Raw genomic sequence first — 69,737 nt, forward strand, 5'->3', positions numbered from 1 at the left:
TCTCGTTCTCGTTCATTGTCACGGTCCCCTCGCCATTATCCTGGTTCTAGGTCTCGATATCGCTCTAGGTAAGCTTCCATGGTTACAAATTTGCCATCATATTGTCCTAATCTACATCTGAAACAGGTTGATAGATGTGCTTTTTAACTTTGGTAGGTCATACTCTCCTGCCCCGAGACGGCGGGACTACTCCGCTTCCCCTGATAGAAGGCATGCAGGCCATCCAGGATCTCCTAGAGGTCCTCCACCAGAGCGAGATGGTGACCACAGCCGCAGGTCGTATTCTCCAGCTTATGGCCATGGCGATGGTCTTAATGAAAATGGCAATGGGTTTGGCGAGTAAGTGGAGATATCTCTTCTCTACTGTTGTCATCCATGTATTTAGGTCATTCCATGCCCTTGTAGTGGGCTGTCATGCAGAAGTGATTGAGCACAGGCATTGAAAAGCATGGGTTTTATGATGCTTTCATAACAGAAAATTCCTAATTATTTATGAGAATCACAATGCCAGGCTGGTAATAATAGGAATGCTGTTCATGGTTTTAGACCCTGTTATAAAACCGAGCAGTTAATATGCCATCTTTCAGTTCAAAGTTAATTTAGTAGGGGATGAATGCACTCTGAAATTTGTTTATGCTTATCAGTTGACTCAATTTTCTTAAGAGGCATGTGCATTTAAGCTATACTTGAAAACATGTTGATTGTAGGAAATCGGCATATGATTTTGAGGAAGCACGAGCTTGGAGGCCATCACCTGGTAGAGCATCAAGGTCACCTTCTGGATCAAGATCTAGGTCGGCTGACTTGTCACCAAGGCATACTAGATAAGGCAAATAAAGTAGAATCTAATCTATGGTCATGAGTCTGATGTGTGCCAGGATTAACATGGTTTTCAGCATGCATCAGCAGATGGTAGTAGGCCTATGTTGCCTCTAGTGGATGAATTGGAATATCTATTTTTTTTTTCAAAACCGATGTAAACTTATGTTTTGATTTAATCGTTTATGCACTTCAACTGGCTTGATGCAACGCAGCTTTCCAGATTTTATCTCCATATGATCTTGATATTTCAATGCATCCAGTTGTGCCGGACGTGCTGAGTGTGTTATTATGGGTCATGCTTCCCTTTGGTCTGAAATTCCTCTATTTTTCTGTTGATTTGGCCAGACATACGATACCTCCTTTAAAATTATCATAAATAGAACTCCAGCTCATTGATCTCTCTCAACTCCTTAACCCTGAAACTTGGTTAATCCAAGCAAATTTGCAACGATTGCCTCTCTCCCTCTCCTTTTTCCTTGACCTGCCATCTAAAACAATTTTGCAAATATCTTCTTTCTGATAAAAAAGTTATACTGAATTGAATATTAATTAAAATTTATAAAAATAAAAAATAAAAAAGTGCGCGTGTGCATATGTGTGTGTATAAAGAAACACAGTAACACGACACAGAGACACAAGTAGAAACCAGGTATTGGACTGTCGCAACCCATTAATTTGTTCATTAATACCTGAGACCCAAGCCATCTAGGCCATTCTGTACTTAATGACAACCAGTTTAAGGAATCGGTTGATAATACAAGCGATCTCAAATCAATTCTTAGGCAGCAGGTGAATCAACTGCTCAAAAATGAAAAGAGATCTTAAAAGCAATTTCATCCTTCTCAATAACAGCGTTTTAGAATTCAAGAAGTTAGAATTTCAAAAGAAGAGGAGTTAAAAAAAAGATAGTAATGAGTTGGGAATTTTTTTTATTGTTGGATCATTTTAAATGAAGTGTCACGAATCCAGTCGAGAACTTCAGAAAAAATGGAGGAATTTTAAACTAGAGGGCTTCTTGCAACTCAGGAGTGTTCCTTTTTGCTCTCTTTTTCTCCATCACGCTGGTCGTGTTGTGAAAAATTATACTGACAATACTATGGTAAAAATATTTTTTTATTTTAAATTAATATTTTTTTAATTTTTTTATATCATTTTAATGCGCTGATATCAAAAATAATTTTTTAAAAATAAAAAAAATTATTTTAATGCATTTTCGAGTAAAAAATATTTTAAAAAACAATCGCAACTACACTCCCAAACGTATTCTAATAGATTGCTTTCCATAGCTGCTCTAAATTAAGAAACTCATGGGCCTGTATTGCCAGAACCAGAGGGAGTAAAGAATGTTTGTTCTAATCTTGAGAGGTGTAGATCAACTTATCATATCATAACTTTGTTTCTTAAGGGTTATCGGTTTGAGTCCTATAAATTTTAAGGTCACTAGAGATTTACATATTCGTTAACTTCAGGATTCGTGAGATTAGTAGAAGTACGCATAAACTGACCTAAACACTCGTAGTAATAATAATAATATAAAAAAGAGCGTTTGTTTAAAGCTTTTTAAAAATTCTGTCAAGTTGCACCCTATAAAATGCTACTGAATTAAAAACCTCTAGGTAGGTATAAGCCATCGACCATAAGATTCGTGATTATCAAGAAGTCAAACGGCGTCACTTTTGAAGGCACATAATTCATGAACAAGTAAAATTCATAAAAAACGCGGCAGCAGCCACTGATGATGTATCATCAAGAACTTGGCCTTGAAATACTTGGAATTAGGTTAAGAAAATCTAGGCCTGTAGACAAGTTCTAAGGCAGGCAGGAAACTAGTTTAATGGCCAGAAAAGTCGATGCTTTCTCATGCCATGAAGGCAGCCGCCGTCGTGAAGAACACTTCTTCATTAACCGTCATTTTCCTTTTTTATTGCTTTGTCTTTTCCCCCTTAATTATGAGTTCTCTTTAACTCATACATTATTTTGTTAGACGATTCTCTTATACGTATACGTCGTTGAATCACTGTATATCAAACTGATTTATGGTACGAACCGATTCGAATTGATACCTACAAGCTAGAGACCCACTAGAGAAAACAAAATACTTTATTTTAAAAAAAGATTTATCTATTCAAATCGAGAGCAACTTCAAATCCCATATCGGTTGCCAATAATCTCATTGTAACAAAAAAATATATTGTTATCCATAAGAAATGATTAATTAATGGTGCGAGGAATATCCGTGTTTCACAAATAAGTCATAATTTTATGAATATAATATTTTAGTCTTGATACTCTCGGATCAGTTTATATCTAAATCTAATTAATTAATTGTAAGACTTCATGATGACCATTAATTAATTGTGTGTATTTGTTATAAAAAAAACAACAAACTTAAAGCTATTGATTACAAACTTAAAAAAATAAAGGACATCGGCCACTTGATATAGTTTAGTTTAAACCCTAATTGCCCATGTGATTAAGAATGGAACGGGGAACAAAACAACAACTATCTTGCTTTCGTACATTTGACCGAAGACAGCCAACATGATCTGGTCAATCTTGATTAATACAGCCCGTCGTCGTTGTATCGACTATATGTATATATGTCCATGCATGATGGACTCTTTCGATATAAACCACGCTTGAACATACAAGTATTGCAGAAGACACTGAGATAATTGTCTTATAGAATCGTCGAGTCAGAGAGAAATAAATTCGAGATGGCCGTTGGAATATTGGAAGTGAAGCTGGTGAAGGCAAAAGGCCTTGGAAACCCTGATTTCTTTGGTTTATCATGTTACTGCTCCAGCTCTTTGAGTATGTATCTTCTTTGTTTTTTCCAAATTCATCTTGAGTTGATCAGTTGTTCCTAATATCTTTGATTTATCGTGTTCTTGCACTTCTACGAGTGTGTATTTAGTCCTCCAAATTCATCTGGAGTAGTTTCTGATTTCAATTCGTCCATCGATCGTGATGTTTTCTTGATTTTTTTTCTAGCAAGAAAACTCTTTCTTCTATTTTTCATAATTACATTTCTATGCCATTAATTTGTATATCTACTTTCAACAAATCCACTTCAAATCAATTTAGATATTTTTGAGATTTTATTAAGTGTATTTAGTAATATAATGTATAATGTTTTTTAAAAGTGTTTTTTAATTAAAAAAATATTATACTTTAAAATTATTTTTTATTTTTAATATTAGCATATCAAAACTATAAAAAAATATATAAAAGAATTAATATACCAATTCTTTTAACATGACTTGGAAAAGAAAAGCATTGAGTTTTTTTCCTTGAACACTGAATATTCATTAAAAATGAATTGCAAAAAGTTTTTTTTTCCCGGTTACGAATGTGAGCTCCGAAGATTTTAATTTTGATCATACGATGGCAGCTAACATGGACCCGTATGTTCTGGTAAAATACAAAAGCCAAGAGCGCAAGAGCAAAGTAGCAAGAGGTTAGTTCTTTACTTACTCAAACAGATGTGTATTTTAATATATCTTAGTTCCACGAAAAAATCATATTGAAAAAAAAAAACCCAAATCTTATCTTATTATATGCTATCTTCTGTTGATGGCACTAGCCTCTAAGCATTATCAACCCCTTTGACAGATAAACTTTGAGAACAATTAATTAGGCTCAAACAAATTAATTAAGGATTATTTTCTTGATTTGACCCATTTCAAATCACGAAAGTTCCTTGTGCTAGATGGTGACCAACCAGTGTAGAAATTTCCCCAGCAACTTGCGTCAATAAGGTCTTATTTTGACAGTCAAATTTGTAGCCGTCTCCTAAAGGAATGCGCAATTCTTCAATGATCATTTGGATTACAGAAGAATCTCCATTATTGCCAACAGGTAGTAAAGAATAATTGCACTTAAAATGTCGTTATTGGCAAGGATGTAAGCAATGTTAATGAAATAACAATTCAAAACTCATGTTGCCAATAATTTGGTTAACGTAAACTTTGGTTTGTATTGACAGCAAATATTACAGACATTAATTTATAGATTAAAATTAACATTGCAAGTGAGAAGGCAATATTGCAATGTCAATTATACTATATAATATTCTTTACCTGTTAGCATGCAATTTCTAAATTCCATGATTGATCCAGATTTATTTTAGTGATTGTTCAACTGAGAAGCCCCTGGTAAAGACAGATTGTAACTGTACAAGGCATGCACAGCTGTTTTACAGACGAAGTGCTTTCTTTAAGTGACTTCGTATCAACTGGTGCAGGTCAAGGTGGGCGTCCAGTGTGGAATGAGACTCTCACATTCAAGGTAGAGTATCCAGGGCAAGGTGGCAACTATAAGCTCATTCTTAAAATCATGGACAAGGACACCTTCTCTGCTGATGATTCTGTCGGCGACGCCACGTAAGACCCTGTTATATATGTGTGTGTGGCGAATGTATATTAATTTTATAGATTAGAATTTCCAATTTCAGTATTTTTTTATATTTCCATATGCTATATATAAAGATAGTTAGTGTGGAGCGATGCATTTTGGGTTGATTGCAAATAGCAAGCATAGCTTTAACAGAGAACATGGAGGAAAATATAGTTGAACAAGCATAGCCCACAAGCAAAATAAATCCAATAACAGCATCTGTTCTGAATGAATCTTGTTAGATTTACTTCAATCCTTTTCTTTTATGCAGGATTTACGTTAAAGATTTGTTGGCATTAGGAGTGGAGAAAGGAACTGCTGAACTACAAACTCAGAAGTATAGAGTGGTTAATGCTGACAAATCTTATCGTGGAGAGATTCAAGTTGGCGTCACTTTTACCCTCAAGGTAATCCATACGTTTGATGATTAGATGATCGATGCATGATGGGTTTACATATATTATTAAAATCAATTGGACAGTACTAAAACTTGAATAAAAAAATAATAATAATGCACCTTGTTTTGTTGGATTCTCTGCAGGCAGAAGAGGAAGATGCTGGAGAAGATTATGGTGGATGGAAGCAAAGCTCTGTTTAGTTCGATTTTATTGCCGCTTTGTTCATAAATGAATCCCCATGCTTTGCAACACTACTTTGTGATTTGTAAATTTTTTATTTGTTAATTATCTCAGATTGGACAAGATTATTTTTTCCTTGTAAGTGTTATCATTGCACATGTACTTTTATCAACACGGAAATTTTTTTCAAAAAAGTCTTTTATAGTGCTAGTAATTTTATAGTGCCAGGCAAATAATTAGTAATATAAATAAATTATAAATGAGGATATTTTTATAATTTTTGGTGTGTTATAGATTTATTCTCTTTTTTATTTTTGTTTTTCTTTTAAAAAAATTAAGATACATAAAACAACTAATAATATACCATTACTTATTCTTTGAGCTTGATATAGCATAAATAATTTCGTTGTTTTAGAAGATGGATGAGGGAAATTGACAAAAATACATGTTTGTAACCATCTTTCCTACAATAATAGAAGGCAATTAAGACCTTTGGAGAGTAAGTCAGAATTTTAAAAATTTAAAAGCTATTTTTTTAAAGAAATTTTTTGAGAAAAAGGAAATTAGATGTTATTATATATCCTATCACTTAGATTCTGTTTGTTATTGTAATAATGGTTGTTTTTTAAAATATTTTTTATTTTTTAAAAATTTATTTTTAACATAAAAACCATCTAAAAACATTTTAAAAAATATATAATTTAAAGCAAAGAAAAAATATATTTTTAAAATGTAAAAATAAATGGATGTTGGTGTTGTGAATGTTGTGTGGCGTGGCAGAAAAAGAAAAGGAAAATCCATGTAAAAGTAAAACATTAAAATTGCAATACATGGCCTCATGCCATCTCAGCTACGTGCTACACGCATGTAATACATGCTATACATACACATTTCAGGCAGGGCAGGGCAGGGCCAGGCCAGGACATTGTCTTATTTTGTGTTCTTCACTTCATCACTTGGGATTTTGGATGTTTGAAGACACAACGTGGCAGCCCATCAACTCACATGTAAGAAAAGAAACTAACTATATATTCCTACGAGCAAGTCACCATGATCTATCTGCAGGCTTTCTCGCTTTTGCAGTGGTGGGGTTCAGGTTCTTACCATGATTTTCCTTGTTGGAATCCAATATTCGTTGCCTCCAAGCTGTGATATTGAAGGTGATGGTTACTATAATTAGAGAGAGGAGGGAAAGACCTGAGATCGTGTCCTCTTAATCTGTACTTGGCCAACTTCCTGAGGTTTGTCAAATAACGAGCACTTTTAAGTTTTAGACGGGTCAATATAAAAAGAATTAACAAAACAACTAAAAATTATTGATGAATAACTTTGTGTTATAATTCAAGTGGTAAGTGTGCAGGTAGGTGTGATGGGTTGGATTTCTGCAAGCAGCAATATTTTCTTTAAATAGACAAACTGCCGGAGCTTGTGAGCCTCCCTTGTAGGCACGCACATGAGATTTGTTGTAACAGCTCATTCGAGTAATTTTATTGGTTTTTTTTGTGGGGTTTTTATTTAATTTTATTTTTTTATTATTGAGATGATGATAAATTTATTTTTGTATATTTTATTATATAATAAAAAAATTAATTTGATATATTAAAGTCAATAATCCGAGTTACGGGTTTGACATGTTTATCAGAGTTAACCTAACATGATTTTTTTTTTACTTGAATTTGACCAGTCAATAAAATGACATCGAAATAATTTTTACACGATTTAATTTAAAATTTAAATTAAATAAATAATCACATCAAGATTTTTTAAGCTTAAATTGTTATATCAAATTTGATGACAATATCTAAAAGTTTTCCATGTTCTAAATATAATTTTTTTATATATATATATATATATATATTTTCCAACCGGAAACAATAGTAGCACAATAAATAAAGTAGTGATTGCTAATCGCTAAAATGACTTGATACCTTTTGTTCTATGTATAAAAAAAAGAAAGTAAAGCATTAATTTCTATTACATCGTTTAGTTACAGAAAATTAAAATACATTTGATCTAAGTTATTAAAACCTTGGAAGAAAAAAAAAACCATACAGAAACATAACATTACATTTGGAAACTTGAATCATGTATCTATTTCTCTAATTATATAGAGGATTCCCAATTATTCTTTTCGATCTCAAGCTGAGCTACTTGCTAGTAATTTAATTTATGAAACAACTTTGTATCATGAACGAGTGAATTCATCCCATCAAATTCTAGTGACCAAATAAAAAAAGTCATCTAATACGCGCTATTATTAATGATGCAACGACGAAAATGAAAATAAAAATGGCAGCAGCCATTAATGACGCGTTGACGTGAAAAACTTTCAAAACGAAGTATAGGCTCGTATCAAGCAACTTCCAAAAGGCGCTTCCAGGAACAGTCAGCCTCTCCCACACCTTTCAAGGCAGCCCTCCCGAAGAACCTTCGTAGAAGTTAGAACATCCCTTTTTTTTCCTTCGTTTTTTCGAGGGAGGGTGGTTTTTATATGGAAGTCAAAGGAAACATACTGTCAAATTTAGAAAGCATGCAGCCATGGCAGAATCGGACGGCGCCATCCAATTTCCTGCGGATTGCTGCCAGGGAACATCGGTGTTCATAACTGGTTTTAATTGGTATAACCATTCAAAAGAATCATAGAAATCGTTGCAGAAATTTGTAAGAGGTACTACGGAGAATATATTTTTTAAAAATAAAAAATGCCCATATTAAATGCAAACCTGCTTTGATAGTTAGTTAATTAATGAAGCCATTATTAGATCCACGTCCTTCGATATAAATCAGATAAAAACAGTTTAATATAAATGAGCAACTAGATCTATGAATTGGACTGGTGGCCCATGAAAAACTAGAAGAGAAAGAAAGAAAGGATTATCTTCTAACCACGTAGGAACATTATTTAATAGGTTATTCATCATTTTAGCTCCGGTTACCGCCACGGAACCCCGCCACCCGCCACTTGACATAAGTCTTTTTGTATTTTGTAGCTTTCAATAATCGTTCATCTGAGTCTGGTGATAAGGGGTGTTTGTTACTCCAATTAAAAGATAATTTTTAAAAATATATTTAACTTGAAAAAATATTAAATTAATATTTTTTAATAGTTTTGATATATTAATATAAAAAAATTTAAAAAATTATTTTCATGTTTTTTTATTTTTGAAAAGAATTATTTTTAAATAAAAAATACCTTTAAAAACATGTAAAAATAGAAGCTAAAAAAAACTAAATTACAGTTAACATAGAAGAATATCTTTTTTCAAATAAAAAACAAAAACTAGCTCTGATCATCATTTGGAAAAGAAAAGAAAAGGAACAATGAAATGATTTGACCGAAGACAGGCAAGGATTTGACCGAAGACAGGCAATGGTTGGTCATTCTTGAATCTTCACAGTCCGTCATTGTATCATCAAGTGCTATATATTTGTCCATGATGGACTCTTTTTCGATAAATACCAGGCTTAAACCAAGTCATCGCCAAAGACCTTTGAATCGGAATCATATAGAGTTATCCTAGCTCGAAGCCTGAGAGAGAAACAAAGAGATGGCTAGTGGGATATTGGAAGTGCTGCTGGTGAATGCAAAAGGCCTTGGAGATACTGATTTCATAGGTACAACTCCATGTTTTTGTGTTTCTTTGTATATTTGTTTCTTTTATTTAGAGTTCCAAGTTATGTCAAATATCATGTTTTCTTTTCTTTTCTGTGTTTTTGATCCTGTCATCATCCCTTTCTTGGTACTTGCTGTTCTGGTTACCGAAATGCGTGTCGTGATATTTGGCTCCATCTGGTTTTTTTTCGTTCATCATCCTATTTTCTTGGGGTTTTTTTTCTTTTCCTTTTTTGGCTAGAAATCTCATTTCTTTCATCGAATTGCCATTTTATTGTCTAGTTTCAACTCCAATTCAGATAAAGGTGGTTTTGTGATTTTATTAAATGGGCTGCAACGGGGAAGAGCAGACCATAGTAGTGAAATGATGAACAATTGCCATTCACAACCGTATATCATGAACAATTAAACATATATTAGTGAAATAATGTGATAATAGCCATCGCATGTCTTTGGTAGACTTGTGTAGGGACATAGATACAATCCAGTTACAGGGGGGGAGGATCAACGCCCACTCTGTAATCTGACCATTAAACACACATGCTTATGCCAAAGGCAGAGACCTGTGCAGGGATGAATCCTCTCATTGGAAAATGAAATACATTGACAACTAAAGTCTTTCCTTTTTTAAAGTTCTGAATGCTTGTGAACTGAAGATTCTAATTTCTGTATATTTGATATGATGGCAGGTGATATGGATCCATATGTTATCGTGCAATACAAAAGCCAAGAGCGCAAGAGCAGCGTAGCTAGAGGTAATTGGTGCTTTGCTTACGCAAACTGATATTTAATAATTATCTTACTCTATTATATATATGTGTGTGTGTGTGTGCACCTATCAGATTCAAAAGTCAAAACAACCAATAATCCTTCCTTGGACCAATTCCAAATCACAAAACTTAGTTGGTCACTGATCAATGCCGGCATTGTCCCAATAAGTTATGTCAACAGGGAGTTTTTTAAGCCAATCAATATCTGTAGCCTAAAGGGATATGCAGTTCTTTATTACCTTTAAAAGTATATAACAGAAGAAAAATGCTACATAATCACAGCAACTAGTACATGAATGAATCCTTGTATTGATTAGTAAAAGTAAATGATTCATGATCAATTTGGTAAAGGGAGGTCAATTATTCATGATTCAGTTGGCAAGAAATGAAAACAAGCCAAAGAATAGAGAATGTCTGGAGAAATCAAGGTCTAGAATTAACCATTCTTCTTGCAATAAGGGTGTGTGTTTCAACATTGCTTGCATTGCATTATATGCAATTATTATATTCGAACAGCAACAATGCCTGCATTTTTAGCATTGCAAGCAAAGGCGATGCAATGTTAATTTTACCATAATTTTCACTCATTCATGTGCAATCATATTCTAAGTTCACCTGTACTAATTTCAATGATTGCTTAACGGAAAAGCAATTAAGAATCTTAAACAATCATACAGATAGAAAGAAGTAAGCCTAGAATTTAATTGTATATCGTATGCACCATATTTACAACCGGATTTTTGTTTAAATTAACTTTTGCATTGTGAACATATCAATGGTCCAGGTCAAGGTGGTCATCCAGTTTGGAATGAGAGGCTCACATTCAAGGTAGAGTATCCAGGACAAGCTGGCGAATATAAGCTCAGTCTTAAAATCATGGACAAAGACACCTTCTCTGCCGACGACTTCATTGGTGAAGCCACGTAAGACATATTAGTAATTAGAATTAGCTTACCGATTACAGTTCTGAGTTTCAATAATCTCCCCCCACATATAAAGCTAATTACTGAGGCAATACATTTCGGGTCGTTTTATGCGCTTGATCTACCGTTAGAAATCATGCATATAAAGCTTGCTTTGAACAAAAAGGAGGAAGATGTCATAAGAGCCAGGTCGTAAATTCGTTTGCCAGAGAAAATGCCTCAAACCATGACAATACTGACAAATGAAAAGCTTCAGGGTTGCTTCTTAAGTATTATTATGCAATTTATGCTGTAGGGGCAGACTTTTGATTGATGTACCGGGGATGAGAAAGTGTCTACAAGAAAAATGAATTAATAGAAGAATCCGAACAGAGTTACTATTTTTATTCACAGATAAATCCAGTAATATTGATAAATGAATCGTTGTATGTTAGGCATATTGTTATGTTTATTTCTCCATTTTTTGTTCATGTAGGATCTATGTGAAGGATTTGTTGACATCAGGAGTGGAAAATGGATCTGCTGAGCTACATCCCTGCAAGTATAGAGTGGTTAGTGCTACGCAATCATATATTGGAGAGATTCAAGTCGGTGTCACTTTTACCCTCAAGGTATATATATATATATATATATTTTTTTTTTATTCCTGCATAAGTGCATGGTGTTTTCTTTTTCTTGGTTTCTCACTTCTCTTAATTAGCAGGAGACTGAAACGTTTTTGTCTCATCGAGTGCTAGCATCAATGTTTCTAAGCCCGTTTCCACCTTGACTAACGAATTTTCTAGAATTCTATAGTGGTTTATGGTAGCTAACAGATGATGATGCCCCATAAAATAATTCATAAAAAGGAAAAAATGATACTACTTTAGATCTTATAAGCACCATAAAAGTTTAGCTAGCCCAAGCGATGCATGAAGCAACAATCAATGAGCATTGTTGACTATAAGTCTAGACAAAATCAAATCAAATCAGTGTTAGAAATTGAATAACGGAAGTACATGCAATGTTGACTGCCATTGTTTATCTTGGTTGATTAATACTGTGGTTGTTTGTTGGATTCTGTAGGAGGAAAAGGATTATGACGGGGAAGAGTACGGCGGATGGAACCAAAGCAGTTTTTAGGTCTCGTGCTAATCTGTTTGAGATAAACTTCCTAAGCTAGCACTAGCTTCTGTGGTTTGTAATTTTTTTGGAAGCCTTTGCAACCCTAAACCGGGAACTCAGTAATCTTGTTCCTCGTATGCTGCACATGAGAGTCTCTCCAGCTCAAGGCTGCATGGCATTGTAGTGTTTGTTTGGAAGTTTCCCATTTTTCTCTTTTCTTTGTAAGATTTTTGTCGTTGTTGATATGTTCTGCTACATGAATTTGTATGGAATCGCTTATTTTATTTTACTGTATTTATTTATTTTGGTTATAAAAGAGAAGCTTTAACAAGAGACTTATCAGAAGAAGAGAACACGAGGTGTTAATTGAACTGCAAATTTATTGGCATGGAATCTCATATTTAATTATATGCTCATACATAAAAAATAAAAAAAAATTGTATTTGAGATATTTTATATTTGATATGATATCAACAAATTAAAATCGTAAAAAAATACTAAAAAATTATTAAATTTGATATTTTTTAAGTGAAATATAATTTTGAAATAAATCTACAAACAAAAGTTATTATACTCTTGAACACTCGCTAGGGAAACTTTAGATTCTTCTTATGAATTGTTGATTTCCCTTTTTTCTAGTTAAAATTTAGGCAATATTCTTTCTTTCTTTTTTTGACCTCTGGTGAATTAAGGAATGCTATGTTGGTGTTCCCTGAAATGAAATAAAATTCCCATCATTATCGGTCACTGTCTTGTTAGTTAAAGTCGCTCGCTCTTTGTCTTCTCTCTCTGTTTTTTATTTTTTTTTTTGTGATTCGTTATATTCTCATTAAAATAAATCATTACAGCAATTGGTAATTACTTACAGTAACTTATGAGGCAGGAAAATGGAAGGGAAAAAGAAACTTTTCGAAAAAGTGCTTCGAATTGTTCATGGGTTTCACGTCTGCCACTACAGCCCTTACAAATTGGTGGAAATTAATGGATGACCTGTATGTATGGTGTTAGGTTCATGGGATGGTCATGCATTTCACTAATAACATTAACAACTATGACTGCAACCACCGCCAATCACAGCTAAAGATTCTTCCACCGCAGATTCTCACTATCCCTTTTTGCCATCCTCCATCCCCCCATTTTTTTCACTTCCACTTCAACGTTTGATATCTTCTAACTTCCTTGATGGCACCCACGACTGTTCAGGTGAACCTTCTATCTCTCTGTTTTAATAGGCACCTTCTTCTTGTAACTTCCTTTGCCATTGTTCTTAGATTGTAGACTACTCTTCATTTGTTGGCCTTGCAAGAACAATGAAATTTGAAGACTACCTTGGGCAACAGAGTGATGAGAAACAGAAAAGAGTCGATCTCGAGGAGGAGGTGAAGAACCTTATTTCGATCATTTCTCCACCTAGCCTTTTGTTCTGTATAGCATATAGGAGTAGAAGCAAAAAAAAAAATGTCATTAAAGGATTACTAATGGTGGCTTTGGCTTGTAAACGTTGCAGGTTGAGAAATTGCAAGCAGAATTAGACGAGGAACAGGCAATAAACAAGGTTCTGCAGTGTGCACTCCATGGTTCAGTGTCGTCCCATCCATGTCTTGCCACGCTGATACCACCCCAAGTAAGAGCAATTAAGTGGATAGTACTATTACTCTTTCTATAGAATTGATGTCATAAAGAGGATTGGTGCGTGTGCAGGTTCAGAGCCTCCTTGCAGAACTTGCAATGGTGGAGGAGGAGATCGTATGGCTTGAAAGAAAAGTTGATGAGCTGAAACTCAACTTGTATCAGGAGGTGAAGCAGAACAAGGAATGGAAAAGGCAGCCGCAACACCAAAAGAAGATGAAGCAACAAAATCAATTACCACCAAGCGGACTGGAAAATCGATCAGTGCTCGAAGACGATTTCAATCAGCTATCCAGATCACAACATTATGACGAATACAGAAAAGAGAAAATGAAATTCAGAAGACCCTCTGTAGGTTCTGCAGCAGAAATGTTAAGCATGTTGTCTACAAGTTCCACTAGTAAGCTTGCATGAACATTCCTTGAGCCTGGCTCAAGTTGTTGAGTCCTTTTACTTTCTAAGTTTTGTCAAAAAGGATACGAAGGAAAAAAAATACAAGGAAAATCCACTTTTTTATTGTCTCCTCTGTTCTTGTACTGCACAGAAAATGAGAAACCAAGGAGGCATGCAGGAAGAATACAAAATGAACACCATATCCGTAAAGAAATTTGTAATGAGAATCCAAATGAACTGTCAGAAGAACTTGTCAAAAGCCTAATAGGAATATTCCTTGAGCTACACCAGGCACCACCACAAGATACAGAAGAATTAGCTATTGTTCCAAAACTTAGCCTATCCTGCATGAATTCAAAGGGCCCAAAGACCTTGTTCAACTATAAAGCATCTATCTTTCCTTTCAACCGCAATGAATCAAACCTCGACCCTTACCGCATTATGCCAGATTTAGATAGCGCTGTCAGGGACATTGGGCCGTACAAGAACTTCATTCAGATAGAAAGAAACTCGTTAGATGTTCGTCGTTTACCAGAGTGTTTACCAATGGCCGGAAAACTGAGGTGCTTACTGATTTTCTCAGGGCATGATGATTATTTAGACACCGATAATTCAAATTTCAGAGTTCCTCACATGTTCTATTTCTGTACCTCTTTCAGGGTTTTAATCCGTAGACTATGTAACGTTGACTTGACATTCTTGACCTACAAGCAGAAGCTAGCATTTTGGATCAATATCTACAACGCCTGCATAATGCATGTACTGTAAGAAATCTCAAGTTTCATCTAGCAAGTGAGAGGAATGTCTGTCAAATATTTAATGAGATTCTGCTTGTCATAAAATTTCAGGGATTTCTAGAACATGGGCTACCTTCGTCGCAGGAGAATCTGCTGGCAACTATGAACAAGGTATGTCAATTCGTAGACAAACCATGGATTAAAAAATCAAGCCTGAATTGCCCAATATTCGGCTACACAAACATTGACGTGGCGCTGTGCTCAACTATGACCACCAGCTTTTTTTTCTTTTTCCCAGTTACGGTAACCATTGGTAAATTAATGGGACTATTCTAATCCAGGCTGCAGTGAATGTGGGTGGGATAGTGCTGAATGCTTTAGCCATTGAACACTTTATTCTCCGGCATCCATGTGAACCAAACCACGTAAGTTCATAGTTATCTAATTATTCATTCTGTGCATGGACCTAGATTGATGGCTCCCTGCCACGTTTCAGAATTTTCAAAATTGCATGCCTCTTCCAATCCATCTTCTTCTTCTTTAATTGCCGATCCTATAAACTTCAATGTTCTCATCTGAGTATATCGTACACTCACAACACCCTAAAGAAGGTTAAAACCGCAAGGCTTAGATTTTCCATTTCAAGGTCAACAGCAACAGAAAGGATATCACATCCGATTTCCGGCCATGATGAACACTCATCTCCTGCCTTCGCTTTATATAATAGTTGATAAGGTTATGTTTTCGCTTACAAGGGCCATGCGGATGAGAAGGAAATGCTATTACGGCATGCTTATGGTCTGGGGTATCCAGAACCAAATGTGACATTCGCTCTTTGCCGAGGAAGTTGGTCCTCGCCCGCAGTAAGTGCATAATGCTTTTAACACTTCATCTCTAAAATCCATCTAGTTCGAACCACGAGTGTAGACCTGTAAGTGTTTTTTAACAAAATGGGATCTGATATTCAGCTTAGGATCTATACCCCAGAAGAAGTGGTAAATGAATTGGGAAGAGCAAAAGTGGAGTATCTGGAAGCTTCAGTGGGAGTTACATGCAAGAGGAAGATCGTGGTGCCTAAGCTTTTGCAGTGGCACATGCGAGATTTTGCAGATGACATGGAATCACTACTAGAATGGATTTATAGCCAATTGCCACGCTCTGGATCACTGAAAAGACTGATGATGGAGTGCCTAAATGGAGAATCAAAATTTCCGTTGACAAAGATGGTAGAAGTTCAGCCTTATGAATCAGAGTTTCGCTACCTGCTGTCCTTTTACGACTCACTAACAGGAAGTGAGAAGTCCTATCACAACTGCTAATGTCTGCACGTGAGTTATCAGTGCCTAGCATCTCAAAGAGCAAAAGAGCAAGGATATGTTGTGACTAGCTTGAGATCTAACCAGCTCCTTTCAAATATTTAGAATGACTGAGCTAATATCAGACTTTTAGCAAATGAATATCAATTTCGACAGCCAAAACTGATGTAAATTCTATAAATTTGTATGTTCTCGTGAAGGAAAATAAATAGGTTATTAGCCTTTATCAATACTAGACAACAGCCATAATGTAATATGTCGAGACCAAATAAATCATGATGCCAAACAACGACCACCTATATGAAACCACATTGTTCTACAAAGAAGTAAAGCAGCATGTTCAGAACATTGGACTACTTGTGTTTCTCCGAGCAACTAATGCTTTTATCACACTGGGAAAATTCCACCAACTAAGGTTTGGCTTAATAGAGACAACGAATCTCTCGTCCATAAGAAACAGAAACAGCAAATGAAATTCAAAGGGAAAACAACAGTATCATATCAATAAGAACAAAGAAAACCTTTCAACAATAACAGTGACAAGGATCCAAGCGATTTCAAGTTACATAAATGATTTCGAAGCTATACATTTGTCTGACATAAAAGAATTTGGAAGGCAATATTCAAAGTATTGTGAGCAGCTACAGAAATTAGCGAGTTCAATTACAGTTTAACACAATGGCATCAATCAAATTCCCAGTATTTCACCTTTTTTATCAAACCCAATGATCAATGAGTTCACTATTTTGATCACAATCAACAATTACAAGCAAATAAAAAGAGGACTCAACTAAGGAAATTGACGATCCTATTCAACAGATTTAGGCCAAATACAGTTTCCTCACAGTTGACTTTTACCAACATGTTTAACGGTTCAGAGCATTTACCTTCAGCAGTAATGGTAATCAAGCAAGGCATTGAGTTGCTCAGAATTTCACCACTGAATCGTAAGCACAAACCAGAGACATCATCGTGTTTGGCAGAAATTGGCATGTCAACAGATACGAGAGAAAAATTTGCATTGCTAAGCATCTTTAATGCTAGGCTTTCACAGACCAATAGAAAATTGTCTTTCACTAACGCATTGTCACCACTCTCCTTGTTGAGCTCCCCAATGTGGTCTACGTAAGTGAAACTGGCACGTTAAAAAAAAAATCCACTTTGGTTCAGAATGCTCAATGTAGGTTTAAAAAAGAAAAGGAAGATAAAAACTTGCACTGTCACTCAAAGAAAGAGATTTCCAAGTATAAAAGAATCTCCTTTCTTCTATGTGTGTGTACGACGCCTTTTGCAATTGCTTCAGTTCATCATGGGAATTTAGAAGTGAGGCTTTTCAACATGTAATGACATTTTACAGCAGCTATCAGTATAAACGACATTACACATATATTTTCTTGTGTTATTCCATCTTGACTGTGGTATATCAGGAAGGAGGTGGTGAAATTTCAAGATAATAGAAGTCTCCTACTCGTATCATTATACTTGAACAATCATCAAGCCCTCAAAGTCCAGGAAGAATAGACTGTTTCTTGCATCTTCCCAGAGAATGTGCGATGAACTTTTGATTTACCAAAATGAACTGTAAGGAGATATGTTTGATCTTTGAGAGAACCAACAATGTATTTCTAAATCCAAAAGTTCAAAGCTAAAAGAAAATGACCATAGATGTTTTAGACAACTTTTCTAGATTCACAACCAAAAACAATTAGATCACCAATACAAAAATGATGCTAACACGACAAAGCAGAAAAAAAAGCATAAGCAGATTTTCTGAATATGAAATATAGGTCCTTCATTTCCTTATCTCTCTAAATATCAATTATGAAAAATAATTATATGCCAAAAAGAAATGAGCTGACCTCCTGGTGTACTCAAACATTCCTGGGAGACGTGATTCCTTATTTGTGAAAGCTTCAACATCCATTGGATGTGGTTTCACAAAATATCCAATGTCAGGCCGCAACTTAACAGAAAGCTTCTTGCCATTGCAATATAACGCCAGCTTCAGAGGCAATAGATGGTGATGGAAACAAACATAGACAATCTTTTTTACTGTCTGACCAGGTTCCAGTGAAGCAATCTCTTCCATAGGAACCAGTGTTGGCACATCCTTATGAGATGGTGAGCTGCAGTATTGAGATAAAAACAGGTGGCTGTAATTAGTGCTTAAAATCCAGTAAAACAGAAGGGATGTTATATGGTCAAAGAAACCTTGGAGTTATGTTAGATGGGACAGACTTCCTATGGTTGCCTAAAGATCAAGTTGATTGGGTACCCCTGACCACTTAAGTATGAAACATGACGGAAACCCAAGAAAGTCTACTAATCACAAACACAAATCTAACAAAAGAATGCCCAATTCCAGCCAATAATCCACATTTACAATAATAGGATACCCAAAAAACTCCTAGTTGCATGAATACTTGGAATTAGAAATCAACTAGATCACTGGCTCATGCTATGCTGCGGGTCGGATCAAAAAAGTAATTAATATAAAAATATATCTAGGTGTTACTAATATTGAAACAATCCCTACACGGTTTAAAATATTTTTTCTACTTGGCGAGTCCAAAGACAACTCGAATGATTGGTAAAAAAATAGTTTAACTCAAAATAAATATTAAAAAATAATATTTTTTTATAAATATTGAGCCAATAACATATTGGATCGAGTCAGGTCAACCTAGATTAATATGCCAATTTGCATGCCGAGTCATAAGATTATGATGATAACCCTATAGAAAACAAAGAAACAAATTATGAAGTCTAATTTCCAATAAACCTAATGTTGAAGGATAAAATTGAAGAAAAAAACAATAACAAAACTAGAAAATAACTCGAGTCAATCCCCAATAAAAACAAATTGAAATAAATTACGAGTCTCAATTCTCAATCAACCAGGTTGAGAATTGATTAAAAAAATAAAAATTGATTAAAAAACACAAAAAATGACTTGAGTCAACTCAGGTTAATCTACCACTAGTGACTCAAGTCATGAGACGGGTATAACCTCATAGAAAACAAACTGAAACAAATCACAAAGCTTAATTCTCAATCAACTCAATGTTGAAAGATGAAATTGATTAGAAAAAAAGTCAATTAGAAAAATGAAAAAAAACTCAAGTTAACTCGACAAACCTGCGGTCCAAGTCATGAGACTAAAATAATCTTATAAAAAGTAAATTAAAAAAATTATGAAATTCGATCCCCAATAAACATAATTGGAAGGATGGAATTGGAATTGAAAATTTGATTAAAAAAGACACAAATAAATGACTCAAGTCGATTTGAGTTAACTCTCTAAACTCGTGACCCGGGTCATAAGATGTGAATAATCTCATAGAAAGCAAACCAAAACAAATCACGAAACTTAATTCCTAATCAACCAAATGTTGAAGGATAAAATTGAGAAAAAAAATCAATGAAGAAAAGAGAAAAAAAACTTGAGTCAATCGAGTTAACTCGTCAAACTTGTGGTCCGAGTTAAGAGACTAGAATAACTTCGTAGAAAGTAAATTCAAAAAATTATGAAGTTCAATCCCCCAATAAACCTAATATTAAAGGATTTTATTGAATTTAAAAATAAAAACAAAAACAAAAATTGAAAAAAAGGAAGGAAACAAATCACTATTCATTGGAATAGTGATTTGTGAGGAGGGGTACAGTAAAACCCCTCCTCTTGTAATTTTTTTGTTAATGTTGTGATTTAGGAATGACTGTAAATCTGATTCTTAACACATTTTAGTTTTGCTCAAATGAAGTGCAAAGCATTGTGTAGGAATCTGTGAAGAGTTAAATGGGAGCACAGACATCCCCAACCCTGAATTATTACTTCCTTGGTAAGAAAAGATCGCACTCAGATCCTGGCTACAATGTATGTGCATGCAGGTATGGGCTGGCTATGGGATCTCAACCAACAAACTAGGAAAAAGAAATTGACTGAAAAGTTAAATTCAGAGGCATGTGATAGCTTAACAGAATCAACATTAATAGGGCCTCGGATTTCAACTGAATAGCTAGACCAGTTGACCAGATACACAAATAAGAGAACTTTTTAGACAAGCAAAGATTAAAGTTACCTCTCAGAAGAATCTGAAGCTTTGCTTGATTCCTCATCCACCAAGGTTACTTCTGAAATGGTCTCATCGGTACAGTTCTCAAAGGAAACTTCTACACTAACAAGTAAGGGTGATATGCTTGAAATTTCTGGTGAAAATGAATAATCCACCTTTAATCCATTTCCATTAGCAGGATCTAAGAGTCTGTAGCTTTTAGGTTTAACTCGACTGCTAATATCCCTTATGGAGATTCTAGCTGAAGATTTACGGAGTTGACTTTGTTCCGATGTGCTCAGGATTGATAAACCAGGCTGCGCATCCAACCATGTCTCTAGAGATCTCTTTGACATCAGCTCCTCCAAATCAGTAGAAGCAGATTGAGGAGCTCCATTCTGATTTTGGTTAGCATCACCAGTATCTGACAACTGAATCAATGGATCAGTGTTGTCAACCTCACTTGTTGAACTAGTCTCATCACTGCCACCATCCCCACTTGAAACAGTCATAGAACGTTCAGAGCTATAATCAGAAGCACTTTCCTCGTATGATGATCCAGATAATGAGTCAGTGCCATCTTCCCCCTCACCTAGTGTGTCCACACCACGAATCACATTTGTATCAAGATCGTGATCGAGAACACTGCAAGGTTTTGGGAGAGGCTCATATCCTGGAGCTGCATGAAGGACTATCTGTGAGAGAGATCCAGGAAGATAGACCCGATAATCCATACTTTCAGGTGACAGTTGTCTAGCTTGTCCCTGAAACATGCATTCTGCAAGTACTTGTGGCAGGTCCTGCTTCTTGGGTAGACAGTCCGTATCTAGCTCCAGCTCTCCACTATCTAAACTGCACGGCAGAAGTTTTTTCAAAAAGCGAGCTCTGTCGCGAACATCATAGTTCAAATCACATTCGGCTAGTTCAATCACGTAGCTCCCTAGTTTTTTGAATGTCTGCATTTCTTCCCCTTTTGCACCTGATAGCACCTACAGGAAAAGGTGACTTGAATAGATTGTTTTCTTCAAGGCATTAAACTCAGAAGACCAAAATTAATTCATCTACATTGAGGTTACAGCAAATTTAAGAGAGTATTAGAAATACAATAAGATAAAAATAAATAAATCTTGAGTCCCAGTTTGTATTTACATGCGGCATATCCAGCAACTTGTTACAAATATGTGGGAAGGGTAGCTCACTTCAGCAAACTAAAAGGCACAAGTCCATCATAGTTTCTGAGAGAAGTACAAGAAAAGTATTTGATATACCTTAACGGTAGTGTTAAGAATCTGAAGCTTTGTTTCCAATGCTTCTGAAGTAAAGCTCCAAGCAAGATACTTCAGTACAATGGTTAGCATCCTTGGGATTATCTCCCCTAAATTCCTGTACTCTCCTATCATCCAAATTATTGTTGCACGGGCTGCTGGCACTTTGATTGAATCCAAACTGCGGACCAACTGGATTACAACCTTTAAAAGCAAAAAGACGTCACTTAAAAATGGTAAAAGAAAATATCTAAAAGCAAATCTGTGATTCAAAAATATGCCATAACATCATGCAACTGTAAAGTAACGATGTTGTGAAGAATCAGTTGAGCTAATTGATTGAGGAATAATACAGTTTGAATAAATTGATGATAATTGGCAGGCATGAAGCAATAGCCTGAAGGGTAGAAATTTTCAACTTTAAAAAGAAACTAGTTTTACTGTGGAATAAGTGGAAAAGTAGAGAACAGGAGGAAACTACAGTATAGAAGCCAAACACCCTTCCCCACCCCGATGGCAAGCAAATGAAGGCAGAAACTAACATCCATGGAAAACTTGAACACAAAGCTCACTTTAATAATTAGAATAAAATCTTCCAAATCCAAACATAAATAAGCATAAGCAACAAATTGAAAGAATCACGTGATTGCTGATGTGAGAAGTAACACAAAACAGGACAGCAAATACTAACCACATATACTGCTTCTAGCATTGGTCTTTTTTATAAATGATAATATCTCAACAGAATGAACAGTCAAAGGAAGATAGGCAAGAAAAGGAAAAGAGCAATATACCTTTTCATGAGTGGGGGGATCTTGTGTAATAATTGATTTAATTGACATTATAGCTTGAATTAGAATACCAGCTTCTCCATTAGTAGACCCAGGGTCACAGGTTGACAAATCTGCAGAAAGGCTGTTGCTTAAGAAAACAATAAATAGATTATCTTTTTTCATTTGAAAGAACTGTGGAAACTGACCCTGTTTAGCCAGAGCCAACAGTCCTTCCAAGCATGTGCTGGCCATATTAGGAATTTGTTTTGCACATAAACCAATAGCAGCAACAGCGTCAGCTGAAAATCTCCTGTCTGGATCTCTAATGTAATCCTGGCAATAAACTAAAGAATTAGCATCACCTCAAGCACTGAAAGACCATGTTGATCCTTATGACACAAAAAATTGCAAATGAAAGCAAAAGGTAATGAATAGAGGCCTAAGCATCCTACCACTTCTAATGTTTTCGTGCATACATGTGCGCACAGGTATGTCATGAGGTTCCTTTTATTTTATGTATTTATTTTTATTTTATTTTATTTTTTTGTTACTGAGGAGTGAAGAAGTGAATATGTCAACAAGTCCATAAAATACATTGATGTAAGTGTGATCACATAAGTTCTTTCTCATTCCTTTTGAAATATAATTCAAAGATTAAGATGCTATTTACCTGCTTGAGCATTGTAATTGATTCCTGCTTTGATTGCGTGATACAAGTACTCTTACAACCCTATGCTAAATTTCATCTGACTTATTTGGCACTACTCCTATTCTGCAAATTCAAACCTCAACACTACATTACTATACAGAAACACCATGATTTAGACAACTTAGCACTCGCTGAAGATGCCTTAAAGCATCCTACAAATGCAAACATTAAGACAGTGATACAAGGAAACAGAGCAAAGGGTCATTAAGAAAATACTATGAAAATGAACTGCAAAAAATGGCAAACACCATAAGCAACCCTTCTTTCTCCCCATAAACAAAAGGCTAAGTTATGTAAGAGGAAATTCAGAGGTCAAGAGCATTTTATAAAGCACATGAAATAATGCAAAAATGTGATTTTAACATTCTATCATCATATTAAGGGAGTGAAAAGTCAAACTGACAAACTTCCTAGGAGAAGACACCTAACTATCAGACAAATTAAAAAGTGGGGAAATACCTGAAACTCTTTGAAGATGGATGAGATAGATGAATCAGTAGCGATAGAACAAAGAATCTCCAGCTTCAGAGCTTTTATTTGGTATGAATCTGAAGAAACTACAAAGAAGTCTTCAAAGTACAGAGAAAAGAGAGAAGGCATTGCTTTAGCAAACACTTGAATGTTGCAAAGGACCTGCAAAGGTAATCACCATAATTATTCTTACCTTAGTACTGCTTAAAGCTAAAACTTTTGCAAACACTTGACAAAATCCAATCATGTACTATCAGGACATTTACATCCATGCATATCTTGAATGCTGAAGGATCTTCCAAGAAAAATATATGGTATCATGAATCACCTACTTGTATAGCACATTAAATGACTTTCCAGTACATTATCCATATCATTTTATATGTAAGACTATAATATGGATCACCCAAGACAGTAGCGCCACAAAGAACCAACAGTCAGAAAACAAAGGCATGTCAAGAGCAAAATAGCTGATTGATATATCAAAGCAAAAAGCTCCCTTGGACAAGCACTGTACCTATTTGTAAACGTCAATGTAATGTTTTTACTTAAATGCTGAAATGTTGATTAGTAATCACATTGAATCTATGCCAAATTAGCAAATGAAAAAATTATACCATCTACCATCCCACTCGATTAACAAGCAAGCAAAAAGGCAGAAATTATACACATTAGTTGGGTTTTAATCAAAGCTCTAAAAAAATTCCCTTCATGGATCTCATTTTCCCAGAAACACAATGTTCTCCCTTTTCTCTCCAACAAATTCACTGATTTTCACACTCAACGTAAGCAACCAAGGCGCCTCATCACAATCTCAGCCCACACCTCATGGATTACCTTCTTGAAGGTGATGACAAATAGGTGTGCATTATGAGAAACAAAAGCAGAGAAGCATGAGAGTTATATATTAGCATGTACACACATCAATGATCATTATAACATGTAATAAAACAGATGAACACAGGAAGTTGAAAGTACCACATATTTTGAAGTGTTAGATGATCTCAGCAAAAACAAAAGTGGTTTAACAATTCTTTTGACTTCCTCCCTTGGGGCCATGATCCAGTGTACACCAGCTGCTGCGACAACCACTGCACTATTGTTGCTCCATAGCAGAGGAGATGTACCCTGAAGTAGGATTTTCACCTCGTCATTACTTCTGCCAGACGTAAATTTTGCTTCATTGAATTCAAAGGAAATCCTGTTAGCATAACTTGACCTTGACAAGTATTCATCAGGCCCTTCAATATAACATCTAGAGATCGTCCGTGCCAAATCAGAATCATACTTCCCGCTCGTGCCACTGACATCATTTTTAAATGCAAAGTCATCATCTGAATCATCCTTTTCAGAATGGGATCTTTCTCCTCCATGTAAAGAGAACATTATGGATTCTTTCACAAGGCCATGCCTTGCTATTGCATAGCGCAAAAGTATTCCAATCAATACTATCTGACCCCACTCTTCCACATCGGGAAGAATCTCACATAACCTTCTATATTTTCTCCCAATCAAAGAATAATTATTTGGACACACAGAAGTAAACGCCGCAGCAGCAGCTCCAACTACTCCAGGTGAACTGTCGCTTAACAATGTTCCAACAATCTGCATAAAACAGAAAACTATGAACTCATCAACTAAACATAATGGTAATATGTAGCACCTCCATGGCTGAGATAAATTACAAGCTCCCAATTTACAAATTAAATGAATTTCCTACACATTTTACTACACAGATAAAGGAGCGATGTCACGGAAAAATTCGAAATTAATAAACACAAACCTCTTCAATCGTAGAGGAATTTTCCTCGAGGTACAAATCATGCAACTTAGGAAGAGCATTGGCAGCACATTTTCTCACATAAACAGCCATATCCTTGGCACATTTTCCCACAGCCACCAGAACAAGTGGTGCTATTACATGTAAGCGAATTCCAGCCATAGTACGCAATGCCCATGCTCTCACCAATGGATTTGTATCTCCCAGGTCCTTTTGGAAGGAATTGATTGATAGCAATGCTTCATTTGGACGCCTGAAAATAAAATTGAAGTAATGCCAAAATGCACTGTCCACCTTACATGGTTGTTATTGTTGCATAAGTTCAATTTATATCCTCAGATGTGAGAAGCATGAAGCATAATAGAAATAAAAATTGATTGCTTACGTACTTCTCAGCATAGTGTAGCAGGTACAAGTAAACCAGCTTCTTAACTTCCAGTGATTGAGATGCCACATTTTTAACAACCTGAAATTCCCTTTGATTAAAGAAGAGCAGATGAGATAAGATATATTCTCCGTTGATAGAGTATTGAAATTGTAATTTAAATCCTCGAGCCAAGATTCAGTCCTAATTACTCGATTAACACACGGTAAAAAGTAGAGCACGCAGCATTTCAGAAGCAATGAGTCTTGGATTGCACTCCTATTATAAGAAGAATTTTAACAACATATATTTTAAAATTAAACTTCGAATGGAATGATAAATGAGAAAACCTCATGTTTTCCCCTGAAGTTTTGGTTAATAATTAAATTAAAATGAGTATCTACATCTAGAATATGTAATTAATCGTGGAAATAGATTCCCAAGCAATCGAATTTCTCGTTTCTTCTAAATCTAACGCGAATCATTGACTACTCATCACTCAAACAAGTAAAGCTAATAACTTAAAATTCCAAAAAAAAAAAAAAGATTCAATATCCAAATTCTTATTTCCAAGCAGAGATTAACATGTCGCGATTTAAAAATGTAAGCATAATTAGTGCGATTGCATTGAAAATTCAGTTCCAATTGATTTTAACAATTTTTAAACTAGAGAACGAGGATAGATGTAATTTATATGGACCTGAGGGAAGAAATTGGAAACGTCGAAGCCTTGAGCGATGAGAGCGAGGAGGCGTTTGAGAGCTTCGCATTTCTCGGAGTCGAATTTGCTATCGAGTAAGGGTGCGATGTTCACGTCTTCTGGATCGTCGTATAAGTGAGCGTCGGTGCCGAACCGAAACATGAGTGTTGATGCCTTGCTCAGTGTGTCAGCTGTTGCACCAAATTGTGTAAACATATTTTAGTGTTCTTCAGTCTTTTAGGATTTTTGCTTCAAATTTATGAATTGTATAGGAAGATGGTGATTTGGTTCTTGTAGACGTGAAACTGGATTCTGAATGGACAGTCTGTTTGCCGGAGTTTGGAATTGGAGAAGCCTGTTTGGATGAGAGTCTTAGTGGAGACTTGTTTGAGAATATGAATCCTGCCTGGCCTGGGTGAGTGCTTGTTTGGATTTTGGAATTGAACTACATGGGTGTTGTTGGGCCGTGGGGACCTGATTGTGGGCCACAATGCTTCATCTTGGTGCCATATGATGAGATAGACTTGAGCGTGAAGCCCGTTTTTTAACCGGGAAAAAAAAAAAAAAAAACAGTAGTTTCATAAAGTCCAGATATATTATTATTTTTATATTATATCCAGAAAAACTATACCTCGCTATTTTAGAAAATAATTTATAATATCAGCAGTATATAGTATTTTTTTAGTAACAACTAATCCTTGCAGTGATTTGAAGAGCAAAGAAAATCTTTTAACTCGAATCTAAGCTGGTTATGTAGAGACTAATTACATTTCATTTACATAGTAAGTTTAAATCACCATGAAATTTATGACTTAAAATGATGAATAAGAAAAAAATGAGAGATTATCTTCGGTGTTTTCGCCAATAACAGTTGGACGATTGTTTGAAAAAAATATCATATTTTAGAGTTATTTTAATTTTTTTTAAAAAAAAAAGGAGGAGGGGCTACTTTATATTTTATTGGTTTTTCACCTCTAACTGCATTCAAGAGTGTTTCTGTTTCTGTTTCTGTTTCTGTTTTTATGTTTTTTTAATATATTTTTAGTTTAAAAAAATATTAAATTGATATTTTTTATGATTTTTATGGTTTTTACATGGATCATTAAAAATAAAAATAAAATATTTCAATATATTTCTTAAAAAAGAAATTTAAAACACACTTAATTTTTTCATTGGTTTCTTATATTCTAACCTTAGTATTCGACAAAAAATATTAAATTTATTTTAAATATAAAGAGTGATATATTTGAGATCATTTAAAATTAATTTAATTTCAATTTGACATATAAACTAGAAAATACCCTTCTAATTTTTATTGAAAAAATGGTATGGTGCCATTACTGCTATGATCACTCATTTTCATTGCCCAGGGGAAGCAGCCCATTTATTTATTTTTCATGAAAATCTATTATTATTTTTGCCATATTGATGTTGTTACTGTAACCGCCTCTTCCACCAAGATCAACACAGGCATCCACGTTGGTGTCGCCACCGTCACAGATATCATATTATAAACTCTTCTCGTGATTACCACTGTTATCTATCGTCATTATAGTCGTTGTCACTGTCATTATTAATTTTCGTCATTATTATCACCATCGTTCTAGTTGACAGTCATTTTTTATCATATAAAAAAACATATCCACTAAAAAAGATATCTTTAATTTTAATTTCGAGTTTTTGGATAGGTAGTACACGTTGTACCGTTATGCCGCAGACAAATAAATAAAAAATGTCAAAGAAATATCAAAGCTTCGTTGGTGTGTTGTGGAAAGTAAAAAAAAAAATCATCACTCGGGTCACTGGAATAACAAAAATAAAATTTTATTTAATTATAAAATAATAATAATAATAGATGAATTAAATTTGTATGGAAAAAGTTATAGTAGTTACAAGCACAAAAGAAATTAATGCAGAAAAAAATTATAAAATTCAATTCTTAAATATTATAATGTTAAAAATAAAAAATAAACAAATAAAAAAACAACTTATGTTAATCCACGATAGCATACTAAACTTGTAACCCGTGTCATGAAGGTGGAACAACTCTATAAAAAACAAATAAAAAAAATATAATGTTTGATTTCTAACAACCTGAATATAGATGTGGATAAAATTGAAAAAAAAATTATTTAACAAAAAAACCTCAAAAAACACTAGCAAAATCGGCAAGCCTACCAAACCCTACGAGTTTAATATTGTGAACAGGACAATCTAATAGAATGCAAAATAAAACAAAACAAGCAAAATTATGAAACTCAGATTCTAAATTAACAAAACATTGAAGGACGAAGCCCAGAAAAATAAAAAAACCAAAGTCAATCTTAGAAAACTATCAATTCTACAACGTAGGTCATGGAACCGAATTAATCCCACACAAAAGAAAGCAAGGAAAGTCAGGAAGCCTAATTTCCAACAAACTTGGTGTCAAAACGAAATCAAAAAAGAAAATCAATGCAAAAAAAATATCGATGTTAACTTGGGTTGACCTTGATGTAAAAGACTTGGATCACTCAATATGAATAAACAAATAAAATAAATTTTAAATAAATTTAATATTAAACGATTAAATTAAAAATAAAATAACCCAAAACAGGAAATTACAATAAAAAAATAAAGATAAAAATTGATAAAAAAAGAAGAAGAAGACAGGACACCTTGTTAAATTTGGTTGGACCAACACAAATTCCACATGGAAAGGGGGGTATCATTGATCAACAGACACTACTTTGGTGAACAGAACTCGATATAAAGCTTCAATTGCCACCCCGAATGGTTGTTTTTGGCTATCAAAGACGCGGCGAGCCTTCTTTAAATGCCAACCTAACTGATATGCTCGTCTTCCCTGGTTCTTATATTTATTTTTATTTTATTTTTTATCATTTAAAATTAGTTGTTCTGCATCGACAAAATTACATTTTATTTTATAAAATTAAACATCATTTTAATGTTAGATTTTTTTTCTTGACGCTGTGAAAACTCTATATAAATAAACAAAACAAATTATAAAGTAAAATATTAAGTACAGGAAATATGAATGGATCATATCTTAAAAAAATGCTGAGTGACTGGGAAAAAAAAACATAAAATCTTCCCCTAACCATACAAGGAGTCCCTGATATTATAAAGAAAAAAATGACATAATATTTGTCCGGACCTCAAATTCAGTTCCCTAAAATCTAATTATTTCAATTTAATATAATTAAAATTTATTTTATAAAACCAAATATTAGCTGAGTAACTAAATATTTCAGGGTTCGTGAAATTAGTTAAAATTATTCAAAAACTAATCCAAACACTCATATTAAACTAAAAAATATATTTCTCCAATGTTTTTAAATCTTCACACATAGACATGAAAAAACAAATCACTAGTTCGATAGCAAAACAAAACAATACCACAGAACCAGATAAAAAGAACGAAGAAATCGAGTAACCGAAACGTAGGTTATTTTGATTCCTCGATTCCCACACCAAAACTTTCATTCCTGTATCCAACCAAGATAGTGTCAGGGTGCCTGATCTTGTTGCCAAAAATTCATACCAAGTGTTGTGCTGTTGTACGACTTCGAGAGGAAAATCCACCTGATGATCTATGTTTCTTTTTTAAAAATTTAAAGAGTGTTTGAAGAAGTGGTATAAATTATATTTTTTAATTTTTTTTATTAAAATTAATTTTTTATATATTTTGAATTTTTTTTATGGTTGATTTTAAAAATAATTTTTAAAAATAAAAAAAATATTATTTTGATACATTTTATCACGAAAAAACACTTTCTAAAGCAACCACAGCACTAATAGGTAAGCTTTTAATTAAGCATGAATCAATATTAGAAAAAAAACAATTTTAAAGACGCATGCTACCCAATCTATGACTCTAAGCTTTTAAAACCTGGTGTATAAAGACAAGGTTTCACTACCAATGAAACTGTATAGATGAAATTACTGGTAAAATGATAAAAGTTCCAGTAAATTTGATCACAGCCATTGCAAATCCTAATCCTCACGGTACGATAAAAAAGAAGAAAAGAAAAAGGGAAAATCCAAATAGTACTGTTCCGAGGTCAAACTCGTCATCCAAGATCGTTGACTGTCCACATAGGGAAAAGAGGCCAGGCCTGCTCCCTCATTGGTCACTACAGTCCAAACAAATACGAAAGTATGCTATCACTGCCTTTTCATTTCCGAGTTTACGGTGGGCCCGAGTGTCCAATTAATTTCACCGCTGGCTAGTGACTCGGTGCTGCTACTATTAGCTTTTTTTTTCTAATGGACACTGGCCAGTGACTCAGTGCTCCTGCTATTATCTTTTTTTATTCTAATCTAAACAAATTTTTTTTTCTGGGCCCTCCTCTGTAAAATGCAATGACAGATCATGTCAACCGTTTAGCTGCTGTAATTGCCAAGTTAACCTCGTGTTTTTCAAGCGCGTATTCCCCACACACTAAATCATGCGTCTAACACGGACCACCAACCCAGGAAAAAAAAACTCCAATCTATTTTCTTTGAAACAACTCCACACCCAGAACGAGCCTCCGTATTCCCACCACCACATAAAAGTGGATTTTATTTATAATTATCATTTTAATTTTTTTTTTAAGATGAATATAGTTGTGAGTGAGTTTACATATATTTTAATTAATTTTATGAGTCTTGAAATTAATAATCATTTTATATTTAATAAATATAAAATTTAAACTGATAAAACAAATCCAAAATCTAACTAGTAAATTTCACCACTACAATTATCATTTTATGTTTTATACTGCGTGAGTGGTGGAATAATCTAATGGAAGTATCTAATAATTCCCTTTCTCCAAGAAAAGGTAAACAGACTGTTAGGATAATTTTTATTGAATAAAATTAACAAAACGTGACACATGGAACCGATATTTCTTTATTCCCCAGCTATGGCATGTAAAAATTAGTTTGACTTTATACTGAAATTATGATTGAGATATTGTTTTATTGGGTGAAAAGGGAAGATTCATTTAGTGTGATGCTTCGTGTTCGACTTATAGTACTTATTTTTCTAGATAAACAGCATGTTTATATATAATTAACCTTGATTATTTTGTTTTTTTGTTGGAAAGATTACATGTTTTATATATAATTAACCTTGATTGCTTTGTATTTTGTTTTAGAAATATGAAATGTTTATTTTCGGTCAACTCCATTTGTGAGGATACCCTCAACTTCAACTCCGATACGGGTCTTTTCCGTAAGGAAAAAAAAACCTCAAAATTATGAGAACTTGTTTATTTTTGTATCAGAAATGCTGTTTTTAAATAAATTATTTTTTGTATTTTTATATTATTTTGATGTGCAGGTATAAAAGATAAATTTTAAAAATAAAAAATATATTATTTTAATATATTTCTAAGTAAAAAATACTTTAAAAAATAATTATTATCGCAGTACTAAACACACGGGAATCAAAGGGACTTTCAAAAGAAATGGTGTTACTTCCACTTCTCTGTTTTTGTTATTTTTATTCTGTTATTATCAACATGACCTTATTTAACATGCTTTTTATTTAAATATATTCAAATTAAAATATACTCATTTTACATTATTTTAAAAAAACCTGAGAATGCCGCAATATTTACAAGTATATTTCCTGGTATATAAGGATAAATTGGGCAATTAATACAGTAAATTAAAAAAAAATGATGAATTGGCATAGAATAAAAAAGATTTAGTGAAATAACACAGTTTGACCGTATCATGCTTCAAAAGTGCGACATGATCAAACTCTAATCTACTACCTCAATTGGTTTATAATAGTTAGTGAAATTAGTCAACCGGATTTGAAAATAACAAAGAAAATTTTAAAATTACCAAAATCAAGGGGGCTCAGTGAGATTTTTAATATCTAAAGATTTGACGGTTCACGTGGTGAGATAGATGGCAATTATAAGAAGAACGACCTCCAGAGACTCCTGTAAATATCCAAGCGCAATCCAATGATTGAATCAAGAATCATGGTCTGTTTGAGCTGTTATTCTGATTTGGCGCGATCAGATCTCCTTTTGGATCTAGATTTATTCCACTAATTCATAAATGCATGTATTAAGTCATAGACATTGTCAGTTTGGAGCATATTCTCATTTGGTTATGGCATACTCGCACCTAACCATTCAAGATCACTTATTATTGCATGGATAATAACCTCTTGAATTTTAATTTTAATTTATTTTTTGGTCAATAAATTTGATAAAGATGTATATTTTAACTCGTAAAACATGCTTGAAATAAATTTTTTATAAAATTATGGTTTTGTGTAAAATGATTGGCTGGTTAATACAATTGGATTCAACTGGTTATATAATTAAAGTAAAATATTGGAGTCTGATTATATTGCTCTTTAAAATTATGAAGTGGTGGAGAGTCTGATTATATTGCTCTTTAAAATTATGACGTGGTGAAGTTATATTATTTCGCTAAATCTTTCCACACCTATAACAATTCATTAATTTTATTTTAATTTACTATGATAATTAAAAAAAATAATCCAATATGCAAGTTGTTAGCAGATGTTGCAGATCTCATGCATTCAGCAACTCAGTCAATCTTGACAAGTCACCAAAAGTTTTAAATCAATGATAAAAAAAGGTGCATATAAAGCTGTCAAGTACAACATCTGTAGCGATATAGCTAAACCAGATTTAAACCAGTACATTGGTTATAAAAAGGGTTTGGAATTAGAGTTTTCACTTTCAAGTAGGTAAAAACATATCGAGGAGGATAATAGAAGTCATTACACGAAAAAATAACAGAGGGCACAGGGGCGGACCTGAGTTGTGCCTGGAAGGAGCCTGGCAGTCCAAAATTTTAAAATATCTTGATTTTAGTCTTTAAGTTTCTAATTTTTTAATGATAATTGTGTATTCAGCCCCTCTAAAAATAAAATATTTATTCTTCAATCTTATAATTTTTACTACGGCACCCTGGATAGAATTTTATAAATATGCCCCTGGGTGTGGAAGTAATTTCCCTGGAGCATGAATCTAGAAAACCAACTTGAAAATGAAAAAAAGAGGCGATGCCCTGTCCACTAGAATAAAATATTTATTTATTTTTGTGTTTTAAAAATATTTTTTATATTTTATTTACTTTAAATTAATATTTTTTTGATATTTTATATTTTTTTGATACGTTAACATAAAAAAATTATTTTTAAAAAATAAACATTACTGCACTTTTAAATACCTAAAATAATAAAGATTGAGGGAGTAACCAGTCGCTAGTTTGTGGTGCATTTGACTAGTCGGCAATTTAATGCAAGTTACTGTATTGGAATTAATGTATTGAATTTTCCAGACTGAATTTACTCAAGGTAAGTTAATGTATTGAAATTTAAAAACACCCTTGACAAGTTTTATATTTCTACAGTGTTAGGTTAAAAGGTAAATAGATTAAAATTAATTCAATATTTTAACGAGAAAAAGCTAGTGGTAAAAATCACATAAAATCAATGGATAATTAACCAAGTTCATGATTAGCATATCTAGATTGCGTTTCCATCTCTTCCAGTACTGCCTGAAATCCATCATTCATTTAAACACAACCCAAATGCATCAACCACGGTTAGAATTTAGACAAGAGTCGGTGATTTAATTATTCACCACTTTACAAAACACTACTTATCATAAAAAAGTCCTTTTTTAAAAAAAAATATGTTTTTTTTATTCAATCATTCAAAATTTAGTTTATTATATATTAAGCTTTATTATTTGTTATGATTTATTTTCTTTGTAGTTATCTTGATTTTATGTTCCATGTTGCGAGTTTATCAAGTTAACTTGATCGGCTTAATTTTTTTTATTTAAAAAAACTAGTATTTTTTCTCGATTTCATCCATTAACATTAAGTTAATTATAAACCAAGTCTCTTGATTCTTTTTTATTTATATTTTATTAGGTTATTATAACCTCATGACTCGAATCATGAGTTTTGCAGGTTAATATTGGTTGACTCTGATCATTTTATCGTGTCTGTTTTTTTCAAACTTTTAATTGAGAATTGTGCTTCATAATTTATCCCGATTTGCTTTATAGAGGGTATCCCAGTTTCACAACCAAGTCACGAGTTTGATGAAATAATCGAGCTGACCTAAGTCATTTTTTTGATTTGATTTATATGAGGTTATCATAATCTTGTGGTTTAGATCATGAGTCTGACAAGTTAATTTAAGTTGATTTATGGTGTTTTTTACGTCATTTTTTTATTGATTTGTTTTCCAGTTTCATACTTCAACAATTGATTGAGAATTAAACTTTATAATTTTTTTTAATTTATTTTTTGTGAGATTATTACAGTCTCAGGAACTAGGATATGAACGTTGTAGATTAACTCATATTTTTTTAAAATTTTATTATTTAGTATTAAGTCGACTGAGAACTTAACTTTATAATTTGTCTTGATTTGCTTTATAGAGGGTTATCATGATTTTATAATTGAAGTTGTGAAATTGACATGTTAACCCAAATTGATCCGAATCAATCTTATATAATGCCATATTAATATTTTTGAAAAAAAATACCGCCTTAAACTTTTTTTAAAATCAAATTATATTTTTATCTGCTATTAAAGTTGTATTTAAACCTATTAATTTATCTAAGTTACATTCAAATATTCCAATAACCGTGTCACTTCCTAATCCAATTCACTGTATAATTCCGAGAAAAATAAAAAAATAAAATGGAATGGTCCACTAATTAACCCAACTCACTAACTAACACTGTTAAAAGAAAAAAAAGAGAAAAAAACTCGCTTTCCCATATCTGCCCTCATCACGCGCCTTAACAGACAAACTCCACTCGCGCTAGGACGAAACTCAAGTCCTAACCGAAACACACACTTGTCATTTCTTCCTAAAAAGCTCCCCTCAAAAACCCAAATCCATCTCCTTTAAAACACTCATTGTTCGTGGAATTTATTGTTCATGGAATTTAACTAAAAACTCACAAAATCTCACCATTTCGAGCTCTGATCTTGCATAGGTAATGGTTCCCCAGCTTCCAATACGTTATTTTCTTAGCGTTCACTCTGACTTAATTCTTTACAATTTTTTTCACATGCACCATAAATGTGTTATCATTTTGGTGTTTGATTTGGTTTTGGTGTTTACTAGTGTTTTTTTTTTTTAAATATTAATCCCAGAGTTTCTTTTCACTGATCTGCTGATTATCCATGTTTTATGTTTTATTCACGGTGATTGAGATACAGTTGTTATAGATTCCGTGTCCTTAAAAAACTGTTTTAGCCTGCGTTGTTTTATCCCGAGCTCTGTTTGGTTCCTGGGAAAGTTTATGTATAAGAGAAAATTGTTTGGAATTTAAGGAAATAAAATGCACTTTGCCATTTTTTTTCCTGTCTGTATCTAATTTTTAGTGCTTTAATTTATTTTGTTTTTTTTCACATTTTTTTCCCTGTTAAGCAAACGGAGTTTAATTACTAGTAATTTCTGTGATTATTTGACTTCTACAATTTTTTATTAAAAGTTATTTGACAAATTGACATCTAGCCATATGTTGTCTTGCATGTATAATTTTTTTTTTCACTCATTTTACATTTGGGCTTTTGAATTTCTGCTTGGGCATATGTTGATGATATTTATGATATCGTTATGTATCTTTGTCCAGCTTTCTGCTGTTAAGAGTAAGAAAAAGATTCTATTCACATCATGGGTATTTCTTAACATTTCCTTGCACCCCAGGTACTCCTTTGATACATCCAAGTGCGAAGCTCAATGGATCACAGTTCAGACGAGGACATTGATGCAAGCGGATCTGATTCTGAAATGGATGAGTATGAAAATGAAGCATATGAAGAACTGAAGGACGGGAAGCTCCGAGTGAAAATTTCTGATGAGACTTTTGCTTGCCCCTTCTGCCCCCAGAAGAAAAGGCAAGCTTGCCTTTACAAGGACCTCTTGCAGCATGCTTCGGGGGTAGGCAAGAGTAGGTCACAGAAAAGAAGTACCAAGGAGAAGGCTAATCACCTGGCACTGGTGAAGTATTTGGAAAAGGATTTAACAGCTGCAGGCAGAACATCAAAACCTGTGGGTGAGACTGATCCTCACAGTGATTGTAGCCATGTGGAGAAAATGGATGTAAGCCAATCTGAAATGGATAACTGTGAAGATAAATCTTATGAAGAACTGAAGAATGGAAACCATCAAGTGAAAATTTCAGATGAGACTTTTACTTGTCCGTACTGCCCCACCAAGAAGAGAAAGCGTGATTACGTATACCAGGACCTCCTCCAGCATGCTAATGGGGTGGGAAAGAGTTTGTCAGAGAAAAGGACTGCCAAGGAGAAGGCTGATCACCTCGCATTAGTTAAGTACTTGGAAAAGGATCTAGCAGCTGCAGGCAGTTCATCAAAACCAGCAGGCAAGACTGAAAATCTTAGTAGTTGCAGTCAGAACGACAAGTTTGTGTGGCCCTGGACAGGTATTGCGGTTAACCTACCTACTAGGAGGGCTGAGGATGGGCGATTTGTTGGAGAAAGTGGGTCTAAATTCAGGGATGAGTTGAAAAGTAGAGGGTTTAACCCGACAAGAGTTCATCCTCTGTGGAATTTTCGTGGTCATTCAGGAACTGCCGTTGTGGAATTCAACAAAGACTGGCCTGGTTTGCACAATGCCATTTCATTTGAAAAGGCTTATGAGGCAGATCAACAAGGGAAAAAGGAATGGTTTGCTAGTAGTGGGGAAAAATCTGGTATCTATTGTTGGGTTGCACGTGCTGATGATTATAATTCGAACAATATTATTGGAGAACACCTAAGAAAAATTGGTGACGTTAGAACAATTTCTGATCTCATAGAGGAAGAAGCCCGAAAACAGGACAAGCTTGTATTCAATCTCACCAATGTTATTGAGACCAAGAATAGGTACTTGAAAGAGATGGAGTTGAGATGTTCAGAGACTTCAGCCTCCCTCAACAAGTTGGTTCAAGAAAAAGAGAAGCTTCTTCATGCTTATAATGAAGGTGTGTTCTGTTATACCACTTAAGGCAATATTTTCTCTACTTTGTAAAAAGTATACAACTTTTTCTTGAGTAATAATTTAGGTTTTAAGCTGTTATACTCGTTCATGTGCACAATCCGCAGGAAATAGTTGCTTATTTCTTTCTGGTACCATGCTGCTGTATACAAATTGATTCATGCTGCATGCATATGATCATTTGCAGAGATAAGAAAAATTCAAACGGGTGCAAGGGATCACTTTCAGAAGATATTGAATGACCATGAAAAGATTAAGTTGCAACTAGAATCTCACAAAAAAGAGCTTGAGATGCGTGGATCAGAATTGGAGAAGCGTGAAGCCAAAAATGAAAGTGACAGACGAAGTCTTTCTGAAGAGATTGAAAAGGTGCGCTCCTTGGAGCTTGAGTGGAATGACTCTTGTATGCATATTCTCATGTTCTGGCATGAACATTGAAGAGGTGAAACCAATAACTTAAAATCATAAATAGGAGAAAATAGAAGGTAAATGGTGTCAACTATTAATTATTGCGGACCTGATTTCATCGTTTTGTTGAAGAGGAAGAGCATATAAAATGATCAATCTTGCTTACACTGCATTCTGTTAATGATATTATCAGAGCTTGAATAGAAAAACATGTTGTCACAGACAACAAAAGTCGTGGCCCCACCAAAGAATTTGAAAACTAATCTCTTTTTATACTAGAGTTCACTTCAACCTGTTACTTCACATACAGTTTTCTTTAGTGCTGATTGATTGAAGCATCCTCGCTGTTTTCTAAATGATTTTGTGTGCTTTGGAGTTGGAGGTGATTATATCCTTTTTCCTCAAGGGGTCATATTTTTGGGATTCCATGGTTCTATCCATTGTCTCTGTTCAATAAATGCTTTAGAGAAAAATAAATCTTTTCCTTTCCACTCACAAGGTATGATTTTCAAACGATTGTTTTCTGCAACTCTACTAGATGGACCCTGTGCATAGTGTTTCCCTATCTCTTGTTTGTTCGAGGGGCATTTCTGATTATGTTAATGTACTTGGATCCCTAGCTTAATAGTCCAAATGTATTATGCATTCTCCGGTGTAATTTATTACAATAGGCTGTTTCGCACAATAACTATATTTGTTATTTTAGCATCAGTTGAAGTGTTTCTTATGATATTATCTGCTCAAATATTCAACAAGTTTGCCATGTCTGCCTATTTTTTTGTTATTTCAGAATGCAGTTAGAAACAGCTCACTTGAGTTAGCTGCTTTGGAGCAACAAAAGGCTGATGAGGATGTCTTAAAACTAGCTGAAGATCAGAAGGTTGGTTTATTCTTTTGCGTACTTTAATAAATAGCAGAGCATACCTTTATCAATGTTGATAACACGACATGTTGAAGTTATGTCTTTGATTTTTGATGCCATTCAGAGACAAAAAGAGGAACTTCACAATAGAATCATTAGATTGGAAAAGCAACTGGATGCAAAACAAGCACTGGAGTTGGAAATAGAGCGGCTCAGAGGGGCATTAAATGTGATGAAGCACATGGAGGATGATGGTGATGTAGAAGTTCTGAGAAAGATGGATGCGATAATAAAGAATTTGAGAGAAAAGGAAGGAGAACTCAATGATTTAGAAGCTCTTAACCAAACTCTTATTGTAAGGGAACGCAAGAGCAATGACGAGCTTCAGGATGCCCGCAAAGAACTAATTAATGTTAGTAGTTTCTACTCTTCCAAGTTTACTTATGTCCATGACTTTTCATTCTTAACTGAGAAGACAAGCTATTTTCACAATCATACATCTAGGAATATTTTGTTCTCAGCTGTGACAACATAATTTGGTGTGGTCCATATTCCATTTCATTATGATGACGCTACTCAACCCATATAGTTGTTTAGGGGACTGTAGATGATGAAATATCCTGGGATGGAATGGAATGGTCAAGAATATTCTTGTCTTCCCTCATGTGGTTGGTAGTGCTAAAAATCCATGATGATGATGAGTTGTTTAATTATCAATTAAGGATTGGAACCCTTTGGTTGCTGGCATTGGTTCTTTTCTTTCTAATTTGATTTGTTTCAGTTAATATCGAACTTCATCATCTGACAATGCAAAATGTTACTCATTATGAGCAATTTCTATTTTCCAGCATGTTGAGTACACAATTCTACTCATTATTTAAATGCCTAGCGAATATTTTTTGAAGCTCTCATTCATTGTACTTGTTCCTATCTCTTGGTTGTTAGATATAACCAACCCCCTTTTTGGCAGGGCTTGAAAGAAATATCAAATCGAGCTCATATTGGTGTAAAGAGAATGGGAGAACTTGACAGTAAACCATTCCTTGAAGCAATGAAGAGAAAATATAACAATGAAGAAGCAGAGGATAGAGCTTCAGAAATTTGCTCATTGTGGGAGGAATATCTTAAAGATCCAGATTGGCATCCTTTCAAAGTTGTTATGGTTGATGGGAAACATCAGGTGTGTCTTCCTAATTGGCATTTATTTGTGCTACATATTGAGCAGTGTTGCATATTTCGATGCATTTTATGTTTCCAATGCAAGAAACAAGCTTGGCAAGCATGGTAGGATATATTTCTTGTGGGCCTACAGTTTTCATTCTCTACAACTTGGCACAATTTCCCTTTTGTATACTTCTATATAGTGAGCTAGGACTAATCTAATTTCAGCAATTGAGTTTCCTCTTTGTTGAACAGATTTTCTCTCAATGTGGTCTCGTTTCAGAATTTTCTTCTGAATTTTTCCTTCACCATCTATGACGAGCTTGCACTTTTCTTGAATGGTGTATGAATATCTGCTTTCTGTCTTAAAAGTAAGCGGCCATGTCAATGTGTTAATCGGGTCAATTTGATTTGTCAAACTATTTTAAATATCAAGAAATCCAAGAGATGCTAAAAAGTTTCCTTGTAGTATTTACATTTGAAGAATTGAATTTGTGTACTAATAATTTTATTCTGATATTTTCTATTTTCTCTCTCATTGTGATTTTTCCCATCCCTTCGCCAAGCATGCTGCACCTTGATTGTTGCTTCCTTTCACAATGAATGGCTAAATTTTAATTGTTGGTTCAGGAAATAATTGATGAAGAAGATGAAAAATTAAGCCGCCTGAGGGATGAGATGGGTGATGAAGCTTGCATGTCCGTGACGACATCCTTAATTCAGGTAAATGAATACAACCCCAGTGGCAGATATATAATCTCAGAGTTGTGGAACTACAAAGAAGGGAAAAAGGCTACCCTGGGAGAGGGAGTCTCATTTTTATTGAGCAGATGGAAAGCACTTAAGCGCAAGAGGGAAGGTTGAAGGTTGGTACATTCTGTTTCATGTTTCACTTCTGTCTCAACTGAATAATGTCCTTGTTGTCTCAACTCTCATGTTGATTGGAATGCATCTGAGGAAAAGAGGAAGCACTGGAATTTGGCATTTAGAGAATGAGATGTTTTTCAGAGCTCATCCTGCAGGAATGCTCACTGATTGAAAATCATCTATCTTTTTGTTAAAAAAAAAACTACAAGCAAAGATGTGGGTAACCATTTAAAAGGAATTCAAACCAGTTGTGCATGCCTGCATTTGTCTCAGTTATCTAGCTTTAATGATTAGGCACCCCTAAAGGTCATTAATAGGGTTTGAACGCAATGGTCATGATACTTTTTTCTTAGCTTCCTATTTTGGCATTAGTTTTATTCTAGAAACATTGTTGGAATGTACAGGAAAGAACTAATCAACTGCCGAGATGGAGCGACGAGCCCAAAACTGGAAGACCTGTTATCCGGCAACCAGGAAATAAATCAATCTGCCAAGTGATTGGCTGGTTTAAGGTACGAGATACCTATTCTGTGTAACATATTGAACTTGGTTTTCCGCTCTCATTGGATGTCTTGCTCAGAATAAACTGTCATGTGCTAGCATGCGGAATTGGTGTCGGACAATTTTCATAAAGATGTGGACTTAAGTTTGACCCTCCTGGTCTTCAAAAAGTAGAATGTGCATTTTCAGGTGTCCATTCCCACAGTGTTTGCTGTAAGGCATACTACACCTTACAGTTTTCTGAAGGTAGGATAATAGTAGTGGTCACATTCTTCTAACCTTGTATGTGCTTGTGAGTTTTGTTCCTGCAGATGCAGCAAAACAGCAGACATCCTTTGATTGCTGAAATTGTATTTTAAGAACTCTTTAATGGGCAATTATTTCTTAGCATAATGACCACGAGCAGTCATCTTTGCAAATTGTCTTTTCATCAATTTGGCCAATTTTAGAATGTTTGAATCATGATTTAGCTGAGATTATTCAAATTGAGTTTTACTTGTCATTTTATACATGAGATCAAACTTGGTCACGAGACAAGAACACGTGTAGGTGTATGCTTGAACCCAGAAATCTCTACAAAGGTAAATCTGGATAAATTACATGCAATTTCTCATTCTCTGTCAAATGCTTAAAGATTTCTTGTACTAAAAAAATTATAGGGGCAGCTGTAGTTGGTTGGGCCTGGGGTTTTGAATTACTTTTGTTTACAGTAAACGTGAACAAGTCCAAACTGTATATTACCTCTGGAATATTAGAGTTCAAAATGCTCGTCTACGGCTTCTATAGTTTAAAAATTTCCATGATCGATCTCGCTGCTTGCATAAATTTGCAATAATACCAGAGGTGTGAAACAGGGTTGGCCGGCCTCTAGACAGCACGAGCGCAGTACGATAGTTTGGCATTTTAAAATTTTTAATTTTTAATTAATTAATTTTTATGATTTTAGATTGAGTGTTGAAAATAAATTTAAAAAAATAAAAAAAATATTTTTTATGCACTCTTCCAGACAAACATGCGGACAGGTCTCGGGTTTACAGGCAAGTCAACTTCGGCATAACATAAATTTTACAAGAACAAAATTTGCTTATTTCAGTATACTCTCAAAGGAAATTACAAATGCACATTTAATTTATCAATAAATATGAGATAGTTAAGTTTTCTTAAAAAATTTTAATACAATTAATTAGAAAAAAAACTATATCATAGAATATCATGAAAGTAATGAGCATGAGCTAGCAGGTGGGCCAAAATGGCATGATACCATCTTATTATACGTAAAATGTTTTGTAAAATGATATGACAAATATGGATTGAATTGGCACGCAAAAGTCAAAACACGCTTTACACCTCCAAAAATTATTCTCCTGTTAAATAGAAAATTAATTAAAAAATAAATCTAAAATAGCTTGTGAAATAACTACAACCTTACTCACAGTTTATTGTGGATTTTAATATTACGTTGTGAGTTTCTCTTCTTTTCTTTTTGCATTAAGTTGATTTAGGGTTGAACTTTGTATTTTATTTTGGTTGGCTTGATATAGAGTTCTTGTAGTCTAAGAAAATAAATCTGACATTTATTCTATACTTGATTTGATAAAATAAAATTCAAATATAATAATTCAAAACAATATAAATTTTAGAAACCAAACTAAAATTTAAATAAAACTTCAACTTAATTTTAGCCAGATTAGGGACTAAAAAGGAAAAGTGAATGGTGTGGGGAAGGTCACCATGATGTGGTGGTGCATGTGCTTTCCTCCGAGATTTGAAGGGGTTTTTTATCCGTGCCGTTGAAATCATCTCATTTTTCAAATTGATTTATATCTATTTTGCCCATCCTTTGCATTTTAGTTTTTTATCTTTTAATTCATCTTTTTATTAAAATAACATATGTAATTAGTGCTAATTTAAGCTAAAAAATAAATTGTACTTTATACTCTATCAAAATACCAAACGCTATTAATACGTGCTCTACTGCATCTTTACACTCAGCTTGAACCAATCAGAATGTAGAAATTGTACTGGTTACTTTTTGCATAACTCTATTTGGATATTGATTGCCGAGCGATGCAGGAAATATTAGACGATAATGACGAAAAGTTGAAAGGGTTGAGAAATGAATATGGAGAAGTTGAACGCTATCTTAACAAATGCATTACTGGAATTGAACGAGTACGTACAATCCAATTAGTGGGAGGCATGCAGTCCCTGAAGTCTGGAACTTAAAGGGAAGGAAGGAGAGCCACCATGAAAGAAATCATTCAGTATGTGATCAAGCAAATGAAGAGTCATAAACGTAAAAGAAAGTACAGATGTTTTTACCTGTTCTTCTGTTGTAAGTATATACGTTTCAATTAACACTTCTAATTCTAAAGCACAATCTATTTTCTAGCTCATTGCAAATTAAGCTAATCGACAAGATTATCTTTTTAGATTCAAACAGTGAGACGATGGATTAGACTGTTTGCAGTTTCCTTTCTACTGCGGGTAGCCAAAATTATACTGGTTCCTTTCGGTAATCCATCACTAATTAGTCAAAGATAAATCGATACTGCTTGCAGGTGATGTTGCGAAAACTTCTTCTGCACAAAGGAAAGGGTAAAACGGCTATAGATGTGGTCGCTGCATTAGCTGCGTCTTTGTTGGCCATTGCATGGGCAGTCACTTCCAAAAAGACGCTATCTTTGCTGTGGATCATATCTAAGATATCGACAGAGGTAAAAAAAGGTTTTTACAGTTTGTTTCATGTATTGTCGATCAGCTAAAGCAGAAGGATTTGGGTACTAAAAAACAGCTTTGAAACTATCTAGATGTAGTCACACTTTTATATCTACAACCAGCTAAATCATCTGTATTCTAGTTGTGCTTCACATTTTCCTTCAGAATTCAGCATCGTAGACCCCAATGTAACCACGTTAGTCCCACGTGATGGGATCCTCATAGAAATCTGCTGAACAGATCGAGAAAGAAATTGGTCATGTATCTCGGTTATCATCTTCCCCGTTTTCTCGTAGGTTTTGACTGTGAGAATATGCTCATCTCACCTTTGGCACATGAAGACCAGTCTTCTAAATTAGGTTTTAGGTTAGCAATCCATAATCGGATGCATCTTGATGCATTTTTGATATAATTGATTGTTTTTTAAAATATTTTTATTTTAAAATATATTAAAATAATATTTTTTTTTTTTTTTTTTTTGATATAAGCATATCAAATCAACACAATTTAAAAATATATAAAAATTAATTTTTTTTTTTAAAAAAATTTCTTCGAAAGCCTCTGTTCCGTAATACCAATCAACACCAAATTCATGTAACCTCTCTTTTGATTGTAACTCAAGATTGTGAAGTGGGAAACAGTGCTTAGCAGCAAGCCTGATTTGTTTTGCCACCTGCTCGAGCCATGATCTGGGGCTGTTGTATATCGGTTGGTTCCTCATCCAAGAGTGGGAAGTCGGGCCAAAAGCCCATACAGCCTCAGTTATAAAACATAAACAGTGGGCTTTAAGCCTTGCGAAACCCTAGGGACCGGACCTGCAGCTATAAAAAACTGAAAAAAGAGAAATGCCTATCCCATCTCACACCATTTCTCATCTCCAGCAGCCACCAAAAGCAACTGTAGCAAAACCCTAGGGTTAAGAAAACAAATTTTTTTTGAATCGACAGGTCTATTTATAAGCATATATGGGTTATGATTATAATGAGAGAGGGCTTAAGTGGGATCTTCAACAAAACCCATTCGGATTTGAAGGTTAAAAAAAGATGGAAATAGCTAAGCACAAAAGAAGAAGAAACCGCTACTCTGAGAGTCAGGCTTTGGTTTCTCTTCAGTTTATTTCCTCTTTTTTAGCCATTCTTTCTTTCTGGGTTTTCCACAATGACAGACCTTTTAATTTTTACACTTGATATGAGCCCGCATGTCAAATTTGTATTATATTTTAGCTTTTGCATTGATTTGATTTTTTTACAAGACTTTTTTTTTATATAGGCATGTGTTGTTTCTGTTATGGGGAAGCATTTTTTGTTTAGTTTTCTCATTTAACAACCGTGCAATAGAGAAAGCCTTGTTACTTCACTTTCTTTTCAAGAGCAGAAAATTTTGCTTTTTGGAAGCTGGTGAGGTAATTAGGCAGCGGCCAGACAACCGTAGGGATGATTCCACAGATGACGGGCTGTTAATCCCGCTTTGTCTACTGATTCCATCTCACATTTCTTACATTGATGGTTTTAATGTTGGTTAATTGCCGGGAGCCCCTAAATCCATACAACCGAAGATATTAATTAAATCCGAGTAGATGCGGATGAAATACTGGTTTTGTTTCTAGATTTTTTCTTTCTTTTTTGGTTTTTTAGAATCTAATTATTTTTTGATCGCATGTAGTAAGATTTATGATAAAACATGGGTGAAATATTACACCTTAAAAGATTTTGCTGATAAAAGGTTGTTTCTGAAGGGCCATGTTGTTGCCTACATGGCCTTTTTTGCATCTTGAAGGCATACCATATGCACAGTATGATTGACACAACTAAATTTCTTTCATTGAGAGAATTTGGAGAGACGCTTACCTCAATTCGTTTGAGTATTATGTTTTTATGCACATAGCTTGTATAGACGATATGAATTGGAGTTTCTATGCTGGAGACAGCAAAATGAATCTAGTTGAGCTTTTTCCTGAATTTTATTACGTACATGGTTATGGGCATCCGCTACATTAGGTTTGTATTGTGTCGCCGCTTGGTTCATAAATTCTTTATGATAGGCATTGTCCAACACTATTGAAAACTAGAGGTCCGTTGCCTCCAAATCCAACTTTAAGATTAAGAATTCGAGGCAGAGCAAAAGCCCTTGCAACAGTCGAAATGATACTAGAAGAAACTTTGGTCGAGAATTTAAGAAACATTTGAAGGTTTCCCCAACAAATGGACGTTTCTTGGACATATAAAGGACGATGTTGCTGCATGCAATTCCTGGACAAAACTGCTTCATACATCAAGAAATACCAGTATATATGCATTGCTGTTTTGCGTAACAGGAAGCTCCCTGTGAAATCTAAGCGAGTTCATTCGATCATTCCTTATTTGAACTATGCTTGTAATTTTCGTTGTGATTTGTGAACCTGAAAGTCTTTCTTTGTCTGTAATCCTGAGGCTTGCTCTATCAGTGACAATATGCGAAAACGTTATTGTTTTAATATTGAGCTAAGGTGAGGAACCTCCATCGTGGTTCAATTTTTTTAATTGAGTTGACTCGTAATTCCACTACAAGAGTCCAAATCTGGTTGCTCCATTGGCTAAGCTAAATTTCCCATTAACGACTCCCACCTTCTTCAAGAAAAATCCCACTCCGACATGGACAGACTAAAATGACGGATATGGGCGCTCCTACATGCGAACGAAGGTCAAGAAAGAGGCAAACAGGGGGCTCGGAATTAGCCAGGGAAAATGCAACAGTAACGCAAAAGATTCACAACTGCTACATAAATTGCTTACACATAGGCTTACCTTCAAACAAAAGTGAAAATGGAATGGGCTCTCCTGGAAAGTGGAAGCTAAGGTAAAGAAGGATTCATTATAAATTTGTAGCTGGGTTTGTAGCATCTTGCAAACGTGGATCTTACTTGTTAAATTCATCTACGAAAAACTCGAAACCTTTGGAAAAAAGAAGTGGGTTAAATCTGTTAGGCCTGCTTATTTGATGATCAGGGCTGTGTACTAACAACAAGAACAAGAAGATTAATCTTGGGCCACTTTATAACACCCCAGCTGTCTTTATCCATTTTGTTATCACAGTAAATGGCGTCCCATTCTTTATGGTTTCTTTTTTTACTTTCTCGTATTCGCGCGAAGACTGAAGACAGACATCAGTGCAAGATAATATTATTAACCAGAATAGAATCTTTGACTTGTTTGTCACCTCACCCATCACCACCGAAGGAAAGAAATCATTCATGTTTTTACCATCCTTCGAGATCCTTCGAGGCTAGAGCCAGCTTTGCCCCCCCCCCCCCCTTGTAGTCTTGCATTTTTTTCTTCTCAAATTCAAACAGTTTCGTTCTCCTTAATGCGGTTTCAAACTTTCAATAAGAATAACTTTCTCCGCTCACCCCAAAATCGTTAAAAAAGCAAAATTGATGTTTACTATTTGGGAATTGCAATTGGCACAGCCCCGTCACTTTTTTCTCACAATCAAATGACTAAACTAACCTCTTCTATCTTTTTGACCTTTTATCATCAACTTATTAAATGCGTTGAACGCCGTCGGGGGAGTGTGTTTATTTTATCAAGGCTGTCCCTTTATACATTATTTTAATCGAAAAGAGTAGCACAATGTCTTCCTGCAGATGCAAAGACAAGTCTGTACAGCCTGAGAAGAAAGACTTCGTCGAGATAATTTCTACAGATTTTTTATTCTGGGAAATAAGAGGTTAATAGTTTCACATCCGAAGCCACAACGATTGATTATTGATGACTACAATTCAAAGTGACAGCCAATTGAATCGAAAAGGAAAAAATGAGAGTCCCAAATCACGGCGATCCACCAAAAAATCCAAGGATAAGCTATAGTCTTTCAAAGAAAGAAGTAGACTTTAAATTCTTATCGTCAACTGTGACCATCTTTTTATGGAATAGTTTCAGCTTGACCTGGTTGATATACTACAACTGTGATCAATAACCACAGGTTCTAATTTTTTCTTTTGACATCATTTTCTCAGCAACCAAAGGGAAAGCAAAGCGAAGATAATGATTCTTTTTGCTCTCTCACATAAAGCGTAGGACAGGTATCTAACTTTTTAGTAATAGATTATTACTTCAGAACTCAGAAGGTCAAATATACTCATTTTGTCAGATAAAAAAAAAGGGGGAGAAATCTGTGCTCATCATAGACAGGAAGGCTGTGCCAATAGCCATTCCCTTGATATTTTAGAACATCAAATTACTTTTTATCAAATGAGCTCAATTGCGTGCCGCAACTTTTATCGACTGTTGCAGGAAATGTATCAGCTCAAAACAAACCATATTATAAAATTTGAACGTCTAAGATCACTTTCGGAAGACAAAGAAACAAGATTCTTGTATGTGTATATATAGATATAAATTTATCACATGGTAAACAAAAGCAGCGGGCTACATTCATCCTTGCAGCCACCTCGGCTTCCGACCTTACTACATTCACTTTTTTACCCTTTTTTTTACCCATTAACAAAACAACCACCCTTTAAAAAAAAAAAGTAAAAAACTCTCCCTTTCACCGCCACCACCGACTCGCTTTTCTCATTTCCACCTTTTTCACCTGGGAAAGAAAAGGCACGGGAAAAAAAACGCAAAATATCAAGAGGGAAATTTAAATTAAACCAGTTTAAACCCTAAAATTCTTTCCAACGAAAGTTTGACTGAATTGCCAGTTTGAAGGAACAACGTTCCATGAAGTAGAGGTGCGTCTATCACTGCCGGTGACCCTGAAAGATAATGACTGACCAACCAAAACTGAGTTTGACTGCCAGTTTTGACCCCAGTTTCGACTCATGCTCATCCATCCAGTCTTTGATCCCTTCACGCTCACTTTCACAATATCTCCTGCACCTGCAACGTTGGTGATCAAAACCAAGTTGAAGTAACGGTGACCGTTGATTTGGAACCTGATCCCCCCTCGTTTTCTACACGGCACCCTATAAAAGAAACAGATGGCATTTTAGTAATTTGGAGGTGGGGACGAAGTAGATATTCTATCTGATGATTCTGATCTCTTCAGAAAATACTGTTGATCAGTAGTTTCAGAAGATTGTACGCTTAGAAATCTTGAAAGACCAGTCATTCTATACTAGCATAGGAAATCATGCAATCACATTTTATAGTCTAGAGTCCAGACAGATTTATTCGTACTAAACTGAACTGATAAATAGGTTGTATGTTTACCGGCGGTAAGAGACAGGAACGATGCCAGCACGGTACTCAGCGATCTTGAGGAACACAGGCATAGCAAGATCGAAGTGAGGACGAGGAGGATTGCACCAACCACCATTGTCACTGGGTAATGCATAATTAGGAGGGCAAAAGTTTGTTGCTGTGATTAAAATTGACGGGCTACCAGAGTGGCACCATTGTGGGTCATTACCGCACTTTATTTCAAAGCAAGCACCACAACTAAGGCCATTGTTGAACAGGGCTGTGCTTAATGCTGCGGTATTCACGCCATAGCCTTGGCTGTACAAGTTGCCGTACCCACAAGCACCGCCTGAACACAAGAAATAAGATCAATTAATTTCCTTATGTGGGATTTAGACTTTTGGTTTTTGAATACTTAAAATGGAATTTTAATATTTATTTGCAATGCGTGGTATTGGCGTGTGCTAATTGCGTTTAAATGCCTTTGAAATCTGATTTTGGTTAAAACAGAGTTCAGTGCTGTTAAAAAGCAGGGAAAGGTCTGGGCGTGCTCTGTGTTTATGGTTCTGTCATGGGAAATGCAAGAAGAAAACATGGGAGGGGTTATACAAAATGTAGAAACAACTCATGAACATATCAAAAATTCAAGAAGCTAACTACTTAGCATGAACGGTTCAAGATGACAGTACCCATAGTCCCAGAGGCGTCACTGCCACCGTAAAAAGTAGCATGGGCGCTCTGCCAGGCTCCTCCAGTGTAAACACCAGGAATTCTTGCCTCGACAAGAGTCAAAAACAGCACCAAAGACGCAACACAAATGGTAGCCCTAATAGCCATTGCTTCCACCTGTCGCTAGACTATGAAGAGGCTTCTAGAGATGGGGATCTGGGACAGGGGGGAGTGTGAGGAGAAGGCGGGGAGTGGACGGCTATTTATGGAGGCAAAAAGCATGCATTGTCAAAAAAGAGAAACCAAATTATAATCACCGTTAATTCGTGCTTGGTTTGGCATCAAGTTGATTAAGCCAAATTGCCTCCCCTGGCGGTAACCCTTTTCAACGTCCATCAAATTTCTACTACTTTAGTTTGTTTACAAAAACACCCTCGTGGTATTTTGGTTGAAAACGGTAAGGGCATTTGGTGGGGTGCCGATGAAGGACACGAGACTCAAGAGGATCAACCATCAAGGCTGGTATGAAACCGCTTTGCTTCATTTCAAATTTGTGCAATTGATTACAGTTTTGTCTAAAAATTGCTAACTTTATTGTCTTTTTCTGACTTCTGATTTTTCCCTCCATTGAAATTTCGGACTGAAGGGATTGATGGGCTTGAATCTGGAGGGAATAGTGGGGCTACAAGCTTTTACGGATCATAGAATGTAACATGATACTTCAGATAACGCGCGTGCTGCTTTAGACTACAAATCAAGCGTGTAGTGTGGAAACTATGCAAACGCTACTTTTAAGTACTGTGTATAGTATAGAAATCTCGAAAAAAAAATTACGTGTGAAGTTGAAGAACGTTGCATTAGGAATCATGTAAGATTACTTTTAAGTAGTGTTTTTGGATTCACGTTGAAAGCTAAAGCTCTGCTCATTTGTTAATCATGCAAGAGCTTGATGTGAAAATGACCCGTAAACAGCCGTGTGAAGTTGAAGAACGTTGCATTAGGAATCGTAAGCGCAGAATTTGAAGGGCTGGTGCAAGCCATCGTGTTCTCTATTTATCATGAATACAAGGGATACCATAAAAAGCAATTAAAACTAGTCAAGAGTGACGAGAGAAAGGGAAGCGGTTCCTTCTTTTCTCTATGCAGTTCTTATCCTCTGGCAACATCAAAATAAAGCAATGCCTGTAAACCTTGAAGGATACTGCGCGCACCCGCCTCATTGAAGATTTTCACAGAAAAGGCAAGTCTCAACAGGCCGTAGTTGGAGGCAGGTGGGACCCAGATACCCGGATTTATCGGTCCACGTATTACGCCGTGCATTAGCCGTACTGTAGTTGGACTCTCTCTCCCTTGGGTCTTCCTGGTCACGGTGTTCGTATTTTTCTACGTTGGAGTCAACTTTTACCGGAGTTGCCTTGTTTTTCCAGCCCGCACCCAATAGGAAAGCAGGTTGATTGATTTGCCATGCTGATCCCTTTCAGTAATTTTAATTTCTTAAAACTCTGACTATTATAGTATTTCCAGGATTGATTTCGCCTTGAATAAATCCTTCCCCTTTCCAGTTTAGACAGGTCGTCATCATCTTTATTAAAGGAGAGATTTAAGTAAAGGCAACGTGATTGATATACCATCTCGTGCAAATCTTTTGAAGTTGAACCTCAAACTTTCAAGTTTAAGAAAAATGTCTTAAAAAATGACAAACTGCAATAAGTTTAGGATGCAGCAAGCAATCCATCCACCTAACATCAGATACGTACTAAATCTAACCAGCGAGACCTTAAGAACTGTTAGGACGGTGTGCTTTACAGGTCTGGCATTAAGGATGCTGGGTGATGACGCAAACTCCATGTCCAATCTGATCATATCAACCAAATCTTAGAAGATCCACCACGTCATCGAAATAATTAAGCTCTTGTTCAACAACACACACCGACCTGTCACCCATAACACCCTCTACCTAGCAAGATTAAATTGTATTAGCTCATGCAATGATACCCCAACTCATTGCATGTGAAATTGCCCACCAGTACTTCACCTCTCCACCCAACATCTTCATTTATGTCACCCTAACTAGCTAATTTCTACTACAATTTTGTTTTCAATTGACCCAGTTAAACCCCACAGTTATCAGAAGCATTTCTTTTTCCTTCTGGGCTGGGGCAGTTTTCCCCTTTTCAACCCAGGAAGGAAAAAAGAATGTTTCTTGTAGCATTTCTCAGGTTACTTACTGATCTAAAGCCAATACCCTGTGGACGAAGGCGTTAAAAAGAACTCCTACGTGTGCATTGAGAAATCTGCGAATCTTGAAGATATTGTTCTTTTCGAATGGATAATTTTGCTGCAACTTTTTTTTCCACTAGCTAGCGGTTAGTGGCGCAGGCAAAGCAAGTTGTTGTTGATTACTTTTCATTTGGCATGGGATTATAAATACCAATTGATTTGATCTTTTTGAAGTGAAATATACGACAAGTATATATATATCATTAGCTAGATCGATTACAAACAAAAGCATGGGACAGTTATAAGTTTGGAAGCAATTTAAGCAGGTTTTTGGTATAATCACTAGCCTCTCAGCGATTCTATACTTTCATTTGAGGTTTGGTATATATAATTAAGAGGGTCTGGAGGACATAATTAGCATTCAATAGAGTAATATATGCCCCACGTCACGAGCCGTTGGCCTTCATTGAATAAAAAAAACTCAAGAATAAATAGGGTATATTTATCGCTTTATAAAATGATTATTCAAGACTTTACTTATCAGATTTATATAAAAACTATTTCTTAAACATTATAAAAAAAACCTTATAAATCTCATTCGCCTCAAACTCTCTTCCAGTTTGTGGTCTAAAATAAATATTTCAAACCCTACACGTGTGAGAAATTTGTTCAATCGGAAGCTAACAGGTGGCAATTTGACCGGTCACAGGATCTAATCTTCACATAATTTACTTATTGCTTTATCTATATGGTGAGAACTCTTCATAATTTATCTACATAAATCCTGATCATACTTTATGGCTTAATATATATAAATAAACCTGGTAGTTTAGATTTATACAGTCCTTTCAGGTTTATTAATCACCAATTCCTATCTATGTAAGCTTTTATATTTTTATATTCTCGATGAGACTTAATAATCTCTTGATTATTAACAGCTTAAAACTCCCGTTGACCTTTATAGCTTACACGACCAATATAATTCATTTGAATTTATTAACTCCAAGTTTTTTGAGGATTAATTATAATCTTACTTGATTATGAGATAGTTTTCACCTCTTTATTCTAAGAATAATAAAGTATTTACATTCTTGAAGGAATGAAGATATTTATGTCAATAACACTGCTACGAGAGCAAATTAAGTGTATTAAATCCTTTTATATCAATAACTCTTGTATTTTCTCTTTTTTATTTTATCAAAAAATAAAAAATATATGAGAAAAATTTTAAATATATTTTCAAATAAAAAAATATTTTAAAAAATACTTTACACCACAACCTTATTAAAAAGCCTCGTAATACCAACTACTTGATATTATTTGCATTATATAATTAACTTTATATAAAAAATAAAATTATAATTAAAACTCATAATTAATTTTATATAAAAAAATAAAATTATAATTAACACTCGGCCTTTATTAATTTTATTATATTAAATTAAATGATTAGGTATACAACCACTAGCCAGGCCAAGCGATCAACATCCTTTTTTAAAAAAAAACCTGAACAGCTCTCATGATTTACAAACACTTCAAAACGGAGTCCTGTGAAATACAAACTGATCGATTGGTCGCTAATAGGCTCTGTACAAAAGCAACAAAAGCTTCGAAGATCATTGCATAACTACCATCAAGTCAACTATCTTGGAACAATCTACTATACTAATTGCCCATGCTTGCATCTTCTAGAAAACTTGCCTGCTCTTTGTCGGACCATTTTATCGGACCAAGGGACCATTTTTACCTTTCATGTCTCCTGTTAAGAAGAACCCTTGTACCTATAGGCACTCCTCCATTGAGCTTTACGCAATCCCTAAAAATGTTCCAAGTCTCTCGAGCAAGCAAGTATGGAATCATATCTTGAGTTTCTCTAGTGAGCACCGCCACTAACCATCGACTTTTTTTTTCTTCCCTTCCTTTTTCTTTCCCTTCCTATGGCCCCTACATGTCATGCTTTAATTCTTTGCCTGCCTCCTACGAGGGCCTTCATGACTTTTGCATTTGACTCTCAACTATATGGGTGCTTCGCTGCTTTAAAGTTCAGGGAATAGTAGCTACCAAACCAACTAACATAACCACCATCAGCAATGGCAATAGGTCCAACCGAATCATTTCTACAAGCAGCACATGAATGGAAGGGCCTTTAGTGATCTGGGCCATGCATTTTAGCATAATTGGTGTATGGTCAAGGACTCGAAATATATACTTTCTTTAACCTGCAGGAAATGAAATCGCATCCTCCTCTTTTGCAATTTGAATTTGGTGTTTTTGGCACCGTAATTATTGAAATGATGATGCGACAAACCGCAGTCTCTGTGACATATTATTCTATGCAAATTTATCGTACACGTTTTTTCGGGTAGCCATTAGCCCGACCCCATTGGAACAACTCCACCAGTGTTCCTGGGACAGTGGGATGCTTGTAGCTCTGATGCAGATCAGCTAAAGTTCTACACATCTTCTCCGAGCATGTAGGTCCATCCAGTAAGTTGAGAGGCAATTTACGTATTCAAATTTCAAGTTTATCAACCTGCCACCGTTCAGGAACTATTATTTGATAACCAGGATGTTGAATTGTTGCGGCGCCAAAATGGGAGCTTTACCGAAAATGGTAATGAAAGGACAAGCAGAACCAACCGTGTCAGTGCTCTAAATGAAGGAAATTTTGAACAATTATGTTTGATGGGCCATTCTTTTTTATTGTTGCTTCTGCTCGTGAGTGTAATTCAGTTTAATGAACTTCGTATATACGATTGGAGTCCAATTAATTCTTCATCTGATATCATTTCACATAATTGTTTACGGCTACTGTCAAAAGGGCAGTCATTTGACAGAATTTATACTTTCTTTTGATTGCCACATTGAGAAGATTTAAACAACAATGATAAGTAAAATACACCATCCATGTCGTTAATTTTTTTTAATATCCCATATGATTCGTTCTTGAATCGCTCCTTCAAGAAATCTTTGAAATCGAAAATCGTGTTTTTTTCTTCTCTTTTGGTCTCCCATGCCTAGTTTTCAATAGTAAAACGAGATAGGTTTCTGATAAGGTATTTAAGATTTCGTATTACTAAACGGTTCACCAAGTCCTAGCTTGGGCTACTCCACACAGAACAGATAATTGCAGAGGCAACATGGGCAAGCGTTTTACTCAAGACAGAACACATGATTCCTAAAGCTTGCAAAATGCCTTCCTTTCCTCGCAAGAGGCAACCACACATCATTAGTCCTTAAAAAGGGATAGACAGAGAGAAGCTAAGCCCTGTGTACACACAAGTTGGAATTTAAAGCATCTTTTCCTTTAATTCATCTTTTCAGAGGATAAATTACAGGTGAAGGATTGAGAGAACTACTGTAACCATTCCATTAATGTCGAGCACGATCGGAACAGGCTTGTACTATAATGAACATAAATGGCAGTTGTCATGAGCATATATGATTCAATTCCTAAATCTAGAAGATATTGTTCAAGTTCAACTAAAAGGTGTCTGGCCTTGAATGCAGATCGAAATAAAACCAGTCGTCGTGACTCGTGGCTAATTTTGAACAGTTGTGCTTTGAAATTTCTGACCTGAAGAATGTACAATTATTCATGTGCAAATAAAAATGGCATACACAGTGTTGAATATCCATTATTTTCTGCTGCAAAGTTTGTATTTAATTATTGAATCTTCCTTGAGAGTTGAGACTACTTGTTCGTAATGGCCTCGGATTCTGTAGAGATGAGATCAAGCAATAAAATGAGACTTGATGGGCCGTTCTTCGACACTATTCAATACATAAAGTCAATCAATTCAAGCCTCTACCAGTTTCATTTTCCACAAAGGTCAAACATATAAAATTTGTTTTAATATCTTAACTAATTTCGAAAATCCAACCCAATTGCGTAATTTAATTTGTAAATTATAATTTTAAATATTACATGAATTTTTATTTTTAAGTTTAAATATATTTCATGAATATATTTGACCTTAATAAATGTAAAAAATAACCGAGCAGTCAATTATTTATATCAAGCAAAAAATTCAATTAAATAATTAAAAGAAGGTAAAAACCGACAATAAAAGGGTGTTTAAACAATCTATATTAGAAAGGTGCTTAATTTGAATAAATTAGTCCAATTGAAAAACTTTATTATTCTCTACCTAGCCTGGTAGTTACGTTTTAAATTCTTCATCAATATAATTATGAAAAATAATTTTCATTTTTTAATATATAATGTAAATTTACTTACAAAATTGGAAAAAAATCCAGTGATGAATTGTTTTCTATACTAATTTTTAAAAAATAAACAAAGAAATATATAATTATGAAAATACCCGTCGCTTTTTTTATGCTATATGAAATATAAACAAGCAACTATTAATTTAACTTAGCCTTACCCACCAAAAAAAATAATTTGCAGTAGGAATTGGGTCCTGCTTTTTCATTAAAAAACCTCTAAAATCCATATTCCGCCTAGGTCTAACATGTTTTAGGGCCGCGAGTTGGTAGAGTTGATGAACAGTGGTGGTGGTCAAATATCTCACGAAATCCCACCTTCCAGCCCTAATCAGAAAAGAATTCGAGCCTGGAAAACTAAGTACCACGAAGCAAAAACCTAGACATGGATGTATTGCCGTAAAAAAGGTAAACGAGACGGTGGAAGATTTGTCAAGTAATGCAAAGAGGCCCCGAGGCCCTAGTCACGGTTCAGGCTAGCGAGGCAGCTCAGTTGGAAGCAACACGGTGAAGCTGATGGTGGGCTAACATTCGTCAATGAGAAATAGGGCCTCTCACGTAATGCCAACCTAATCCAATCATTTTGGTCGAGTAAAATCCACAAATAGCAAACAGGCCCACCGTCTCCAGCAGCCATTTGGGGTGCTTGTTGCTGGTTATCATTTGACAAATAAGTGTTCATGATGGCTTGTTAAATGATATTAAACATTGATCTTTTGAGCCCTGAGCTAATGCTTCATTCTGTTTTTGTGCAAAATTTATTTTTTTTCCCAGTTAAATTATATTAAACATATTCCTTTTTAGAATGCATTTTATATTGCGGTGTATCATATTTTTTAATAGTACTTTTTATTAGGAAAGATATAAAAATAAATTTAATTTTTTTTTTAATATTAACACATTAAAATAAAAACACTCTAAAACATATCAGATGAAAATTTGATATCAATTAGCAATCACTCGGTGGGGTTATTAGCTGATAACGCATCCGGAAATACTTATGCAGAATGCCTTGTAATTAGAAATGCATTAAATTAATCATCCTTTTATGCTGTGAAATATTTCCCATATAGTAATGCAAAAAAAAAAAAAAAAAAAAACCTTCATGAAAAATATCCTACAAGAACATTACCAAGCCCACAGAGCTAAATTGAAATTCTACAGTACACACGCAACAGGTTAATTAACTGGATCACTGTTCCCATTGAAGAAGAGGAACCTGATAGCTTTTAAAGAAAACAAGATACATAGTTTTTTATGACAAGCTGGGCAACCTCAGATCTGATTCTACTATGCACTTTCATATCGGAATGACACAGGCAATAGCCTGTTTTGTAATAAAATACTTGAAAGTTACAAGTATTTGAGACAAATTTATCTCATAATTTACAGTTACAGTTAATTAACCTAAACCCTCAGACTTTGGATGAGCAGATATGTTATTTTATAAGATATGTTTGTCCTGTAATATCTAACTGGGTGAATCTGTCGGCCTCCCATTTTCTATGATTACCTTTGTCAGAGCCACCCTATGGTCTTCTCCCTTTGCTTCTCTCTTGTCAGACAGCTAGCTGGCCTAACGTAGACATGCTGTATCCACCACACATCACATGTAGTTATAGCCTCTATCACATGGACTCTCCTTGTCTGTGAATGTATCATGTGAATGTCTATTGTAACCGCTATCATGTATTAGTTCATCTGGTCTTGGCTTAGATCTTAATTTACGGACACATGAATCCAGTTTTTTTTAAAAAAAAGTTCTGGGACAATGACAATGATTGAAAAAATATTAGAAAAATAACACATTTTAAACACAATAATTTTTCAAATATTATTTTTATATACCGTTATTATTTTAAATAGCATTTGTTTAATGAATGTTTCAATACAATTTCTTTTACAAATTAATTAACTTAAACAAAAATCAACTACAAATTCATCATGAAGATTCAATGATAAAGAGATAAGATTTAAAATTCAACTATCAAAAAAATAAAAAATAGGAGAGGCAAAAAAGAGAAATGAGGGAAGAAAAAATAAAAAATAGATCACACTCAATACTATTAGAAATATTTCGTAATGATAATTATAACAATATAGTGAAAGAATATTAAATTAGATCGTAATTAATCATAAATTAACTCCTAAAACATTATGATCACATCCCGTGGTGTTTCAATATATGGTTAAAATTATCTTCTCGAAATCTTTCTAATAATATTGAGTGTATTAAATAGAGTTTCAATGTATTCGGAATGTTTTATTTTTTATTAGTGATTAAGTCTTGAATCTCATTTATTAGCTAATAAATCTTCATAAAATTTTGCATTTACTTTTCATGCATGTTAATTAAATTAAAAGAGACATAAATTTTTAAAACAACTATTATTTTTAATAATAATTATGTTTAAACTGTAATATTATACCACATTTTACTTTTCCATGTAACTATTGTTAAAATTCTAAATTACCCTCCGGACTTGGTCGTGGGAGATGGCCCCGGCCACACTGGATGTCTTTTCCATGGCTGATAGGGTATATCTTACAGGAGATTGAGATTGAGATTGAGATTCCCTTGTCGTGGAATATCCATGTCTTTATCCCGTATGCTTTTTTTAGAACAAACAACATAGAATTGTTGCAGCCGTACCCGATTATTCTCATTAACTTGTGCAGTCAAAACAATTTCCTTCATGGTAGATCAATTTAATTTAAAAAAGGGTCCCTGAAAAAAAAATCACATACGCATATATCTCGCAACAAGGTCACTTCACAAAAAAAAACAGTGTGAGAAATGACCCTATACAATTACACTTCCTTTTCTGTGTATTTATCGCAACAACCGAATAACTAGATAGATCTCATGAACTATTATTTAATCTGCGAACAGCCTTAATTTTCAATAGCTGTTGTTATAGGAACTCTAATTAACTCACCTTAATCTTCAATGATTATGGATTATAATAATCTTGTAAGATTTATATCGATCTGAGCTGTACATGTTATTTTACTCTTCTTTCCTTTCTATAAGAAAACCAAAACCCACGCAGATTATTGAAATTGAACAAGGCCTGACCATAATACAGGTATTTGTGGAATGCACAAGCTACTATATTGACAAAAAAAAAAGTTTATTTCTTGTTTAAAAGTATTTTAAAATAAATTTATATTTTTTTCAAATTATTATTCTAGATTGTTTAATATGTTGATATTAAAAATAAATTTTAAAAAATAAAAAATATTATTTTAATATATTTTTAAATAAAAAATATTGAGTTGACAAATTTATTGACATAGAATTGATACATATCTCGTTTTACGTGAACATTACGGATTGAGAGACATCGGATAGCTTACCGGTTAAAACTTAAATTTCTTTTTAAAGGTTATAAAAATGATAGATGAGTTTTGGAGATGAGAAGGATTATCGTTTCTGTCTGGCTCGAAACTCTCAGGCCTCTCACCGGGAAAAAAGAACGAGGACTCGTTTTTCGAACTGACACGATCCCGTTAACCACGGGCACACAATTTCCACACAAACCAACCATTACCCAATCAGATAACCAAAAATCCCAACCAAACCAGAGCCCCAGCCCCCAAGCTTTCTTCCTTGATCCGAAAATTACTGGCACGTGTGAGAAACTTACCTTCTTGACCCTAGAAAACCGGCAAATACAAGTCCGTGTCAGACACAAACACTGATAAGGCGGACCCCATTTTGACGGGATAAATATGTAAAGCCACTTTGGTCCACTCGCTTCGATGTTCTCTAGGTTTTTGATTGCCACCATGCATCAAAAAACAAACAGCATTTCTTCTGTTTTATCATAAGTTTGTTCAACTCGAATCTAATTCTCTCTTGTTCTGTTCTTGATTTATAGATATAACATTCATGGACGAGCAATATTTTAAAAATATAAATCACGAATTATTCAAATAATTTAGTAATAAACTATTACAAATTTCAAGGAATGGATAATTTATATAAATTAAAGGAAACAATTTGGGTTACCTAAATCACAAGAATTATATATACTTATTTATTTAAGAAAATTAAAACTATTAGGCTTGTATTTTTTTCTTAAACCTAATTTTGTATAGCCAAAACTCTTATATATAGGGCTTGATTTTATTTAGTTAATTGAATTTTTTCAAAGAATTTTGGGTTAGAAAAAATAGAATAATGGGTCCTTAATTAGATAATTTGGATAAAATATAATTTGAAGAATCAAGAAAGTAATTTTAGGTCAGGAAATTCTAAAAGAATCAAATAATTAAAAATATTCTCTAAAATGACTTTTTTTTATACGAATATACTTGCCCCTAATAACAATATTCACGTTCAAAATATAGTTATAAAATTTAGTTTCGATAACTTCATCTATGGTTCTTGTATTTAGTTTACATAACTTTATCTTGATTGTATAGGTGAAAAGGATAAATTTTATTTATCTTGATGGTAAACATGACATAGTAACGAGTTAGCTGAGGTGTACCATTATAAGTGGGTGGATCGACAAAATCACTATCCCCTTGACAGATTCACTTGATCAGCTGCTAAGGTAGTTTGGTAAAGCGTTTTAACCTGTTTTTTTTTTAAGTGTTTTTTAATAAATTATTTTTTTAACTAAAAAATTTTAAAAATATTATTTTATGTTTTTTATAATTTTAATATGTTGATATCAAAAATAAAAATTTTAAAAACTAACATTTTTTTCATATATTTTTAATTAAAAAACATTTCTCATCTCATTACCAAACCAACGTGGAACCATTTATAATAACACTCTCATTTATCCCTTTAATAATAACAATAGCATATAGTTCTGCTGTCCTGCGGATTGGACATTGAAGAAAAAATGGAAATGAAAGAGGCGTGTGGGACTTACCCTTCCCTGTACTTTTCTCCCAGCTGACGCCGTCAGTATTCACCGACTCATCGTTCGTTGCCATTGCATTTGCTGAGATCGTGGTTGACTACAAAGCATAAACTAATTGAAAACTACTGAAATAATTAAAATCACGCTTGTTAGTTCTCCTGTTACAAGTAAAAAGTACTCAAAAAATTCTTTAAAATATATCCAAAAAATTCTTCTAAAATAAATTCAACAACATCACTCATATCACTCATGTTTATGTTTCGTATCCAGTCTAAAGTATAACAAGAAAATCTTTTACAAATACCAACTACCAATATCTAACTTATTAAACATCACCTATTATAAATTACTAATCCTTCTGTCAAATATAATTTAAATTATTTAAATTTAAAAATTAATTAATTATTCAATATATCAACCTACTCCCTAATCATTTTGAATTTTGGTACTTGTCAATTTGTTTTATATCAATGACTAATTCATTTGTTCTTGGTGTGAGTTAAACTATGTACTACACGAAATTGTGGAATCATTGTAATCACACGGGCCTTGATTTGGATATAGTTTTTAGGGAGTTGTGTGGATATGTATGTGTAAGTCAATGAAAAGTTGATGGTATTAAAAGATTTTTTAAGTTTTTTTAATAAAAAAATAGCATAAAAAATTTTAAAATTTAACAAATTAATATAATTTCAAAAATATTTTGCAGAACAACATAGTTTGACTGTGTCATATTTTTGAAACGCAGTATAATCAAATTCTAATCCTTTACCTTAATCAATCAACCGATTAGATCAAATTCTATTATTCAGTCGACTATTTTACATAAAAACCATAATTTTATAAAGTTTTTCTTCTAAATATATTTTATGAGTTAAAATATATATATTTGTCCAACTTATTGACTAAGAAATAGATTCCAATTAAAATTTTAAAGAGTTATTGTTTACACAATAGTAAGTAATTTTGAGCAGTTAAGTGTAAGTCTATCATAACTAAATGAGGATATACCCTAAACAAATTATGTGAATGGCCTGACAAATTTATTTATGGACCAATTGGATAGATCTAGGTCCAAGAGGAGGTCTAATCATGCTAGATCAGAATAATAGTTAGAAAATATCATAACTTTTGACCGTTTGTTGAATCGCACTTAAATTTTTACAGGAGATTTTGGAGACTGTTTTCCCTACAGTAACCACCTGCATTGATATGTGAATGGTAGAATATTTAGATATAAAAAATATCACTAAGCCCCCTGGTTTTGGCAATTTTGAGAGTTTTTTTGTTATTTTTTTAGAATTGATCGACTAGTTTCATCAATCACTATGAATCGATTTATCATTTGAGATAGAAGAGTTAAGTTTGACCATGTTGCGTGGTCAACCGTTTAAAAAAGAAGAGTTAAGTTTGACCATGTCGTGATTTTGAAGCGTGATATGGTTAAATTATGCTATCTTGTCAAATAATTTTAAATCTATATAAATTCATTATTTTTTTAATTTATTGTATGAATTGCTCAATCTATCCTATTTTTTCTCCTTTTTTTCCCCAGTGACGTTAAGTATTTCACAGTATTAATTGGAAATAGCTATTCTTTTCTCATTAGCTTACATGTTAAGACTAAAATTCTTTTTTTAATTGCTTCCTTTATCACATCTGGATCGATTTATTTCCACAAAAACTGTAACATTCTTTAAGATACAAATCTTGAATCACAACAAAGGAGACCAGACTTATTTTTTTAATCAAGCTTGTATAAAAACGTGGTCATTGTTCTTGACAATTCAACAAGGAGGAAAAATATCGTGTGTGTATATGTAGTATTTCTTAGAAATCAATGGACGGAGGTATGGCTGGGGCGAGGGGGGAGTTAATTAGAAGACCATCACTGTTTTAATGAATGCAGCGTGCGCTTGAAAAGGAAAAAACCTCGTGTGTGTTTTGAACGCATCCACTTCTAGTTTTGGTACGAGTTAAGCAATCACACAGTTAATCGATGTTGACTAGCTTAATTAGCGATGTTATTTGTTGTCATAAGAAATCCATCCTTGGCAAAGTTGTTTGTTCTCGAATCCAGAGTTGGCCGATTCTCCACCTTCATCGTGTAATTTTTCGAGGATGGATTTACTGGTTAAAGAATAGCAATCTCTCCAGCTTCCATGCTTTTGTAACTGATATAGAATGAGCCAAGATTTTATTAATAAATTTTTTATATATTTTAAAATATCAAATTAAGAAAAACATACAGGAATAAGTTTTTTAAACAATTAGTTATTTGAGGCTTAACACATTATCAGGCTCAAATGCGCCCCAACACAAGGCATGTTGAGCCTGACACATTGTCGAGCCCAAACACAGCTAGGTATGACATGTACTACCAAATCCAACAGCTTGGCCTTGTGCTTTGTCATGCCAACAGGGTGGGCCTGGCAAGCATATCTTGCATGTGTCGAGCCTTATGCTTTTTGTCATTGCACTCCGGACATGGTCAACCTCTCCATATTTACCTAGGCCTAGCACGTTGTCAGATTAATTACGGTTATGAATTTAAATATAATACTTGAATCTAATGCAACACCTCCATGTATTTTACAAAAATCTTAGATAAATTATTTTTTATTAAATAGACTTAATTAAATAAGTTTACACTCCATCAATATTATTAAGTTTATTAAAATCTTTGACTCGTCATATTTCAATCTCTTAGCTGGATAAAAAGAGTCGAACATGACTCACAATATAAAATTGATTTATAAACGTAAAGTGACTCTCTAACCCCTCAATTCCAACAAAATAATAAGGTTCAAGTGCTATAAATATTCCTTAAACTATACAGATAAAGAGTTTACAGTCTATTTATTTTCAATATTTTTAGCATATATATTTTGAGAGTCCATCTCTCTAAAATATCATTGCATTTTTTTTAAAAAAAATATATTTACTTAAGCATTCGAGAACCCTAATATCTACAAAAAATAATTTTTTACATGTACCAGCCACTAGCCATCTTGGTCTATCGAGCCATAAGCATAAGCTACCAATTACTTTGGTTAGAAATAATGGATCAGATTGTTAGAATTAAGAGATTAATCATTTATCAAATACATAAATCTTGCTTTTAAGTTATGTTAATATTTTGAAATATTATCGGTATATTAGCTAGTTAACCTGGGAGTTGCTGAAATACCAATATTAATAAAATGATGATGCTTAGTTATGGTGTCAATTTTAAATTTCATGATTTATTTTCGTAGTTTTATTCAAATTCAATCAATATCATCATTTTATCAACTTGAGTGTTATTTACTCGCCAGTAAACTTTTTTACAACAAATTTAACAAAGACAACAGTCTCAGTTAATACAGACCGTCCACAGTGATAATGCATGCACGATTGTTTTCAAACAAGGAGGAAATCCATTGCGAAGGGCAAAAAAAAAAAAAAAAAAAAAAAAGGAAAGGAGGAAAGAAAATCCTCGGACAGGGAAATGATGCGATCATCCGGTAGTAATGGCCAATGGGTCTCTTTCGGTTGGATTTTTACAATGCCACGGGGAGGTTAGCTTTCCAATTCTTGAGCGCAAGCCCGTGAGCATGCAAATGATTAGACAGACAGCTCCCTCATTTGTATGCTTTATTTTTATTACAAGGAATAAATGACAATTTCCGATTTTTTTTAATAGCCACATGACTTATGTAGCAGTAGCCTAACCTTCTCTGCAGTGTTAATTGTACAAATCGCGTTTCTGAATGAAATTTATTAAAGTTTCTATTAATATAATAATATCGTAATTATCTTAATTATTAATATAAGTATTCTTGCACGCTCATGAATTGAATGTCCCCTGTACAGTCAATCATCACAGATAATTAATGGAATGCCTTTACGAGCACATCGGAACCCTAAGTCTTGATTAAGCTAGGATTAGAGATGACAAATTTAACTGCAGTAAATTTTAAGCATGGCGAGCATGACTTTTACTGGTGGTCATTGGTCAAGATACACGAACCTCAAATTCAAGCACGTGGGCCTAAAATACAGTAGGCCCACATGATAAGTGGACCAATAAAGAAAAAAAGAGTGCCCACATCAAACTCTAATAACTACCCACATGGCCAACCTCTTTCGTTTTCTTATCCCAAAAAAAATTAAAACCCACGACATAATTTAGAGCATCGCCACGTGTGGCAAAACCCATGTTGGCTTGAAAAATTCATGGAGAGAGAAGAGTTTATGTGGATGACCTCCTATTGCCCGTACATTACTTGTTGGTCCGGTTTTGTGGTCAAAAATTTATAAAAGGATATAAGGGGGGAGGTTTAAGCCACTGTTTTTTGGTGGTTTATTGCCTTGCCATTTCTTAGAGAGAGAGAGAGGGAGAGAGAAAAGAAAACCAGAGAGAAAGAATCTAGAGAAAGAGAGAGATTTGAATTCAATTGAATAGTTTTTCGGGTGACATTGTTTTCTGGGTTTCTTGAATTCTCCGATCTCGGGATTTGTGAAATTCTACAGCGAGTTTTCGTTTTGTTTTTTCATTTTTTATTCAATCTGTACATAACTGTAGAGGTTTCTAACACGAAGATCGATCGCTGTTTATAATACAAGGTGAGTGAAGAATTGGATTTCCTCTGAATTCTCTGTTTTCTTTTGAATTGTGTTTGAGAAAGTTGAATCTGATCACACGGTGAAAATTTAAGGGGTTTGGGTTTTAGTGAGAATTTATTTTTTGGAGATCGGGGTCTAATCGTGGAAGTTAGGATTGGTTAGATAAGGTGGAAATGGGTTTTTCTGGGAATTGGGATTCTGCAGAATTCAAGATCACGGCAGTGGTGTTTGTAGCTTAAGGAATTTAGATACAGTTCTATTTTCAGTGTTTTTACAAATAAAATCTACTACGATTTATAATTAGATTTTGAAGGGTTTTAAGTTTGCAAATTGATGGAGAATTTGGGATTTATGGATAATTGTTTTTAGGGGAGAGTTTTATGGAAATTGAATTCCAGCTCTGGATTTGGAATTAGGACGACGGATTCTTATTCCTAAGACCTAATTTCATGTAGATGATTGCTGCCTATGTTTTAATTTTATACTACTGTGATTGATCGCTACCTGGGTTTTTTGGGATCTTACCGTTAGTATGATAATTCCAGCGGAGAAGAATCCTTTTTTTTTTTTCATTTTTTAATTTAGATCACTGTTGATCCCTGCAAAAAAAAAATTCGAAGATCAATTCGATGTAAAGTATAGACCCATGTCTGCAATATGCATTTTTTTTATCTTCTTGAATATATATTTTTATTCTCTGCGTGTTATGAAACATCAGTAATATGGATCTCTGTTTTTGGTGGTCACTGGTGGTTTAGCTATAACAATTATTGATTTAATCATTTTAAAGGGGTGACTTTGTTAGCATGTGTTTCTGTGAGTAACCAAAACTAAATGTACAATGCAATTTTTTTTTTTTGTTAAATTTTGATGTCAGAATCTTATAGTTACAAAATTTTGTTCAGGAACAAGATCGTGTTTTTCTTTTCTTTTATTTTTTTACTCTTGCAGTATGGATTTTCTCTTTTAGTCATCTCCTTTTATTTTTCCTGGATTTTCTGACAGATAAGCGGATCTGAGCAGTGATGCTTTTTGTTTGATGAACCCTGATTGCCATGCATGCTTAAGATATGGTGGTGAAGAAGAGACAATATTATGGTTTCAATGGCTTTCATATGCCCCCAGTTCCCAGGGCTCCGAGATCAGCTAGAGTATGTATTTATTGCAGTTTAAGGTTTGCCTAGCCTTTGCCATTCATGACAACCACTCTTTTAACCATTTGTGTCTTGGTTATTGGTTCCAGGGGAGGGGGTTGAATAAGATGAAAGTTGAGGATAGTCAAATATGTGCATTTGAATTGCTTGCTTCCCTAGCAGGCAAGCTATTGCAGGAGAGTGAAAGTTCAGCTTCCAGTAATGCATCTGAAGCAAATGATCAACCTATAATTGGTGGTGGTGGTGTGAAATTTGAGCAAGATGATGATAGACCATTGAAAGCAGAATGCCTTGATCATGGAAGTTGTGGAGAAAGTGCTTTTTTTACTCGGTTTTCCTCGCCAAACAGTGACCAAAAGAGCTTTCTTAATGAATTTCCACATGCTGAGAGCAATTTATTTCTGGAGCGCTCGTCAATGATCACAAATTCCAATTCCTCAAAGAATGGTGGTGCTGATTTGAAGTCTGTGATTTGCAAAAGTAAGAGTGCATGTGAAAATATCCCTGGTAAAGTCGAGGGCTCTTCTGATTCTAGGGTGTCTTGTGATGGTTATGTGGACAATGGATTAAGTAGACAGAAAAGGTGTGACGGGCTAGACACTAGAGGTTTGATTGTTGATCCCTGCAGTCCAAATGATCCCATGGAAATGTGCATGAAATTTCCTGCATTGATCAATTCAGTCAACAATGTTGAATTGCCATCATGCAGGGACCCTGTTCCTAGTGCTTCTATTCCAAGGCACAGGAATGGTACTAAATTAGGTATTAGAGATGATGATGAAAACTTTAGTAGGTGTAATAAACCTTTAACAAAGTCAAAGGCTTTTAGGCCTCCACAACGAATTGGAGACCGAAGAATAAGGAAATTGCTGACTTCCAAATACTGGAAAGTAGCTCCAAAATTGAAGGATTGTGAATTTTCCAAACCTGGTAAGCGGCAATGTGGTAGCTTGTTTATATCATGCTCTGTATCTCTCTTTGATTATTGTATAATTGCATATCTGGATGGAGATAAATGTATTCTGATATTGAAGTTTGTCATTCAGCAGTTTTAGAAGGGGGGGCGAAGTCTCACTATCTCAAGAGGAAATTATGTTACAGTCGTGAAAGGTATCAACTTAACACCTTTTATAAGAGGAGGAAGTTTACTGATCATAGTGTAGTTGTGACTTCTGATGGAGGGTTCAGCAGTGAAAGTGTTTGCAATTCACCTGATAAGAATATGACTGGAGACAAGAATGGTGCTTCCATAATGTTTCACGGTTGGTCATTTTCTCCCTTGTTACTAATATTAACCCTGTTTTTTCTCGACTTTCCTGGTTTCTGCTGCCCTGGAGTTTTCCTAAATAGTTGTAGTTATTAGATGCAGCTAATGGGGTATCATCTTCTGTTATAGGTCATCAAGCATCCTTCCACTCCAAGGATTCTCAAGGTATTAGAGTTAGTTTGGAATTGATGTACAATGACTTATTATTCTATTTTCCTGGTATCCAGAGGTTCTTATTCGTGTTTCATTCTTTTGCACAGTGAAGTTCAGTATTAAGTCCTTTAGAGTTCCAGAGCTTTTAATTGAGGTACCAGAAACTGCAACTGTTGGTTCACTGAAGGTATAATAGATTTGCAGTCTTCCATTTTGTCTGCGAGTGTTCACTTATCATATGCACATGTTACGTGCATCTAGAATGTTTTCAGAATTGTCACTCCATTTTGGTTTTTATTTTCTTTTGCCATATATTAGGATTATTGCCTTAGATGATGTCTTGATGAATATCATTTGTATATATTGCTGTAATTATGTTATTTATTGGCATTGGAAATTTTAAGCAAGTTTTCTGGGCTAAAGTATTGCTAATGTCTTGCTGAGTTCCTGATGTTGTATTTTGTTCCTATGTGACTCTCTATAGCGGACTGTAGTGGAGGCTGTAAGTGCTATACTTGGAGGTGGTTTACGAGTTGGGGTGCTTCTTCATGGAAAGAAGGTTAGGGATGACAATAGAACCCTATTGCAGACTGGCATCACTTCTAATGAGAATCTTGATACTCTGGGTTTCTCATTGGAGCCTACTCCTGTGCAAGTTTCCCCACCCTTGTGCACTGAAGATCCTCCAGCACTATTACCATGTGACACATCTCAACTTATATTGAGGTAATTGAAATGTGTTTTTTGTATTGAATTTGTGTTGACGGGCAGTTAATGATGAGCTACCATTCCCAGGTATTGGCATTTGTATAGTGCTTCCTTGTCTTACAAATTACAATTTATTTTGGTGCTGCTATTTACTTTGAGTTGAGCAAATAGTAAACCAATCTATCATTATATTAGGCTTGCTACACTACTTAATTTGTTTTTTACTTTATTTCCAGGTCGCCAACCACTCCTATTGTAGATTCAGGAGTTTCTGTCGCCTTACCTGATCCTCCCCCACTGACTAATTTGGACACCAATATTGAAAGTAATCGTGAATCAGTTTCCTCCCATGCTGACATAGTAACTGACAATACACTGTCGGATTCCAGAGCTCTGGTTGCAGTTCCACCAGTGAATGCTGAGGAACTTGCTATGGTTCCTTTAAACCAGAAATCTAAGCGATCTGAACTTGTACAGCGTCGAACCAGGAGACCATTCTCTGTGTCAGAAGTAGAAGCACTAGTGCATGCAGTTGAGGAACTAGGAACTGGAAGGTATGGTGCTATTCTATTTGCTGGACCTCTGATCAAGGTGTGTTGTGCATACATTTTTGAAGTTTAACAATGTTCTCATTTGCAGGTGGCGTGATGTTAAATTGTGTTCTTTTGAAGATGCAGACCATCGGACTTATGTGGATTTGAAGGTAAGGATTTTGTTTAGTTTTCCATATGAAATTGATACTATCATTTCGTAGG

At 34.4% G+C, this 69,737-nt stretch overlaps 8 protein-coding genes and 1 non-coding gene across 22 annotated transcripts in view; 7 read left to right on the forward strand and 2 right to left on the reverse strand.

The window, feature by feature from the left end:
* Positions 1-1,054, forward strand: part of LOC133698030 (serine/arginine-rich SC35-like splicing factor SCL30) — a 4,295-nt gene extending 3,241 nt beyond the window's left edge. For all 6 annotated transcript variants that reach the window (XM_062120894.1, XM_062120893.1, XM_062120895.1 and 3 more), the window contains exons 6-8: positions 1-68; positions 157-339; positions 708-1,054. The exon at positions 1-68 is cut by the window's left edge and continues 5 nt beyond it. In XM_062120894.1, coding sequence (XP_061976878.1) covers positions 1-68; positions 157-339; positions 708-828 — 372 coding nt within the window. In that variant the 3' untranslated portion in view covers positions 829-1,054. The remainder of the gene's footprint in view (positions 69-156; positions 340-707) is intronic.
* Positions 1,055-3,323: 2,269 nt separating this feature from the next.
* Positions 3,324-5,935, forward strand: LOC133697947 (16 kDa phloem protein 1-like). The gene is made up of 5 exons (XM_062120784.1): positions 3,324-3,636; positions 4,217-4,282; positions 5,069-5,207; positions 5,492-5,627; positions 5,762-5,935. The coding sequence occupies exons 1-5, from the start codon at positions 3,540-3,542 to the stop codon at positions 5,816-5,818; spliced, it is 495 nt and encodes a 164-aa protein (XP_061976768.1). The 5' UTR covers positions 3,324-3,539; the 3' UTR covers positions 5,819-5,935.
* A 3,179-nt stretch (positions 5,936-9,114) lies between these two features.
* LOC133697027 (16 kDa phloem protein 1-like) lies at positions 9,115-12,541 on the forward strand. Of its 2 annotated transcripts, none has more exons than XM_062119345.1 (5): positions 9,115-9,413; positions 10,101-10,166; positions 10,966-11,104; positions 11,580-11,655; positions 12,170-12,541. In XM_062119345.1, exons 1-5 carry the CDS (start codon positions 9,347-9,349, stop codon positions 12,224-12,226), a joined length of 405 nt encoding a protein of 134 aa, XP_061975329.1. In that variant the 5' UTR covers positions 9,115-9,346; the 3' UTR covers positions 12,227-12,541. The 2 variants fall into 2 exon arrangements, with proteins under 2 accessions (XP_061975329.1, XP_061975328.1); XM_062119344.1 differs by having other exon boundaries at positions 9,142-9,413; positions 11,580-11,715.
* Positions 12,542-13,213: 672 nt separating this feature from the next.
* Positions 13,214-16,515, forward strand: LOC133697118 (uncharacterized). 3 transcript variants are annotated; one of them, XM_062119483.1, is made up of 10 exons: positions 13,214-13,411; positions 13,515-13,587; positions 13,716-13,832; positions 13,910-14,237; positions 14,382-14,793; positions 14,890-14,989; positions 15,079-15,138; positions 15,309-15,392; positions 15,723-15,830; positions 15,936-16,515. In XM_062119483.1, the coding sequence occupies exons 2-10, from the start codon at positions 13,519-13,521 to the stop codon at positions 16,284-16,286; spliced, it is 1,629 nt and encodes a 542-aa protein (XP_061975467.1). In that variant the 5' UTR covers positions 13,214-13,411; positions 13,515-13,518; the 3' UTR covers positions 16,287-16,515. The 3 variants fall into 3 exon arrangements, with proteins under 3 accessions (XP_061975467.1, XP_061975465.1, XP_061975466.1); XM_062119481.1 differs by having other exon boundaries at positions 13,215-13,411; positions 13,480-13,587; XM_062119482.1 differs by having other exon boundaries at positions 13,215-13,411; positions 13,487-13,587.
* Positions 16,516-16,784: 269 nt separating this feature from the next.
* LOC133697117 (AP3-complex subunit beta-A) lies at positions 16,785-26,807 on the reverse strand. 2 transcript variants are annotated; one of them, XM_062119479.1, is made up of 11 exons: positions 26,398-26,807; positions 25,723-25,799; positions 25,337-25,586; positions 24,532-25,158; positions 23,542-23,715; positions 22,580-22,706; positions 22,395-22,504; positions 21,604-21,804; positions 20,363-21,324; positions 18,143-18,409; positions 16,785-17,418 (listed from the first exon to the last, which is right to left on the reverse strand). In XM_062119479.1, the coding sequence occupies exons 1-11, from the start codon at positions 26,611-26,613 to the stop codon at positions 17,070-17,072; spliced, it is 3,360 nt and encodes a 1,119-aa protein (XP_061975463.1). In that variant the 5' UTR covers positions 26,614-26,807; the 3' UTR covers positions 16,785-17,069. The 2 variants fall into 2 exon arrangements, with proteins under 2 accessions (XP_061975463.1, XP_061975464.1); XM_062119480.1 differs by having other exon boundaries at positions 25,723-25,809; positions 26,398-26,538.
* An 8,430-nt stretch (positions 26,808-35,237) lies between these two features.
* Positions 35,238-41,603, forward strand: LOC133697179 (protein INVOLVED IN DE NOVO 2). 2 transcript variants are annotated; one of them, XM_062119582.1, is made up of 8 exons: positions 35,239-35,402; positions 36,119-37,397; positions 37,599-37,780; positions 38,610-38,699; positions 38,806-39,093; positions 39,652-39,861; positions 40,473-40,708; positions 41,114-41,603. In XM_062119582.1, exons 2-7 carry the CDS (start codon positions 36,152-36,154, stop codon positions 40,704-40,706), a joined length of 2,250 nt encoding a protein of 749 aa, XP_061975566.1. In that variant the 5' UTR covers positions 35,239-35,402; positions 36,119-36,151; the 3' UTR covers positions 40,707-40,708; positions 41,114-41,603. The 2 variants fall into 2 exon arrangements, with proteins under 2 accessions (XP_061975567.1, XP_061975566.1); XM_062119583.1 differs by lacking the exon at positions 41,114-41,603 and having other exon boundaries at positions 35,238-35,402; positions 40,473-40,709.
* A 3,676-nt stretch (positions 41,604-45,279) lies between these two features.
* On the forward strand, positions 45,280-45,421 carry LOC133698087 (small nucleolar RNA snoR143). The gene has a single exon (XR_009843011.1). It is a non-coding gene; the product is annotated as a small nucleolar RNA snoR143 (small nucleolar RNA).
* A 2,833-nt stretch (positions 45,422-48,254) lies between these two features.
* On the reverse strand, positions 48,255-50,019 carry LOC133696373 (expansin-A4). Its single transcript, XM_062118550.1, has 3 exons — positions 49,783-50,019; positions 49,124-49,442; positions 48,255-48,876 (listed from the first exon to the last, which is right to left on the reverse strand). The coding sequence occupies exons 1-3, from the start codon at positions 49,928-49,930 to the stop codon at positions 48,567-48,569; spliced, it is 777 nt and encodes a 258-aa protein (XP_061974534.1). The 5' UTR covers positions 49,931-50,019; the 3' UTR covers positions 48,255-48,566.
* A 15,391-nt stretch (positions 50,020-65,410) lies between these two features.
* Positions 65,411-69,737, forward strand: part of LOC133697349 (telomere repeat-binding protein 3-like) — a 5,016-nt gene continuing 689 nt past the window's right edge. Inside the window, exons 1-9 of one of the 4 annotated variants that reach the window (XM_062119820.1) lie at positions 65,411-65,700; positions 66,706-66,851; positions 66,944-67,784; positions 67,901-68,116; positions 68,218-68,286; positions 68,382-68,461; positions 68,759-69,000; positions 69,219-69,536; positions 69,622-69,685. In XM_062119820.1, the coding sequence (XP_061975804.1) occupies positions 66,771-66,851; positions 66,944-67,784; positions 67,901-68,116; positions 68,218-68,286; positions 68,382-68,461; positions 68,759-69,000; positions 69,219-69,536; positions 69,622-69,685 (1,911 nt within the window). In that variant the 5' untranslated portion in view covers positions 65,411-65,700; positions 66,706-66,770. The remainder of the gene's footprint in view (positions 65,701-66,705; positions 66,852-66,943; positions 67,785-67,900; positions 68,117-68,217; positions 68,287-68,381; positions 68,462-68,758; positions 69,001-69,218; positions 69,537-69,621; positions 69,686-69,737) is intronic. The other 3 variants (XM_062119822.1, XM_062119823.1, XM_062119821.1) reach the window with 3 other exon arrangements.

The sequence above is a fragment of the Populus nigra genome, chromosome 6, assembly GCF_951802175.1.
Source record: "Populus nigra chromosome 6, ddPopNigr1.1, whole genome shotgun sequence".
NCBI lineage: Eukaryota > Viridiplantae > Streptophyta > Magnoliopsida > Malpighiales > Salicaceae > Populus > Populus nigra.

Coding starts and splice junctions, on each gene's coding strand:
- LOC133697179 (XM_062119583.1), top strand. CDS start 36,152: ATGGATCACAGTTCAGACGAGGACATTGATGCAAGCGGATCTGATTCT. Junction 37,398..37,598: donor TCTTCATGCTTATAATGAAG/GTGTGTTCTGTT, acceptor GATCATTTGCAG/AGATAAGAAAAATTCAAACG. Junction 37,781..38,609: donor TTTCTGAAGAGATTGAAAAG/GTGCGCTCCTTG, acceptor TTGTTATTTCAG/AATGCAGTTAGAAACAGCTC.
- LOC133697118 (XM_062119481.1), top strand. CDS start 13,391: ATGGCACCCACGACTGTTCAG. Junction 14,990..15,078: donor ACAACGCCTGCATAATGCAT/GTACTGTAAGAA, acceptor ATAAAATTTCAG/GGATTTCTAGAACATGGGCT. Junction 15,139..15,308: donor TGCTGGCAACTATGAACAAG/GTATGTCAATTC, acceptor ATTCTAATCCAG/GCTGCAGTGAATGTGGGTGG.
- LOC133697027 (XM_062119344.1), top strand. CDS start 9,347: ATGGCTAGTGGGATATTGGAAGTGCTGCTGGTGAATGCAAAAGGCCTT. Junction 10,167..10,965: donor CAAGAGCAGCGTAGCTAGAG/GTAATTGGTGCT, acceptor TCAATGGTCCAG/GTCAAGGTGGTCATCCAGTT. Junction 11,716..12,169: donor GTGTCACTTTTACCCTCAAG/GTATATATATAT, acceptor TGGATTCTGTAG/GAGGAAAAGGATTATGACGG.
- LOC133697947 (XM_062120784.1), top strand. CDS start 3,540: ATGGCCGTTGGAATATTGGAAGTGAAGCTGGTGAAGGCAAAAGGCCTT. Junction 4,283..5,068: donor CAAGAGCAAAGTAGCAAGAG/GTTAGTTCTTTA, acceptor CAACTGGTGCAG/GTCAAGGTGGGCGTCCAGTG. Junction 5,208..5,491: donor GATTCTGTCGGCGACGCCAC/GTAAGACCCTGT, acceptor TCTTTTATGCAG/GATTTACGTTAAAGATTTGT.
- LOC133697117 (XM_062119479.1), bottom strand. CDS start 26,613: ATGTTTACACAATTTGGTGCAACAGCTGACACACTGAGCAAGGCATCA. Junction 25,159..25,336: donor ATTCCTCTACGATTGAAGAG/GTTTGTGTTTAT, acceptor TGTTTTATGCAG/ATTGTTGGAACATTGTTAAG. Junction 18,410..20,362: donor GCTTCAGATTCTTCTGAGAG/GTAACTTTAATC, acceptor TCAATACTGCAG/CTCACCATCTCATAAGGATG.
- LOC133696373 (XM_062118550.1), bottom strand. CDS start 49,930: ATGGCTATTAGGGCTACCATTTGTGTTGCGTCTTTGGTGCTGTTTTTG. Junction 49,443..49,782: donor TGACGCCTCTGGGACTATGG/GTACTGTCATCT, acceptor TCTTGTGTTCAG/GCGGTGCTTGTGGGTACGGC. Junction 48,877..49,123: donor GTTCCTGTCTCTTACCGCCG/GTAAACATACAA, acceptor TTTCTTTTATAG/GGTGCCGTGTAGAAAACGAG.